At 42.5% G+C, this 71,833-nt stretch overlaps 5 protein-coding genes across 7 annotated transcripts; 3 read left to right on the top strand and 2 right to left on the bottom strand.

Moving 5' to 3' along the window:
* Positions 1 to 236: 236 nt before the first annotated feature.
* On the top strand, positions 237 to 29,341 carry LOC119654657 (zinc finger CCHC domain-containing protein 24-like). 3 transcript variants are annotated; one of them, XM_038060146.1, is made up of 4 exons: positions 237 to 574; positions 1,061 to 1,431; positions 20,806 to 21,090; positions 28,311 to 29,341. In XM_038060146.1, exons 2-4 carry the CDS (start codon positions 1,183 to 1,185, stop codon positions 28,587 to 28,589), a joined length of 813 nt encoding a protein of 270 aa, XP_037916074.1. In that variant the 5' UTR covers positions 237 to 574; positions 1,061 to 1,182; the 3' UTR covers positions 28,590 to 29,341. The 3 variants fall into 3 exon arrangements, with proteins under 3 accessions (XP_037916074.1, XP_037916075.1, XP_037916073.1); XM_038060147.1 differs by having other exon boundaries at positions 237 to 448; XM_038060145.1 differs by having other exon boundaries at positions 237 to 1,431.
* Positions 29,342 to 38,530: 9,189 nt separating this feature from the next.
* LOC119654939 (zinc finger protein 14-like) lies at positions 38,531 to 39,774 on the top strand. The gene is made up of 4 exons (XM_038060592.1): positions 38,531 to 38,753; positions 38,808 to 39,020; positions 39,076 to 39,347; positions 39,404 to 39,774. Exons 1-4 carry the CDS (start codon positions 38,562 to 38,564, stop codon positions 39,729 to 39,731), a joined length of 1,005 nt encoding a protein of 334 aa, XP_037916520.1. The 5' UTR covers positions 38,531 to 38,561; the 3' UTR covers positions 39,732 to 39,774.
* Positions 39,775 to 52,202: 12,428 nt separating this feature from the next.
* Positions 52,203 to 59,104, top strand: LOC119656174 (zinc finger protein 558-like). Its single transcript, XM_038062520.1, has 3 exons — positions 52,203 to 52,455; positions 57,571 to 58,110; positions 58,190 to 59,104. Exons 1-3 carry the CDS (start codon positions 52,336 to 52,338, stop codon positions 58,991 to 58,993), a joined length of 1,464 nt encoding a protein of 487 aa, XP_037918448.1. The 5' UTR covers positions 52,203 to 52,335; the 3' UTR covers positions 58,994 to 59,104.
* A 7,249-nt stretch (positions 59,105 to 66,353) lies between these two features.
* Positions 66,354 to 67,038, bottom strand: LOC119655851. Its single transcript, XM_038061969.1, has one exon. It carries the CDS (start codon positions 67,008 to 67,010, stop codon positions 66,423 to 66,425), a length of 588 nt encoding a protein of 195 aa, XP_037917897.1. The 5' UTR covers positions 67,011 to 67,038; the 3' UTR covers positions 66,354 to 66,422.
* Positions 67,000 to 67,441, bottom strand: LOC119655852 (EKC/KEOPS complex subunit LAGE3). Its single transcript, XM_038061970.1, has 2 exons — positions 67,347 to 67,441; positions 67,000 to 67,290 (listed from the first exon to the last, which is right to left on the bottom strand). Exons 1-2 carry the CDS (start codon positions 67,367 to 67,369, stop codon positions 67,035 to 67,037), a joined length of 279 nt encoding a protein of 92 aa, XP_037917898.1. The 5' UTR covers positions 67,370 to 67,441; the 3' UTR covers positions 67,000 to 67,034.
* Positions 67,442 to 71,833: the final 4,392 nt, after the last annotated feature.

Raw genomic sequence — 71,833 nt, forward strand, 5'->3', positions numbered from 1 at the left:
AGTTCATAAACACAGGCAGATAGTGAAATTCTTCTTAGAGCATGCTCGCACACAGTGTTCGGGGAGTACCCCATCCTCTGCATAGAATCATTTTAAGCGGGTTCTGACCCTTCTGAAATTATAGTCAATTTCCCACTAGCCTGAGTCAGCATCTCATTTTCCCACTCCTGTACCATAAGTATGAGTGGAAAGCGTGTGCGCTTGATCGAAATTAAACTGCGCCAACCAAGGCCTGCGGATAGGTCTCTACGGGAATGGGCCCCAAAGATAGAACGATCCATCTCTCCCTGTTGAAACTTTTCCTCAGTTCTTAGTTCGTAGTCGGCGGAGTGTTTTGAGTTGTTTTTCAATTTACATTTTCTTGCGAGTCCTCCTTTTCGATATTTTAATTAATACATTTTTTTTAACTTTGATTGGAAAGTTGTAAAATAATAAGAATGGAAGCGAAGTAATTATTCGAAAGGAATTTCCGTGAAATCGGCAAAGATTACGCAATGTGAACTGGTTCAGGGATAATTACTCAACAATTAATATTAACAAAATTCCTGGATGCTGGAAAAACGAAAATTTAGTTGTAAATATCTTTTATTCGACAACGAATGCGCCAATTAGATTGCAGTAATTATCGACTTTCTCTTCAAAAACATCCCGATTTGCACTTATAAATCAACAGATACCCACGCATCAAATTTGGTGGAAAAATAAAAATATTTTCTTAATTTCTTAATTTTGAACTTTCCAAAGAAGAAAATTCAAAAGTGAAATTCCCCGTTCGGTATTTACGCATCCTGGACCGACAGACTGATTTTCTCCTTGTAATTTTTCAACAAGAGGTGGAGATTTCTAAAACAAATCTTATCTAAAAATAACGTGAATTTATTTTGAGAAAATTTCTCGCACGGACGATACAACACAGATGCAATCTGTGCGTTCATCTGAATAACGTGCGCGCCGCGCTGTGAAAAGTGTTGGTGCAAATTGAATGACTTCGACCGGAATGACTTCGATTTTTTCTTTAATTCGACCTTTTCACTATTTTTTCATTTTATTTTAACAATAGAATCTCCGAAACAAAAGCGAGTGTAACCGGAATAGTTAAGTTTTAGCGGTTAGTGCGAAAAAAAATTAAGCAAGTATCATCGAAAACGGAAAAGATTTTCAAACCATCGAAATTGGAAATCTATGGCTCCCACTGTTGCTCCGAAATTGTCACCATCTGTACTGAACCCTATGCAAAGGTCATATTCAAAAATGGGTTTCGACGGATTGGATTATTTGAACTGCACGGAAGCTCTGACCACTCTACCTGCCAATGGATCATCGAATCTATTCGGTAGCAGCGGAGGAACTTCCAGTAACTCAAATAACTATTACGGGCAGAATTACCAATGGTATTATCTGCCGTATGACCAAACTCAGGATTCTTATGTGGTGAGTATCTCTTTGTAGCCACATCAGCAATACTACATATATGTTAATTGTATCCCGCTCGCCTCAACTAAGGCCATATGAATGACGAAGATTTTCATTATGTTTGTGGAGCTTCTGCTGTTTCGATTGGGGCCTGTTTTCCCTGTGATCAGGCATTCACTCCACATGGTCCGCCAAACTTGCGGAATTTGGATAAATGGTCGTGGGTTGTCAAATAACTATGCAATCCATTCTTTTATAGAGTTCGACATACTTCTACTTCGTTGACTACTCTGTACGCTTTTCTATCGGTAAACCTCTTTAAAATGCATAATAGGGAGGATAGTATAAAGCGCCCAATGAACGTTCGTGAATTTAATGAAATTCATTACTTTCCTTAAAGAAAGGACACCCTAACCAGATGAAATTATTTACCTGATAAAAAGGTCAACTGAGAGTTTTCGCCAGGGCAGAAGCAACTCATAAGACGCTGGCTCACCCCTGACCTGGGAGCAGCGTGATAGAGAATGGTTAGCAGGAGGTATATATACGTACATTCGAAACATATGAGCCTGAATTACTTCGAGGACTAAAAAACGCTTAGTTTGGGCCTGAATCTAGCTCAAGGATTGAATCTACCTGTCCAAAATTGTATACCTGTATAGAAATGCTCTTCCCTTTAGCGGTTGGTTTTGCCGTTTGGACTATGTTCTTAGATTTCCATTTGTAGACCTCCTACGTTCTAATTCACCTGGTGTAAGTAACGCACCTTTGATGTTCCCGAAGTTACCTTTTTGCCGGCATATTCGAACACCAATTTTGAGTCCATTGCAAAACTTCCCTTAGTTCGTTTTGAGTTCTACGTGAGTCTCATTGTTTTCCCCCACACGTGGAAATAAGTGGTCCACTGTCGATCATCCGATGATATCAACTAACTCCTTCAGCTGATGCTTAATTTTTTTTCATTACTATATGAGTATATAACATTGAGATGACTCTATAGTTTTTAGGAAGCCGACGATAAGTCTTTTGTTACGCTGTCCATATAGTTGTAACACCAAATGTCGCTTGTAGGCCGCTCTAGTTCTTGTTTTCTTCAACTAATACAAATTTTGTATTACTGAGCTTTCTTGTGGTTTTGGACGTTTTTTGCTAGAGTAAGGTCATGGCATCCTCCATACCAGGCAGGCAACCCGTTTTTATGTGAGCCATAGCGCGACAACCACACATATGCGTCATCGCTTTCGATTCCCAGCAATAGGCTTCAACTCCATCCACAACTTTCTGAGAAGCTTAGAATCCTCCTCCACTTTTCTAAGGCGACCATTGGCAGAGGCCGATTGGTCTCCTTTCCCAAATCTAGAGCCAAATGGTCCATACCTCGGTGAGAGAGCAATCAGACGGCAAGTATTTGAGGAATGATGGCATCAGCTGTTAAACCCCTACCCGCCGTGTAGCCATGAAGCACTTCTGCAACTCTTTTGCGACACTGTATTGTTGTATTCTGGCAAGTAAGCGCGAATTCGTTCCTAAAGTGTTATTCAAGTGTTAAGCGCATAAAATAGGCTATTATTTTAAAACTGATAGCGGAGTTTTAGGCACTGATAATTGATAAATAACTGAATAAAATCTCAAAGGTGGAGTTTTACGCACTGATCTGAATGCCACACCTTGCTCAGGCATGTGACAGGGAAGAAGAATGGTGAGGAGCTTGCGGTTTTCTGCGGCGTCCATTGTCTCGTCATTAGTGGTACATTTTTCTCTATCTTTTCGCAAGGGTTGACCACCCAAGCTCAACATGGTTCTCTTAAAGGACACGGCTTTCGTTCGGCAGTGGGAGAATTATCTTGCGGACTGAACGGCAAACATCTTGAATAGCAGTCCTGAGAATGTTGAAGTGCACTCAGTCGTGATCAAAAGCGTTTTTTTCTCCGATGCAAACTTGCAGGTGGTCGCAAGTCTCTTAATGGTCTTTTGAGGGACATTAATAACGACGAGCAGCTGAGTACATAACATTTCAAGGCGAACGTTTCCACACCGATCGTTTCGACGCCTCTCGTTTTGAGAGAATAGGTAAATATTTTTTGAGCTGGTTTTTAAGATTTTGTGTAAAACAAAATCTTATTAGAATCAATTCGATGCCTGTTTGTGAGTATATCTGTCTGTCACACCCGATTTACTCGGAAATGGTTAAACTAATTGTCACGAAATTCGGTGGGAACGCGTGGCCTGTCAATATATAACGGCTGGCGTCATTTTTCGCTGGGTTTCAGGGGAGGCTCCCATACATGTGAACGGGGTGTAATGTGTAATTTTTCTTCACAGAATATATCTAGGCTTGAAAATACATTTCATTCCGATATCTGCTTAAAAAAAGTTAATAATAATATATTATCATATTTTAGAAATTAACCCGAAAACCCCCATTAAATTAATGCATTATTTTGAAAAGTTTGACAAAAATCTAAATATTATTAACAAAGTTATAAAGGTCAAAATTGAGTATTTCACGTGAATTTACCATACTCTAAAACGTGTATGCTGTCATCATCATATAAAGGGAAATCATATGAACGGTAGAGTTGGAGTTTGGGATACATATGTATATCAAGGAATATTTTGAATTGGAGATATATGCGAATGAGAAAACGTGAATAGGGAGTTTCCCACATAAGATGAACACAAATCCTTTACACCCGAAACGCCCAGCTTCCGGTATTCTGACTTGTTTATATTTTGTAGCTAATGATGCTGGTGATTGCAATTTTAAAAAATTTTGAATTTATGGTAATCAAAAAATGACTGTTTTTTTCGTACAATTGGTCAAACATTTAGGGGGTCCAAAAATCGTAACATTTAGTAGTAGCATAGCCCAATGCCTTTGTCAGCGGCTCGCATTTGCGGGACACCAAGTTTACAAGATTAATCAGGATATCAATCAGAGTCATACGGGAACATATTTTGCCAAAAAATATGATAGTAAGTTTGGACTGCTATAATGCTCTTACCTTGCGTTAAAAAACAAACTACATCATGCGAAAAGCACCCAACAATGAATATTGAACAAATGAGAAAATGAGTGAAATATTTAAGTCATACTACAGATGATTACACTCCCTCTTTGGTAGTTTATTTATAGTACTTCACATTTCATTTGGGGTCGGTACCAGCATATTCCAATTTTGCATTAATTCTCAATGCCGCTGAAGAAGACACCCCAAAGCACTCTCCAACGTCCTTTAAACTTACTTCTCTTCCATTTTCTTCTGCAGTGAACATTTGTACATTACTTGACAACATTTGGTTATCAGACATTTAAAGAAACACAATAAAAACTAATTACAGAGATTGTTTTCATTTTCCTGATCCTCTAGATTTTTGATTAACTCCAGAAAAAGAGTTAAAATGTTTTCTTTTATGAAAGAAAATGAAATCTTCTTCCGATCTTCCATCAATCATCAGTAATAGAACGTAAAAATCCTAATAGAAAACGATTCACATAGTATTCTTTTATAAGTATTTGATTTCATATCAGTCGGCTGTTTCCATTTTGTTCACAAAGATTTTAGCTAAAATTATCCTGTAACGCATTAAGGAACATTAAGCTTGATTGGATTATCCTGCGCTGATCACATCAACACCCTTCTAATTATTTTGTCTGCGCAAAGTTTAGATCTCTTTTCATCGATTTCGACAAGGCTTTCGACAGCGTCAATAGGCAATGTATCTGGCATGCTCGATCCAGGAGGGGCATATGGGATTATAGCAGAAGGACAATGTCGACGAGGGTGCAGTGAATCCTTTAGGGTTTTACGTGGGTACCTATCATGGAGACTTAATCCTACGGTCTTCTTCAGACACGGATTGATTTTGTGACCACAATCAGTGCCACGCTGAGACAAGCAACAATGGTACCAGTCTATACCAAGTGCATGGCTTAGCATTCATACTGGTGGATGCAAGAATTACCTAAATCTCTACCGAACTATGGAGTACGGCACCCGTGTTGATACGCAACACCACGTCGAGGCTCGAAGGTCTCTTCTCGCTTGAGCATAACCACAACCCCCCTGAAGCTCCCACTAGGGGTCCAACCACAATCAACCGAGCTGCACTCACATACAACAGGATTTCTACCGAAGTATGTGAGTCCAGGGGCTATCCCGGTTCCCATAGTACCAATATATCCCTGGTAAGGTTTCGTGACCAATTGCCACTTCAGATGAGTGGCCGTGCAGACTCGGGTCTGATCGCCCTGAATAGGCCTTTGAAGCATTCGGCTACTGCATCACGGCCAGCAAGCCAAAGTGATACAGCGTCTCCCGGTGCCACCACTATGGAGGTTCTCTTCGACCACTTGGTTTTGGTTCAGCCGACAGGGTTGCCGACTTGTACGCAACTTCAACGTTAGTGGGACTCGTTCTGATGGCAAATTACGACATTCGCAATTTCGCCGCGCTTTTCATTTTCGGCAGTTACTTTTTGAATGGATGTATTTAATTTGTATAAATTCATTTTGAAGACTGAGGTAGGTACTATTTTCATGGCAAGTACTAATTATTGATGTCACTTGAATTAGTTTAGTCGATTCCATACATAAAAATTGCATTTAACCCTGAGGTAGGTTAATTTTTAGGTACATTCATTTTTATCATTTTCATAACATAAAATATGCCCGCAGCTCAGTTATGCGCGCACACCCAGAAGATTAAATGCGATGTCATCAGAGCATGCATAGAAAATCGACCTCCGAGCATATTTTATGTTATGAAAATGATAAAAATAAATGCTACTAAGAATGCACATCTCAGGCCTCAGGTTTGAATTCAATTATTCTGTATGAAATCGAACTAATGCAAGTGACATCAATAATTAGCGATTTTGACTAAAATAAATTAAATACATTAAGAAAAATTACTGCCGAAAATGGAAAGGGCGGCATCCATGGCGTATCGCAAATTTCGATTTTCCCAACTTTTCTGTGTGCGACATTGCGAGTCGGAATCATTGTACATTGTCCTATCCAATTCCGTGTAATGAACTTCATTTGACAGCTCTCTCACGTATTATTACCACCAGGGCTAACAATATTTCAATGTTACGACGTACTATAGTTTCAATTAGAGGTTTTTTTAAGGTTTTGTGTAAAATAAAACCGTATTAAAATCGGTTTATTGTCTGTCTGTCTGTCCGTCTGTCTATAGGTTTGTCTGTCACACCCAATTTTCTCAGAAACGGTTATACCGGTTGTTACCAAACACAGCACATCACACCGATTTACAGAGATGGAGCTGCCAAGCGGCTACCCGATACCCTGTCCCAATATAAGGCTGATGTAGCAGCGTTGCAGGAGATGCGTTGGACAGGGACCGGTTTCCTGGAGAAGAGTCGCTACACCATATATTATAGCGGCCATCCAGTAAACCATGTGCTCGGAGTAGGTCTCTTAGTTAGCAAAAAATGAAACCTGCTGTCATCGGTTTTGAAAACAAAAGCGAACGGCTATGCACTCTGGGCTTGCGAGAAGGACACCTTCTACGAGGCAGTAGAACGAACCCTCGAAGCCTGTCCCAAATATGATATCGAAATCATACTTGGGGATTTTAACAGCCACGTAAGGTCCAAACTCGTATTCAGGCCATACGTTGGCTCGCATAGCTTACATAGGGATACCAAGGATAACGGACTGCGGATTATTAAATTAGCAGTGTTACAGGAAATGGTTGTTGGAAATACCTGGTTTGTACGGAAAGCGGTCCACAAGCAAACGTGGGCCTTTCCAGACGGGACCACTTTCAACCAAATGGAGCACGTGTTGATCGAACGCCGGCACTTTTCAGCCGTGATGAATGTAAGAATATATAGGGGGTCAATATAGAGTTGGATCACTATCTCGTTGGCATGGTGCTCCGAGCTCCAATAACAATACCACCCAAAATCCTCTCTGACAATCAGGTGATAGTTAACAATGAAGCCATCCACAACACAGCCCTCCGCAACACCTATAACAGGGAAATGGATGCCGGAATAACCGCAGTCAACAGAGATCCTGGAGATGAAGCAACCAATCATCTTCACAATCACCTGAAGAACGTTATCATAAATACGGCCACAACTATACTTGGCCCCAACTGCAAAGAGAGTCGGAACGGCTGGTTTGACGATGAATGTAAACTAACAACGGAACCGAAGAATGCTGCATACCGAGTAATGTTGCATTCTCAAAGGGCGCGGGCACACGCGGAGACTTATCACGAACTCCGGCGAGCGGAGAAGCGACTTCACAGACGGAAAAAGGAAGCCTGGGGAACCAACAGGTCTGTGAACTCGAAAAATACAGGGAACAACTGCACCAGGTGCGGAAGTTTTACCAACAAGTGAGCAGGATGAAGCCTTACACACCTCGTTCTTCCTGCCGAGATAAAGATGGAAATCTGATTTCCCACAGAGTGGGTATATTGGAGCGATGGGTTGAGTACTTTGATGAACTACTTAACAACCAGAATATCGGCGAGTCGGAGGTCCAGCCAACTAAAGACGACGGACAAATACTGCCACCACCAAGTATAGGAGAAACAGTCCGTACAATTTATCGCCTTAAAAATCATACATAAGTCGCCAGGAGCCGATGAAAAACAGCCGAATTGGTTAAATATAGGGGCGACCAATCACAGCAAGTGGTTCATCAACTTGTGCTCAAGGTGTGGGGCAGCGAATCAATGCTTGACGACTGGCAAAGAGGCATTATCTGGCTCATACATAAAAAGGGAAATATCACACCGTGCAGCAATTATAGAGGTATCACGTTACTAAGTACCATCTAGAAGATATTCTCCGTTATCTTGCTAGGTCAGGTAGTTCCATACGCCTAGAACATCATTGGTCCATACCAAAGAGGCTCCACTCCAGGCAAATCAGCAACAGATCAGATTTTCTTTCTGCGGCAAGCGATGGAAAAACTGTTGGAATATGGACATCAGGCAGACCCTGCCTGAAATGGAGCGATGGCGTAGGTCAGGACGCCAATCAAATTGGTGAACCCCGGCGCAAGACCGGGATGTCTGGAGTTCCTTGTTAAGGCAGGCCTAGACCGGTTACCGGTTGTTGCGCCGCTGATGATGATGATGATGACTAACAAAGTTATAATAGGTCAAAGTTGCCGCTTTAGTGCAAATTCTAAGACTTTGAATGTCAGAGGCATGCGAAATTAAAAATTTCGACATAATATATCCAATACATTTCGTGCTAGGTGCTAATATTTATATAGGAAATACATAACACCTTTCATACTTGAAGTGTTCAGGTTCCAGTTTCCCGACTTGTTTTGTTATACTTTTAAGCGTAGTCTAAGTTTCTAATATCTTCTCCTTGTGGGGGCAATAATTAAATGCATTCCTCTATACAGGGTGAAATTTTTTGGTGGATAGTACACTTGTTTGAGGAAAATTCGTTCAGGGCATGAGTACTCTTTTACCGTTGCGGAGTTGTGGGCTCTTTTTAGTGTCAAAGAGCTTGGCTTTTCCAAAAAAATCACAATTTTCCACTCCGTCAATTATTTAATCCCAGATTTGATACGATTTTCGGAGACTACATAAATGTACATTTTTTGAATTGCAACGATAATCATAACTTGGAAGATATAACTGCTCAAAAAGAAGTTTCAAAATCGATTTATGATCTAAATTATAATATGCATTATTGTAACGGTACTTTAAATTTGCAAACTTGCAAAGTGGTAAAAATTATCTCATTATGTTATCTTTCAAATGGCATGTAAAAATGATGAGCTTAATTAGTTTCGAGTTTTTTGGGGCATTAATTTTCCATTGTTCGCAATTTAAACTACCATATCGAAGTCGAAGTACTCCATGTCAAGACCACCCTTTCTCCTATTTAATGAGTAATATTCGTAAATTTCCCATCATTTTTACACGTCAATATGTAATGCAGCAACTTTGCAGGTTTGCAACTCTAAAGTAATACCCTACCGCGTTGTGAAATTTAGAGTAAAACATCAAGTTTGAAATTTATTTAAATTTTGAACAGTTCTTTCAAGTTATACCTTTGCAATTGAAAAAATATGAATTTATAAGAAATTTGATGTAGTTTCCGAAAATGGTATCAAATCTGGGATTAAATGATTAAGAGAAGGGAAGATTGAGTTTTTGTTGGGAAGGTTACGCTTTTTGACACTATTCACAAAAAAACGCTATAACTCTGTAATGGTAAAAGATAGAGTGCCTATTCCAAGGGCCGATTTTCCTCAAACCAGTGGTACTATCCAGCATTAAAATTTCTACCATCATAAACGGGACACCCTGTATATTGTCGTCTTTAAGGTAAAGGTAGTCTATGTACATTAGATCGCCAAAAAGTCAGCTTTTATGATTTTTCTTCTCAACTCCTTTATTATATATTTTATATTTATATTATATAAACATGCAACTTTTTCTTACCAATTAATCTACCCTTTGGAAGTATGTCCGGACAGCTGGCGGTTAGAACACAAGGTTGTCGTACGGAAGGCCGGTGCTCGAATCTCACTGGTGGCAGTGGGATTTGTATCGTGATTTGACGTCGGATACTAGTCGACTCAGCTGTGAAATGAGTACCTGAGCCAAATCAGGGTAATAATCTCGGGCGAGTGCAATGCTGGCTACATTGCAAGTGCTCTAACACACTTCAAGGCCCAGATCCAATATGGATTGTTGCGCCAACGATTATTGTTATTATTATTTGGGAGTATAAACAAGGGATTTTTTTAAATTCTCATTATTTAGCTACTTTGTAGAAGACGTCGAAGTTGGCACATCGAAAAGTACCTGTAGGTTGAGTAGATTTTGAGATTCACTAGCTTCACTAGCGACCATTTGAAAATACGTCATATCGAGAAAAACGTATTTTTAGAAAGAGCCATTTTTGAAGGTGTAAGCAGTTGAAAAATGCAAAAAATCGATTTTTTGGAATCTGTAATGTAGACTAGTATCTAAAATAAATAAATTGCTTTCGTTGTAGAGTTGAACTCTTTATCCAAAATCACGCAGAAATAAGACCCCACGTTCGACTTGAACAACCATCCAGCTATCCTAATTCTCCTCCTAATTTCAGTTGTTCGTCTGTGCGTTATGGAAAATTGATAGAAATATATAAACTGACTTGCTCACATCAGCGGGGTTCCACACCCCAATACGATTCAATCGATCATATAGATAACAATTTAAACAGAAATAGCAAAGCTGTGAAAAAAGGAAAATAACAAATACGAGTATGTTAAGTAGATCCGCTGTAGATAATCAGTTGGAGATTTTGAAAGGAGGTCAAGATAGGCCGATAGATTGGGAATCGCCAGCGCGAATTAAAGAAGAAAGTAAGTCGTTTAATTTACAGGTTCATTTCAATGATATTGCTTATAGGAAAAGTGAAATACGGAAGAGAAATTTTCGATGATGAATATTTGGGACGGAATAACAAGTTGCCCACAGTTGTTTTTTGACTCGATTGAATAGAAAGAAATCACAGGGAGCCAAGTCAGGTGAATTCGTCCGATTTCCCAGAGATGTTTGATGCGATTGAAGTTAGGAAGGTACAGAAGGGATTGAAGTTAGGAAGGTACAGAAGGAAGTTAGGGGTTTGGAGGACGTTTACATGGTTGTCGCCTAGCTAATTCTTCCTCATTCGAGCCGAAGGATTCAGATTATTGTGGTGAACAAAAATCCAGTCGTTGCCCAATTTCTCACGAGAATGAGGTAGCATAAATTCCGATAATAAATTACAGTATTTGGTTATAGTTATTACGCGCACGACTTTAATTGGGCCAATTGAATTAGGATAAAAACTAACTAGACTGTACCATCATAGATCCGCCTCCATGTTTGACCGTCGGCACATTTGATCTGACGTTGTAAAGTTTCTTAAAAGGTAGTCGAACATGACGAATCCTTTCTGAGCATAAAGTTTGATTAGTTGATAAGATACGGCGGACCTGCCTTTGACATTCCATTTCACGTACTGTTTCAAGAATTATACTCTTGCGTAACAGTTTTTTTCCGATGTTAATGGCGATGTATATCTAATAGGCAGTACCCACACTAAAATGCCCCGACTTGTCAAAAGTAGTTTCACATATTCAATTATACATAGACAAAAACGTGCCAAACTCACCAATATTGGCAAGTCCGGGCGACATGTCAAATACAGCTGATCCGGTTTTCGTTATATCTCGCTCATGCTCAAGGGCAGAGCAATTTGAAATCGTGCGTACTCGCATTGATTTCCCTTCTTGAGGGGCAATGGGGAGTGTGGTAGCTGTCTAGTATCTACCTGTGGTTAATGGCTTAAAATCAACGTAGAAAGTTGTAACTCACTACATGCATGGGTGTTCACAGTCCCCAACTTGTCGCCAAATTTCGTGTCGCTCGGTATAGTCATTTCTGAGAAAAGTGCGAATGACAGACATACAGAGAAACAAACCTTAAAAAATAAATTTCATTGTCGACCGCAAAATATTTCTAGCCGTGCCTGTTGCGATTCCCATGAATTTTCACAAAACAGACAAGTAAACGGTCTTGAGCTTCGGTAGATTTCCTTGGACGTTCACTATCCACCTTCTTGCAACGAGGTTTGTGTTACGGAATCCGAGGGTGAAATGCTGATTGCTGGTGCCTTTTTGTACCACTTTAACGATAAAGAGCTTGAGCTTCTCGGGCAACCGTTCAATCAACAATAAACTAAGAAAATTCATTTGAGTACGTTTTTTGCCCATAAAGAGTTTTGGAAAAATTAATTTGAGTATGTCTTTTTTCCGCCCAAAAAAATTTACGAAAACGGCAAATATGAAAATGTAACAAAACCATATATCAATATATAATATAAAGATTTACATTCGTTCTAAAGGGGGGTCATTCCGTGTGTCGGATCTGCGGAATCGAATTTTTTTTGCATCAATTGTATCTAGATATAGTTTAGAATATATGGGCAAAGTGATTTTTTGATATCCGGAGTCGTTCGGAAATTATAGCGTTAAACACGTAATAAGTCACACGCCAGATTTATGTCGATCGCCGTAATAAAGCGCGTGTTTGTCGGTCCAAATGACGTTCGAATGACTTCATTAAAAGGACAAGAATTGAAGCCAAGGCTGTACATGTGTTTCTTGAAGAAACCTGAGGTTTATGGACTAAGTATAGCGATTAATGATCAGTTAAGGTTTTATGGCAAAAAATCACATTTTACTTTACGAAACTGCGTATTGAAAATCTGCTGTCACCATAGCCCAAAATCTATCCAACGAAATTCTTTGAAATTTTCACGACCTATTCAGAACATATTTCGACGGTCTGCAAACTAAGATAATTGCGATTCATTCGGTAGTTTCTTTTTTAATTCATTAAAGAAGCCTTAAAAAACACCAAAATTCACAAAAAAAAGTTTAACACGGTACCAAAAATTTAGCTTTTAATATTTTTTAATAATCCTAGTTTTTGGACTGTAGTTCAGTCTGCATGTTAAAATGGGGTTTACTTTTTTTCTTTAAGATGATCGCAGTGCCTTCTAACGAGGCAGTACAAATACAACTTTTTTGGAGATGGTTGTATAAATTGCTCTACATTTCGATAATAAATCACGCAATTGGGACGGAAAATTTATTACGCATGCTCGAGATATTAATAAATCTATGGTGCAAAATTCGTATTTGTATCTTTATCCAGTTCTTCATAAAAAAATTCTAAAAAAAGCGAAAAAAACGGCCCTCACACGGGATGACCCCCCTTAAAAAAAACATCTCTAAAAACTTTGATCACGTTTTTTTCGCCACTTCAAGTCCAGATACCAGATATCATATCTTCTAAGTAAGCGATAAATTTCCAGTTTGTGCTTCTGTCATGGAATCAATCTCTTTTTTCAAATTTTCAACTCTCTTGCTGTGTCGGAACACGCAGGACAGTGAAGCCGTTTCACGAACACTCCTACTATCCACTCCAAGTTTCTGATTATGAAGAGTAATAAATGAGGCTTTGAACTTTTGGCGCAGTAATCTCGCTAGCCATACGGTTACCTAAAATTGTATCAACGTCAGCCTCGATGATGATCGTTACTAAAGTAAACTTTAGTTTTGGGATCTTTGGAATCCCAACATATTCTGTAAATGCTACTTGGAATGTGGTCAAGACTTCATTAAACAGCGTGTCCCGTTTATGATGGTACAAATTTTAATGGTGGATAGTACCATTTGTTTGGGGAAAATTGGTCCATGGAAGGTATTCTATCTTTTACCGTTATAGAGTTATAGCTTTTTCCGTGAATAGTGCCAAAAAGGTTGACCTTCCCAAAAAATTACAACTTCCCACTTCCTCATTCATTTAATCCCAGATTTTATACTATTTTCGAAAACTACATAAAATTTCTTATAAATGTATATTTTGTCAATTGCAAAGGGCATTATCACTTGGAAGATATAACTGTTCAAACTTTGAGGAAAATTCAAAATCGATTTTTCATTTAAATTTCAATATGCATTATTATGACAGTACTTTAAATTTACAAACCTGCAAAGCTGACAAAAGTTGTCTCATTATGTTAGCTTTCAAATGACATGTAAAAATGATGAGCTTATTAATGGGAAATTTACGAATATTACATATTAAATGGTAGCAAACGTGGTCTTGATATGAAGATATATATGTGTTGTTCTAGTTGATGAGGGTGGTAGTTTCGCAGCTGACACCGTCGTAAATTCAGTGATGAATCTGATAACGACGGCGTGTGAGGCTTCCATGCACCGGAGAGGCCCCAGGGGCGACAAGTCTTCTATGTACTGGTGGACGGCAGAAATTGCTGACCTGCGGAAGGAGTGTCATAAGCTCCGCCGTTTGGCACAACGTTTGCACGCCAACGAGGAGGCATGTGCCATAAAGGCACAATATAGATCAGCAAAAAGTAGACTCCGCAGCGCTATAAATAAAAGCAAAGCTCGCGGCTGGCAGAATCTTGTTAATGAGGTGAATGAGGACCCGTGGGGACTTGGCTATAAGCTTATCACTCGGAAAATCGGGGCTCTGCGGAAGCCCTGCATACTGAACACCGACCAGATGGACCGCATTGTGCAGGCATTGTTTCCCAGACACCCTGTACGGGTTGATGTAAATAGCGCGGAAAGCGTTGTGGATTGCCCCCTTTTCACAATGAGAGAGCTCGAAGAAGCGGTTCTCACTATGAAAAACAGGAAGGCGCCAGGTCCTGATGGCATCCCGGCGGAAGTTTACAAACTAGTGTTCCGCCAACGGCCAGAATTACTGCTTGAAGTGTTCAACGTGTGCTTGAAGGAGAGCATTTTTCCTTGTCGCTGGAAAATGGCCAGACTCGCGTTGATCAGTAAGGGTGAAGGAGACCCGGAGCTCCCTTCTGCATACCGACCGCTGTGTATGCTTGACACGGCCGGAAAAGTGCTCGAGAAGCTCATCAGGGGTAGACTCACTGAAGCGATCCGTGCTGCCGGGGACTTATCCGCAAGGCAGTTCGGGTTTAGAACAGGGAAATCTACAGTGGATGCTGTTATGGGGGTCGTAGATGCGTTTAATCGAGCCGGGGCACACAGCCGCCGATCTCGACGGATAGTGCTCCTTATAACGCTTGGTGTCAGAAATGCCTTCCGATACGCTAGGCACACTAGAGAACTCGTTTCATGTGCCAAGCTATCTCTTGTGGATATTGAGGGATTATCTGAAAGACCGCTCCCTGCTCTATGAGACGGTAGAGGACCAGAGGGGGATGCAAATCACGTCGGGAGTAGCACAGGGATCCATCCTAGGGCCGGACCTCTGGAACGCTTCCTATGATAGTCTGCTGAAACTTGATATGCCTGAAGAGTCTCGCCTGGTCGGTTATGCACGGCACTTGTTGCCGGACGCACTGTTGAACAGGCGCAAAGCAGACTTGGCATATTGATGCGACGGGTAAGTGGATGGATGACTGCTCACGGTTTCAACCTTGCGCTGAAAAAAAACCAAAATAGTCATCCTGACCAGAAGTAGAATCCCGTCCCTGCGTCCCATATCGATCGGCGAGTTGACTATAGAGTCAAAACCAGCGATTAAATACCTTGGCTTAATGCTTGACTCGAGCAGCTTGTTCGAGCAAATCAAAGCTGCAGCGGACGGGGCTGCAGCTGGAGTCGTGGCCTTGAGTCGGCTAATGGCGAATGTCGGGGACCCTATATAAACTAGGAGACGTCTCCTCATAGGAGCAACGCAGTCCGTTCTTCACTATGGTGCGGAAGTATGGGCTGATGCCTTTGACAAGGAGGTGCATCGTAAACGCCTCGCTCAAGTGCAGAGGCGGGGAGCTTTCCGAGTGGCGTCTGCTTATCGCACCGTCTCCGAACCGACTGTGATGGTGATTGCGGGAGTGATCCCCGTTGCCCTCCTTGACAAGGAGCGCAAAACTATCTATCGCCGTAAGGGCGAAAACTTAAGAGAAGTGGTTGCCCGTGACGAACGTCAACGCACCCTTAGCGAGTGGCAGCTTTCTTGGCAAAATGAGCCAAGGGGCAAGTGGACTGCGCGGCTCATCGACAAATTAGACCCATGAGGGAGGGCTAGCCCGAAGTAATGTGTCAAACGGTTCCAGGCTAGTTCTCTGATGACAGGGAGGTGTCTAGTTGGTAGTCCGCCAGCGTACTGTTACGGGAGTCCAACACTCTGTGCGTAAACGCATTCGCCTACCCTACTCCCAAAAAAAAAAATTATAGGAAATTTAGGAATATTACGCATTAAATGGAAGAAAACGAGGTCTTGATATGAAGCAAATTCACTTAAATACGGTGGCTCTTGGCGCATTAATTTTCGCATTATGCAACATATGAGGGTTTACATTTTCCGAAAAAGATTGAAGGGCAATCATATCAGGACACTATAGAGCATCATTTTTATTTGGAAAGTGAGAAACAATGGTGGTCTCCAGCTGATACAAAATCGATCAACTTGCAGGAACTTCAGTGAGTTTCTCCACAATTGATGTATATATAGTGGCGGGGCGGCAAATCCCATCTGTTACCTGAGTCAAATCAAGGTAATAATCTCGGGCAAGCGCAATGCTGACCACATTGCCTCCTATAGGGTACTGTAATCTTATAGTGTACTCTTACGCTCTTGAATGAACTGTCTTAACATACTTCAATGCCCTGATCCAATTGGATTATTGCGCCAACGGTTATTATTATTTATATTACATATATTTCTTTCGTGAAACATAAACGCTGACACATTTGCAGAATTGCCGCTATATACTATATTTCTAGTGCAAGAGCCGCGGGTTCGATTTAGCAAACACTTTTGTATTCGATCAGTTAAGAGGGACTAGGATCTTTTACAATGAAAGTATGTTAAAATTGTGAGAGGTAATCATGCTCAAATAATTCTGCTCCCAGGACCTAGTTGCGGTCATCTTACAAAACCAGATTAATAAGAGGAGGAAATGTATTATATTTGCTTCTGCTTACTTAACCTATGATTTTCTTGTCCTTCGCCGACGTAAGAACTACGAGATTTAATAGCAGAATTAAGTGATTTTAAACTCGTAACTGGGTGTGATGCGAAGGCCCAACATATTTGCTAGGGGAGTAGCAAATGCAATTCTAGAGGACAGAAGTTATCTGAATTTTATAACTTTAGCCAGTCTCATGACTGCCAACATACAGTACGAAAAAAATGAAGTGATTGCTTTAACAACCTAGGCTTCAAAGATGCTGCAATTTTACGGTCAGATTACCGATACTTAAAATTCAGTTGTTGAATGCGGAGAGACTGTAATGCAAAGATGGAACGAATCGGAATGAAATGCAGCTCCCTAAACGACTAAGTACTTCTTTGGTGATAGAAGAGAGAATATGGAAATCTAAATCGAGTGCTTTGAAGTGTTGAAAGAGAAATTGGAACACCGCGGGAGCAGTTTTTACCAAAGAAGCAACTGGCATGGTTCGCAAAGAACTTTACCTAGATCAACTTTACTTTGCTGAGATGCGATATACAACCCTTCAGCTCCCCGATGAACTGAAATATTTGAGAGTTATTCTAGATAGGAAGCTTCTTTGAAATAAGCATGTAGAGGTAAAGATGAAGTAAACTTTCACAGCCTATGAGCTATGCAAGCGGACTTGAGGGACTTAAACCTCATGTAGTAATATAGATATACATATTTTACTATTATGAGGCAAAATAGGTTTCACTGTAAAGCCTCAACTAACTCAAACTCAAATAACTGCATATCTGGGTTTTACCGGTGTCATAAGCAGAATATCCGGGGCAGCTCTAACTGTATTACTCAATTGGCAGCCCTTGGATATATAGTATATTAAAACCACTGCGATCTATTAGGGAACGCGGCCAAGAGCCCAAGTTTCCGAGCAATACATGAGGACTGGCAAGATCATTGTCTTGTACAGTAAGAGCTTTGACCCTATGGTGAGACGTTTCGAGCGGAACAGTTTTTGTAAGCTGAAATAGGCTCTGTTGGCTGCCAACAACCGTGCGCGGATTTCATCGTCGTAGCTGTTATCGGTTGTGATTTTCGACTTTAAATAGGAGAAATTGTCAACGGTCTCAAGGTTGTAGTCTCCTATCTTTACTCTTCCCGTTTAACCAGCGCGGTTTGATGTTGTTGGTTAGTCGGTTTTTGGTGCTGACGTTGCCACCAAAGTCTTCCCTTTATTGATGTGCAGCCCAAAATGTCGCACCACCTGCTCGATCTGGATGAAGGCAGTTTGTACGTCTCGGGTTGTTCTTCCCATGATGTCGATATCGTCAGCACATGCCAGTAGTTGGGTGGATTTAAAGAGGATCGTACCTCTAGCATTTACCTCAGCATCATGGATCACTTCCTTGAGGGCCAGGTTAAAGAGGGCGCATGATAGGGCGTCCCCTTGTCGTAGACCGTTGTTGCTGTCGACTGGTCTTGAGAGTTATCCTGCTGCTTTTATCTGGCCTGACACATTGGTCAGGGTCAGCGTAATCAGTCTTATCAATTTCGTCGGGATTACGAATTCTCTCATGGCCATGTACAGTATGACTATGCTATCCTAGGTGGCTTTAAAGTCGGTGAAAAGATGGTGCCTGCCTGATCTGATCTGTTACTGATTTGCCTGGAGTGAAGCCTCTTTGGTGTGGGCCAATGATGTTCTGGTCGTATGGGGCTATCTGGCCGAGCAAGATAGCGGAGAATATCTTATAGATGGTACTCAGCAACGTGATACCTCTATAATTGCGGCACTGTGTGTTATCTCCCTTTTTATGTATGAGACGGATAATGCCTCTTTGCTAGTCGTCAGGCATTGATTCGCTGTCCCACACCTTGAGCACAAGTTGATGAACCACTTGATGTAATTGGTCGCCTCTATATTTAACCAATTCGACTGTAATTCCATCGATTCCTGGCGACTTATGATTTTTAAACCGATGAATAGCACGGACTGTTTCTTTTATACTTGGTGGTGGCAGTATTTGTCCGTCGTCTTCAGTTGGCGCGACCTCCAACTCGCCGATGTTCTGGTTGTTCAGTAGTTCATCAGAGTACTCAACCCATCTCTCTTTGTCTCGGCAGGATGAACGTCGGGGTATGTAAGGCTTCATCCTGCTGACTTGTTGGTAAAACTTGCGCGCCTGGTGCGGTTGCTCCCTGTACTTTTCGAGTTCACAGACCTTTTGGTTCTCCCAGGCTTTCTTTTTCCTTCTCCGCTCGCCGGAGTTCGTGATAAGTCTCAGCGCATACCCGCGTTCTTTGAGAATGCAGTGTTACTCAGTATGCAGCATTCTTCCGTTCCATTGCTAGCTTACATTCATCGTCAAACCAGCCGTTCCGACTCTTTTTGCGGCTGGGGCCAATTCTTAAATCCTCTTACAGCTGTTTGATGGAATATATGAAGTTGCCCTCAAATGTAAAGAAAACCGCTCCTCACACACACGCCTTACAGGTAGGGTATTCAAGTTATTCCTTTAATTAATCGGTTAATTGATGAATCCACATTGTGGTCAAGTAATATTTTAAAAATGTGTTCACTAGCTAGAAGGACAATCCATTTTTTTCACTCGGTATTGATCCCGAACGTTCTATCAACCTGTCGTACAGCCGATATTTACACCCTGGGGGATTCCGTTTTAAAATTAATTAATTTAGTTGGTTCGGCAAAACCATACAACGCGTAGATCTTCCGTTCGCCGCCAAAACGCTCAACCACTATGATATGGTCGAGCGGTTTTCAATGTAGTTGGCTACCGTCCTTGTATCTCTGGGGCCTTATTAAATAAGTATCACCTATTTTCTCTCACTAGTGGTGAGGAAATATTCGGCCCTGCAACAGAAGCCCAATGTTGCAACAAAGATAGGGAAAGAGTGGACCCGTTGAAATACAATGTAACGGTCCTGCAATTCATTCAACACGCACATTAATTTCTTCTCCCCGGATTACAGATTTTTCGAGGGTTTGCTGCGCCAAAAAGGAAGATGGGTTAGAAAAAAATAATCACAAAGGAAGCATTCTGCTCGCCCTGGTCTCTTTAATTGTACTATTACCTTGCGACCCGATGGGTCATAGCCACAACATATAACACGCTCATAGTCCCCTGGTCGCATATAGCACTGCATTTCATCTCAGATCCGGATTAAACTTAGTACACTGTTGGTCCCTCCTTCAATGCGAGTTCTTGGCAATAGGGAAGTCTATTCTTCGGGTTTCTATGCAAAGCACAATCAGCCTGCTCTCGGTTTATGATTTCTTATAAGATAGCTATAGATAGCTAGGAGCTAGCACTATCTCTGAATTGGAGACAATATCTGTAACTTCTAAGCTGGACTACAAATAGTTTTAGGTAAATTACTGCGACTTGTGAAAACCATGTATGGATTGTGGACCATGCTCGGAATAATAATTCAAACAATAACAATTAAAAGTCGCCTGACTAAGCTATTGAAACTGAAATCACTCATTCTGACCCTAACGAAATATTAAATTTCACCACACAGACAACGAGGATGATTCGAGCATCAAACTATTCTTGATCGTTTCGTAAGTGGAATGCATCACGAGGCAAAGTAAACATTCATTTAAAGTAAATTAAATTGCCCGCATGCGCAATTTCATTAACCATGGGCAGTGCTTAGAGCCTCCTCCGCATCACCAACACAAGCAACCAAATGGACTGGATATGAAAACATAAATAAAATTCAAATTGATTGTAATCAGAACTGTATCTCGGGCGTATGTATAAACAGTTTGAATTCTTAATTTGGTTCGTTAGTCTCCGAGATACATACTTAGATTTAGATTGATATGGAGTAAGATGCCATCCGTTTATTATGAATTTATGTCTGAGTGTCTTTTTGACTTTCTTTTTTTGTTACTTTCAGTCCGCATCGAAACTGCTAACACCGACAATATGGAGTCCATTCTCGACGGCTCAAAATTATTCGATAAACTCACCGAGTCCAGTAACAGATGTTGGAGGAAACACAACTCTTCTGGGACCGACAACGAACGATATCATATCCGATCTTTGTGAGCGATTTAACGATTTCAGTTTTTTAAATGTTGCTACCGCCACACGACCTCAAAAGCCACATAAACAACCGCCGCCCAACTATTTATGCCATTTGTGTTTTAAGAAAGGACATTATATACGTGATTGTCCACAGGTAAGTCAATTTTTGTTTTATAATTTAGCTATTTTACTTATAGGGCAATTTTTCCTTTCTATAAAACATAATTATCAATTCCTGAATATCCAAATCCAAGTCAAATTAATGCCTTTCAGGACTAGATTTAACTGGAACTGTTCGAAGTTAGGGAATCTGTTACTTTCCAAACTCTTCCTCCTTTTCTTCAGCCTTTGTCCCGTTCACAAGCGGGGTCGACTGGTCGTGATCGGTTTCGCCATTTGCCACTATCGAATGCCTGATCTGGGTGCAATCTCGAGGCTTTCAAATCCCCATCCAGGGTATCAAGCCACCGTTGTTTAGGCCTGGCTTTTGGCCGTTTACCATCAACTTCGATGTTCAGACCAATCTTGGCAAGTGAATTCTCGTTAGCACGAATTGCGTGACCATACCATCGAAGACGCCTCTCTCTCAACTTTTCCACGATCGGTGCAACCCCATAACGATCGCGGATATCCTCACTTCGGATGTGATCTAAACGTGTCACGCCACTAGTCCAACGTAACATCTTCGTCTCCATTACCGCAAGACGCCGTTCATTGTCTTTTATAGTCGGCTAACACTCAGAACCATAGAGAGCGACAGGACGGGCGACATTGCGGTAAATTTTCGATTTGAGACGTTCGTTGATACGTCGATCACAAAGAACACCAGTTCATCCAGGTTGCGTTAATATATGAAGCAATTTCATAACGGAGTTCTCCATTGGCTGATAGCGTTGACCGGAGGTATTTAAATCGCTCAGTTCTGGGCAGATCATTGCCGCTGAAAGTGATTGTGCCTGTTTCATGGGGATCGGTCGTCAAAAATTCAGTTTTGTTTAAATTCAATCTGAAACCGTGTTGCATGAGACGATCATTGCTCGAGATCATTTTTGCTATCAGATGCTAGGAAAACATCTGCATAAAGCAGTGACGCTGGACGTTGGATATCCCGTATGACAGTGTGCATAACAAGAACAAAGAGGAGTGGTGAGAGGGCACTTCCTTGATGAACACCAACAGAGACACGAAGCGGTTTTGATACACCCGCCATACTTCGAACTTTACTTTTCGGATCGTGGGAGAGCAACTGAATCCAGCGCACGAGTTCTTCTGGCATGAAGTGTTGTCGTAAAGCATACCAGATGAGTTCGTGTGGTACACGGTCAAACGCTTTCTCTAGATCCAGAAAGGCAATGTAAAGAGGGCGATGCTTCTCACGGTGTTTCTCCATGAGTAACCGCGCAGCGTGTATTGCGTCAGTAGTTCCGCAGTTCTTGACAAATCCGGCTTGATTCACGGTTATTTCCAGGATTTCGCGAAAACGGTTGTCAAGAATGCGTTCAAAAATCTTCATGATATGGGAAAGTAACCGGATCGGACAATAATTTGAACATTTTGCTGGACTATATTTCTTTTTCCATATTGGGACAGTGCTACTTTCTTGCCAGTCAGATGGTGTTCTTCCTTCCTGAATAATCCGGTTAAAGAATTCACTGAGCCACAGTGTTGGGTCCCAGCTCTTTGCTTTCCAGAGCTCAGATGCGATGTCGTCAGGTCCTGTGGCTTTCCCCGATTTCCTTCGTTTTATTGCCTCCTCGACTTCAGTTGCGCTGACAGGTGAAACTGCTCCAGATATCGGCAATGATTGTGGAAGTGGAGGATGAGCAAATTCTTCAGCTGAAATCTGCTGTATTCTCGCCATCTATCCGTTGCGACTCGACGGTTGGTAAGCAAAGTACCGTTCTTGTCATTAACGCAACAGAAGTGTTCATTACGGCTTTTAGCAAGTCGATACAGATCTCTCTCGTCATCCCGAGTGTCCAGTTTATCGTAAAGATTTTTGTAATGGTTCGATTTTTGTAATGGTCGTGATAGCGACCATTTTCTTTGCTTCATGGCTGGCATTCTTATAAATTTACCAATTAGCAGGCGTTTTATCGTCGAGAAATTTGTGGTAGATTCCTTTCTTTTCACGGACCTTCATTTCAACATCATCATTCCAAAGCCAAGTATCTCGGTTGATGTACCGCTTACTCGACTTGGTGATCCCGAGGGTTGCAGAGGCCGCTTTGTGAATCGTGTCTTTCATTTGGTTCCATGATTCTTTCACATTCGTAATAATCGGCAATCGTATGAGTGAGATCGTTTCTTCTTTCTTCTCACCAAATTGCCATCATTTAATGCCAGCCAGTGCGTTCCTCACGCTGTTTTATCGGTGGCTTAATTCGCAGGACGGCAATCAACGGCGATGTTGAGGTGCGATGGTCTCATAGGGAACGACTTTGCAATCAGTGACAGTGGTAAAATGTTGGCGTCTTATGAGAATATAGTCGATTTGCGTTTTACTGTTCCCACTATAAAATGTAGGAAGATGAGGCAATCGTCTGATGAACCATGTATTCATAAGTACAAGGCCATGGGTGTCCGTAAAATCGATTATACGCTCGCCACCCTCATTGCGCACTCCGAACCCCTTTCCTCATGGCACCTGTTACCGTCTGGCTTTTCACTCACATGACCATTAAGTTCGTCGGAAATGATTATATAGTCGTCAGCAGGCACGTGACAAGTCTTTTCATCGAGAAGTTGCCAGAAGGCATCTTTCTCGGCATCAGGTCGACCTGTCTGTGGTGCGTGCGCGGTGAAGAAGTGAATAGTGCGAACCGCTGATATAATGGTTAGCTTCATCAGCCGATCATCAAATCGTTCGACTTCTTTAATGGCATCACGGAAACCCTCCGAGATGGCAATGCCAACACCATATTGAGTGTGTGGGTTACCAAAATAGAGAAGTTTATAGCCATTTTTACCGCGTTCGCGTTTAATGTCGCAGCTTTTGGCACCAGATCATCGGGTTTCTTGCAGAGCACAGATATCAATGCGCCTTTTCCGAACTCTTGCGAGTTCCTCGGTCTTTCCAGTTAGGATATCAACATTTAGCGTGCAGACTCGTATTTGTTTTGTTCGTTGTGTTCGGACTAACTTGCTTGCGTCCTGACGCCGTCCATGCGTCAAGAACCCTTGCCCATTTCACGACACGACCGGGGCCCGTCCTGCCACGTCGACTGAGGTAGATGCCCTAGTATTTCTCCGAGGCTTGTGACTTAATCCGATCATCATGTTTCTAACGACATTGTATGCATTTTCTTGGTCGACCTATCGCGGGGTTTGTCACCAAGAGAGATCAGGTAGTATTTAGCATAGTAGAATAACTCCAACTAACAAATATCGTAACCAAAGAGTAAAAATATAATTTATGGATGCAAATGCGTTAATTAACTTCCAGATACAATGCAATAAGCGCAATAACTATGGGACACATCAGTGACTTATCTTCAAATGGCATGCTCCTGAAAAGCTTTGTATTCACCATCGAAGAAAATTATGTACAATTCCTTCATAGGTGCTCAATCACCATAATACAGTCAAAACCGGATATAGCGACGCTGAAGGAACTGAGAAATCGTTATCAGGGTTGGGCATATTCGTGCTCGTATTTACGTTGGTACAATGATTTCCTATGAATACGAATACGAATATATTGGTATTCGAAGAAGTGAATATTTTCGTATTTAGACAAGTGAATACGAATTTAGCTGTATTCTCACGTCCAAAAGCGAATACAAACGTATTCGTATTTATGGGTACGAATACAAATTCTGTTGGATTAATATTTCCATATTTAGAAGCAGGCTTTGCCTGAGACATTTATCTGAAACAAATATTTGTCTGACACAGACTTTTATCTTTTTGGTGTCTGATACAGGCACAGAAATTTACCTGGCACAAGCACAAAAGAAGGAAAATATGTTTTTGCTGTGCAATTCTTCAGGCTTGAAAATATCTCTCAAATTACTATGTACAGACTTTTTTGCCTACACCTGCAAGGCCTTTTAATTTGCTCATTGGATATTAAATCGGACTCCACCATAAATACGTACATGTTCAGTAAAGTGCATCGACAAATATGTTACCATCGCCAATCTCAATTTTTTTCATTTTTAATGACCTCAATTTCAGAGTCAACGTGAGCAACATTATCGTACGAGTCCGGATCGAAGATATTATCATTGATGTTAATAATAATTATCGTTGGCGCAACAATCCATATTGGATCAGGACCTTCAAGTGTGTTAGAGCACTTCATTCAAGACCGAAACGGTACACTACAATATACTGTAGGAGGCAATGTGGTCAGCATTGCGCTCGCCCGAGATTATTACCCTGATTTGACTCAGATACTCATTCACAGCTGAGTCGACTGGTATCCCACGTCAAATCACGATACAAATCCCACTGTCACCAGTGAGATTTGAACCACGACCTTCCGTACGATACCCTTGTACTCTAACCACTTAGCGATGTTAACCATTAATGGCAAATCATCATCGTCGTGAGAAGAATGTTGCGAAGATCTCTTAAAGTTACATTCAGGACTTAGATGTTCTGCATGCTGATACCCTTTTCTAGCACACTTGTACGAACTCTCCTGAAACTTAACTTGTAAAGATCTTATAAACCCCAGATCAATTGGCTGTAACAGAGATCTAGTATTCAGTGGCGAAAATTCCAGTTGAATGCTTTCACACTGCTTATAGCAATGCATCGGACAATTATTGACTATGGTATCAGTAAGATTCCTTCTCTATATTTTCTACATTTTCGTAGTGTTCAACCCCAGTTTCGTATATATTTTTCAAAAATAGTAGAGGTTATTCAAGTGCTTGGATTACGCTCATAATGTATTTTATATTTTTCAAAAACTAGCAGATTTTTTTTGCTCCCGTCATACTTGCTCTGACCAAAACTTTTATTCTCTTCTTGCTCCTTTGATTTTAAGAGTTTTGTCAGGTGTCGCCTTGAAAAATAGCCCTATCCCGTCCAGGTTATAAATTTGGTTATCTGAATAATTTTCTCGGATTTTTGGCCTAACAACTCACAGTCCACTGCGATTGATGAAACCTAGTAGGTTCCCCAACAAATTTTCTGAAAAACGTTGAATCCATCCTTGCATGCACACGAAATCTATTTTACCCATTATTTGTTTCACTTCCCCTGTAATGGCGGATGTTTAGGTTTGGCAACTAAACATAGCAGCGCAAGGCTATCGTACGGAGGGTCGCGGTTCAAATCTCACTGGTGACAGTGGGATTTGCATTGTGATTTGCCGTCGGATACTAGTTGACTCAGCTGTGATTGTTCCAAACTTACGGCGACTGTAGGTACTTTGCGTTCGGGAAGTAGATCTCGATCGCAGTCACGGTCGAGGTCTGCTTCCCGAAAGGGCGTTCGGGTAGTTGCGTATTGGGACTCTCATCGGCCCCGACAACTTGCTGGTACCTCAGTAAATTCACAGCCCACGCGACTAAATGTCTCGCCGGGTGCAATTTCAATACAACAAAAAACTACGCTCGCTGGGTGCCTCGGCGGTGGCTACCCAAAGCGCAATACCACGTCGCATTACAATTTTCGACCCTCTGAGCTGACGTTGCTTTCTAGTCGACATGGGCGCGTAGGTATTGATTCTTCTCGCACCCCGTTCAAACACGTTAATACGGCGAAACTTGCGTTGGCTGTCCCGACCTCCTCTCTCATCCGCATTTACGGTGACAGGTAGGTGGACGTGAGTCTCGGTCAAGCACGATGTGCACATCAACACTACTAAAGGTGTGTTCGCTATCACGCCAGAAGTTATTTGTTGCAAAGAAAGGGTTCGATAATCTCATAAAACAGGGTATTTATAGACCTTCCAACACCTGTTGGTCATCTCCACTCCACATGGTCCCTAAGCGAAACGATGAATGGAAGAAATTACAGGCGTCTGAATGTTCAGACGAAAACCCTTGGCGGAATTTAACCAGACCCAGACAAAGTTGAAGCGATCAAAAACTATACCCCGGCCAACTACAGTGAAAGATCTGCGTTTCCTGCCCAAAGCTGCTCATCACCAAGCGATCCTCAACCCTTACTTGTCCACGAGGTTGTGTCCGGCCAACCGGGACGTTCAAAACTCTCAAACAGAAGTTTCTGGATGCTACTCTACGGGCATTTCCTCGTCGATGCCTCACACACAACGGTAGGCGCCGTTCTTCACCAACAGGTGAATCAAATCTGGCAACCGTTGAGCTTCTTTTCGAAAGAACTCAAAGCAGCTCAACGTAATTACAGCGCCTACGATCTCCATTAAATACTTCCGCTTCTCCCTTGAGGGCAGGCGTTCACAGTGTTTACGGACAAATCCCTTATATTCACGTTTAAACAAAAGTCCAACAGAGCGTCTCCTCGCCAACTTTGGCAACTGAACTTCACCAGCAAGTTTACGTCCGACATCTAACACGTGCATTTCTCATGTGACTTTACCACATGACACTTGGGCGTTTTTCTTCTCTACTGCCCTAATATAGGACAACTTAATACTCCATAACAGAGCCCTGATATTGTAATGGATATTCCACCTCTCCTTAATGAACTCACAGAGTTTATTTATGCATTACCCGAGTGCTAAAACCGCTGCTCCAGTTCGTTGCCTTATACACTCATCTTCTACAGCAGCAAAATTCATACCGATCCAAGGATTATCCGTATTTCTTTTCGAGTTCCACGACAAATTTCGAATGCCGAAGGATAACATTGCCCTCGTTGGTTATCTTCCAAGTTTCGAGCTCTTACGAAGAGGATCCGGTGTGGACCTCATTTACAATCCAATATTATCTCTTGTAGTATTAGATTCCAAAGTAGCCCAGTTTCCTTCTCTGTGCAATTGCTGGATATCAGCGGCCGAAAACCCGCTTGCCACCACCCAAAAACCGGCGGTACTGGGTTTCCAAAGCACTGCACCGTAAAAACTTCCCTCCTCGCCCTGCATATTTGGTTTGGTTTCTGGGTATCCTTACCGCAGTCAATTTTCATCCACGGGCGAGGATTTGTTCCCACATACCCAGCCTGCGCATAAGCATATCCACGCGCGCACATCGCTTAATACGTGTATGTGCATGCCCATATCGCATCCGCCCGGACTTCCCTTGTCGATACGAAGGAACGCGCTCGTTGGGAAATTTGGTAACTCAACCCAGGTATGTATATGTATTAACGGAAAAAAGGATCATTCTGACTTGGAATTGATATATTATATTTAGATGATTTCCTGAACGTACTGCTAACATTGAATTAGAATCCAACTGCTTGAATTCAATTAATTACTTCAAACTTTTCCAGGCAAGACCAAAAGGCGAAGGTAAAACACCTTATCAGGGTAAAAAACGTTGTTTCGGCGAATACAAGTGTCCAAAATGCAAACGAAAGTGGATGTCGGGAAACTCATGGGCGAATATGGGTCAAAAATGCATAAAATGCAACGTCAATGTATATCCGCACAAGCAACGCCCTCTCGACAAACCAGACGGTTTGGATGTCTCCGATCAATCGAAAGTTCATCCCCAGTTACTCTGCGAGAAATGTAAGAGTTTAGGCTACTATTGTCGTAGAGTTCAATAAATAAATGTTTGAAAATGAAATAACGAAAAAAACCATTTAAATATCAATCCAACTCAAATCAAAGTATAATAATTTCATTGAATGGAAGAAATTAATATCGAACGAACTGGACTTAATTGATATTGAACACTGTTCCACTACTTTGACTACGCAATGTGATCCACCAACAGTTGATAAATGTGTACAGAAAAAGGGATCTTTCTGAAACCTGCATTGTATTGTGTGTTTGTATATGTATATTTTTGGTTTTTAAATTGAAGAAGTTTTCTTATTCTACATTTATTTTGAAGACATTTTATAAGTTTTCTATTTATTTCTATTTTCAATTTGAATTTTCCTTTTAAGTAAATGAATCCTGCGAATGTACTCATTATTTTAAATTTATAATCAAATCAGCCAAAAGAATTGTTGGTTTGAACAACGAAATTTTATGGAGTTGCATTAAGATTTTATATAAATGCTTTTGGCGAATAATACGTTATATTCTTTAATTTGTAAAAGTTTAAAATAATTTTAATATTTTGAGGAGAAGTCCTTATACGCAGCGACAAATTTTGAATATGTTAAAGAAATGATTAAGCATTATTTAATCGACTATATATAAATGAAGTTGAATCGCATTGGTGCCTCTATGAAAATACTGAAACGATGATTACTTTTTGTACATTTATTCTATGGAATTTAGACGTATATTTGTTCAAGACAGAATAATTTATATTGTATGAAAATAAATGTTTAAATTTTATACCAAATTTGGGAATTTTTGTTCAGGACATAGTTTAGCCAAGGCAAAGTAAATTCCCAGAAATTAAAGAGCTGAATAAAATCCTGGTGTTGTGATACTCTCCCCAATACAATAAGAAGTTGGGAAACCGGAAGCTGGACGTCTATAATACGCCTATTGTGTTTTCTTATGTGTTGACTTTTCAGTATCAATTTACCATGGCATGGCATATCTCCTCAAAAAATTATTTCCGGAAGGCATTGTAAAGAGGGTGGTCAAAGGGTAGTATAGGTCCCAGGGCGAAACGTGGATTGGTACCCACGATGGAGCATAAAACCTGGGAAATGCCTGCTGAGCCAACACCAACAGCTCTACTAACAAACCCTCCACGTGGTGACCGCTGGGAGCTCTTTCATAACGAAAAGCTGCAGACGGAGAAGGATGAAGGCGAGTCTCCCGCGCCTAAAAACGGAACAAACTGTACCAGCTGGTCCTCCAGGTTGGGGGTTAGGTAGGGCTGACAACCCTACACGGAAAACTGATGTTACGAAGCCACGAAAGGAGCCTCGGACAAGATGGACTTTATAAAGACGAACCCGGCAACGACAACGGATTAACGATTTGCGCATTTTCTCATGGAATGTGCGCTCCCTGTACAGAGATGAAGCTGCTGAGCAGCTAGCCAATACCCTGTACCAATATAGGGCTGATGTAACAGCGTTACAGGAGATACGTTGGACAGGGACCGGTTTCCTGGAGAAGAGCCGCTACACCATATATTAAAGTGGGCATCCAATAAACCATGTGCTCGGAGTAGAATTCTTAGTCAGCCAAAAAATGAAACCTGCTGTTATCGGCTTTGAAAACATAAGCGAACGGCTATGCACTCTGCACTTCCGAGGCAAGTTTAGAAATATACGCCTCATTAACGTTCACGTCCCTACAGAGGAGACTGCAGAGTCGGAGAAGGATATCTTCTACGAGGCAGTAGAACGAACCCTTGAAGCCTGTCCCAGATATGATATTAAAATCATACTTGGGGATTTTAACAGCCAAGTAGGGAAGGAGCCCGTATTCAGGCGATACGTTGGCTCCCATAGCTTACACGAAAAAAACAAATGATAACGGACTGCGGATTATTCAATTAGCAGGGTCACACGAAATGGTTGTTAGAAGTACCTGGTTTTGCGCGGAAAGCGGTCCACAAACATACATGGACCTCTCCAGACGGGACCACTTTCAACCAAATTAACCACGTGTTGATCGAACGCCGCCACCTCTCAGCCTTGATGAATATCAGAACATATAGGGGGGCCAATATAGACTCGAATCACTATCTCGTTGGCATGGTGCTCCGAGCTCGAATAACAATACCACCTAGAATCCCCTCTGACAATCAGGTGAGAGTGAACACTGAAGTCATCCATAACACAGTCCTCCGCGACACCTATAAGAGAGAAATGGATGCCGCAATAACCGCAGTCAACAGAGGACCTGGAGATGAAGCATCAACAAATGATCTTCACAATCACCTGAAGAACGTTATCATGGATACGGCCACAAACATACTTGGTCCCGGCCGCAAAAGGAGTCGGAACGGCTGGTTTGACGATGAATGTAAGCTAGCAACGGAACGGAAGAATGCCGCATACCGAGTAATATTGCATTCTCAAAGAACGCGGGCACGCACAGAGACTTATCACAAACTCCGTCGAGCGGAGAAGCGATTTCACAGACGGAAAAAGGAAGCCTGGGAGAACCAACAAGTCTGTGAACTAGAAAAGTACAGTCAGCAACCGCACCAGGCGCGGAAGTTTTACCAACAAGTCAGCAGGACGAAGCCTTATACACCTCGATGCTCATCCTGCCGAGACAAAGAGGGAAATCTGATTTCCGACAGAATGGGCATATTGGAGCGATGGGTTGAGTACTTTGATGAGCTACTGAACAACCAGAACATCGGCCAGTTGCAGGTCCCGTAAACTGAAGACGACGGACAAATACTGCCACCACCAAGTTTAGGAGAAGCAGCCCAGGCAATTCATCGGCTAAAAAATCATAAGTCGCCAGGAGCCGATGGAATTACAGCCGAATTGGTTAAATATGGAGGCGAGCAGTTACACCAGGTGGTTCATCAACTTGTGCTCAAGGTATGGGACAGCGAATCAATGCCTGACGATTGGCAACGAGGCTTTATCTGTCTCATACATAAAAAGGGAGATATCACACAGTGCAGCAATTATAGAGGTATCACGTTGCTGAGTACCATCTATAAGATATTCTCCGTTATCTTGCTAGGTCGGATAGCCCCATACGGCCAAAATTTCATTGGCCCATACCAAAGAGGCTTCACTCCAGGCAAATCAGCGACAGTTCAGATTTTCTCTCTGCGGCAAGCGATGGCAAAACTGTTGGAATATGGGCAACAGTTGCACCATCTGTTCATCGACTTTAAAGCCGCCTATGATAGCATAGCCAGGGTAAAACTGTACACGGCCATGAGAGAATTCGGTATCCCGACGAAATTAATAAGACTCACTAGGCTGACCCTGACCAATGTCCGAGGCCAGATAAAAGCAGCAGGATCACTCTCAAGACCATTCGATATTAACAACGGTCTACAACAAGGGGATGCCCTATCATGCGTCCTTTTTAACCTGGCCCTCGAGAAAGTGATCCGTGATGCTGAGGTAAATGCAAGAGGTACGATCCTCTTCAAGTCCACCCAACTACTGGTCTATGCTGACGATATCGACATCATGGGAAGAACCACCCGAGACGTACAAACTGCTTTCATCCAGATCGAGCAGGCGACGTGAGATCTTGGGCTGCATATTAATGAAGGCAAGACAAAATATATGGTGGCAACGTCAGCACCGAAGACGAATCAACCAACAACATCAAACCGCACTGGTCAAACAGGAAGAATAAGGATAGGAGAATACAACTTTGAGACCGTTGACAATTTCTCCTATCTAGGGTCGAAAATCACAACCGATAACAGCTACGATGATGAAATCCGCGCACGGTTGTTATCAGCCAACAGAGCCTATTTCAGCTTACAAAGACTGTTCCGCTCGAAACGTCTCACAATAGGGTCAAAGCTCTTACTGTACAAGACAATGATCTTGCCAGTCCTCATGTATTCCTCGGAAACTTGGGTTCTTAGCAAGAAAAATTGCGAACTCTTGGCCGCGTTCGAGAGAAGAATCCTCCGAAGAATTTTTGGCCCCCCTACATGAGGATGGACGATTCCGTAGCCTACACAATGACGAAATCTATAAGCGATACCATGACCGTCCGGTTGTGGATAAAATCCGATTCAGGTTACGGTGGGTGGGTCACTTAATCCGTATTGATGAGGATGATCCCACCCGGAAAGTCTATAAGGGCAATATCTATGGTAGAAAAAGAAGACGAGGCAGACCCTGCCTAAGATGGAGCAATTGCGTAGGTCAGGAGAGCCAGACAGCTTTTAGGGATATCGAATTGGTGGACCTCGGCGCAAAACCGGGATGTCTGGAGTTCCTTATTAAGGCAGGCCTAGACCGGATACCGGTTGTTGCGCCGTTGATGATGATGATGATGATTGTAGAGAGGTAGGAACTAAATTTCCCCCTATGCGATTAAATACCCTTCCAATGCATTGTTTTTGTACATTGAAGCTCAATTTGTTTGGCTTTTAATTAAAGTCGGTTAATATTTCTTTCTGCTCCAATACTTATGTTGTGCTCGATTAAGTTCATGGTCTTTTAATTGTATCATCAGCTCTTCAACTTCTTCTCTTCTAAAACAATTTTTCACAGTGTACCAACAATGCTGGTAGTCACATTACGCGACATCCATGGGCAAGACACAAAATACAAATACAGTATAGGTGAAAATCTTTTCTTTTTACTTCAACCTAAGTACTCTCATATAAGAGTATTATTCAGTACCTTTTTGTCACATTTTTTAATACCCTACTTTTTCGACGACTCTGTTCAAGAGCCATTTAAGAAGCAATTCGCCCTAGAAAAGACTGTATCGATAAAAGGCACCATGGATACTGAACAAATGAGAGAAATACCATTCCTGGACATCTAAATCATTAGAAACGAGGACAACATCGAGTTCGATATATTCAGGATAAAAATTAACGTCGTTTCTAGGCAACAGGCAAGGCAAGACAACAGTGAGATACAGCATTACGTATACCCCTTGGTGGCCCAGGATCTGGAACGTACTTAAAGAATTTAAAATAGAAGCAGTGCCAACCGGCAGACATGCGGAACTTAAAACTCGGCTTAGAAGCCAAAAGGACCTAACCTAAGGAGGAGGAGAGCATGATCTACTTGATCACATGCCTGAAATGTAGCAGCATATAGACATATAAGTCAGACAGGCTGGTAAAAATATGATTCGAAGAAGAAATCAAAGAAGCGGAGCTAGCGGCAAAAACCCATTGCGGCACGTCAAATCTGCAGTCGCGAAACACATAGTAGAAAGCGGCCATAACATTTCTTGAGACAACGTGGACACAAATACGCATAAAGCCTATAAATATTTAAACAGGCTAATGCCAGGCTGTTGAAACCGACATGGGCAACTGTGCTTCTACTCGTAGCTTGTTCGGGGTAATGAAGGTAAGTAATAAAGAAGACATTATAATTCAGATAATTAAATATTAGTTATTAGGTTAATTAGTCAATTAATTAAATAGTAATGTAACGAAAACGCCACAGGAAAGGGAAAATGAGCAACTTCGAGAAAGCTCACTCGTTTACGCCAGACAATCGTAAACTTCCAACTTACAACCAATGCTTAATATGAAAATTAAAATAAAAGCGTTGAGAGAAGCTAAAAACTAATATCTCAATTAAAGAGATGTCAAGAGGTCAACCTCTTCCAAAGGTGCCGTAATGGAAATCCGACCTAGCCGTGTAGTGCCGCGTCTGAAGTAGTAAGGCACGACAAAATTAGCGTCCATATGCGGAGCACTCATATAAGAAACGTTCCGTGTGTTCCGTATCCTTGTTACAGGGCAGGCACCTACCATCTGTGTGAACTATGGCTAGTCAGAATGCTAACAATACTTCTGCAAATTTTCCTGCTTTACAGCAGCTTAAACTTTCCAGTATATTTGCTTGGTTCTGAGAGGAAAAGTTTAGAATGTCTAGTGATATTTAGACTCTGCCCCCTGTCGTTCCTAGTTCCAGTTTCTATTAGCAGCATTGGCCATTGATATTGGTACTGCAATTACCGGTTCCGGTCCCAGCAAGGGGGGCACTGAGAGAGCTCTTCTATGCCAGAATGACCAACCACCGCATTGAATCTGGATAAGCATTTTAAATGAGTTCTTTATTCTTAAACGATTTTTCATGTGATCAAAGGACTTCTGAATGTCTCAGTGCAATTTGACTATCGCTGCAGATTGCGATGCGCCTGCCCTTTAACCACTTGTCAATCATAGTATGTTACTCCAAAGAAAAAACCCACTTCCCGCTTTTATTCGAAAGGTAGATTTCTCTCCACCACCCGGTTCAGTTTCTGAGCCATCGGTGTAGCAAACCTCAGTTATTCTCACCACATATTCTTCTGGTCTGTCCCGCTTTTCTCTACGTTTGAGGAAAACTTTACAGCTTTACATCTTCTGAATCTGAAAACTTGTTGTTTCTTTTTCGTTGGTGTGAATATTTATTCTTGCAAATACCGATATTTCGGGAACCACTTGTTCCCTTCATCAGTGCTAACAACTTGTTAGCAGGCAAGAATAAATATTCACATCAACGAAAAAGAAACAACAAGTTTTTATTATTTCAGATAATTAATCGTTGGAAACACCGCATAATTTCACTCAGATTTACATCTTCAGATATTTACGGATTTAAGAATTAGAAGGCAGTTAAAAAATTGGATTTACTTCTTCTAATGCTCTTTGCTCCTCGCGTCCGCTGCTTCCCTAGAAGTTTAAATCTAATGTCCGGTACAGATAATCGGTGGGTGTCTTCTGACTTGGTGGGATCATTTCAACAGGTTCGGATGAAGTGGACTGAGGAAATGAATCTCTTTGCCACCCGCTCCTATAGCGAAATAACGGTGGAGGCAGGTACAAAATCTTACTGCCTTTTGTTGCATCAGAGATTCGTTTTCCGCGACACGCGCACGTGGCTGTGCAGCGGGTTGCAGACCATCACGGAAACTGGTGATTACAAGTTGATGGGGGCGAAGACGGTGGCATCAATAACACCACGCCGCACTGCAGACAACAGTTTCATACAACAGAGCGTCCAGACAATGCAGTTTCCGGTAACAGAAACAAAAGGATATTGGGGTGGACTTTGGGGTTACCAGCATGATGAGTGGATTACCACTTTGCCGTACCGGGAAACAAAAGGATGTTGGGGTGGACTTTAGGGTTACCAACATGCTAATGGTTTGCCATTTTACCGGGAATAAGTTTTGCGGATGTTACCGAAGGGGAAGTTCGACGACCCATAAACAGCTCGAAGAACTGGTAGGTCCCAGGTCTAGATCCGGTGCAGAACTTTTGGTACAAAAGTTCACCAGTATACATGGTCGGTTGGCACACAGCATAAGTCAATTCATGAGTCTTCACTGCGGAGATTATCTGCCTTGTTCTTAAAAAGGCCAGGGTGCAGAACCCCGTAGACATAAGACCGATTACTTGCTTATCCAGTGTCAATGCACACCTTGAGATCACATTCTGTCCGAAGAGCAGAAGGACTGCCGAGTCGAGTCAAGGGGTTGCAAAGAGCAACTCATTATCGATTCGGTAGTTGTATGACAAGCAACTAAAGGTCAAAGAAATCAATTTAGTTGCTATATCGATTACCTGGCTAATCGATATCCTATATTTGTACCGTATTGATCCCAAACTAGTAAAATTTTAGGCGAGAGTCATGGAAGGGTGGCTTACCTTCTTGTCAGTGCATTCATTTGAGTTTACCAATACTTCAGAGCCCATCCGTATACGAAGAGGCATCTCCCAAGGGGATTCATTGAGTCTTTAGTTTTGTATGTAACCCCATTCATGACTACTGAATAATGCTAGAGGACATGGTTTTGCCATAAAATATGACCTACATGCTAAATGCGAGTTGAGACGTTTGATATACTTACATGATATCAAGTTGTATGTTGATGCTGATGACTATCTTAGAAGTCTATTGCGAATGGTGGACATGTTTCGCCGTGATAATCGGAAGGAATTTGATTTAAACAAATGTCGAATTGAAGCCATCCAAAAAGGTTATCACGAGCCGCATGGTGGAAACAGCATCGATGACTTCCACATCCAAGCTACGACGGAGACAGGCTTCTACAAATATTTAGGAAATCTGCAAGAAACCCATGCCTGAGCTGGTGATCTGAAGGATACCCTATTGTCCGGATTTCTGCGGCGTATGAAGCTCGTATTGAAATCGCATCTGTCGGGGAAGAATAAAATAAGCGCTCTGAATGTATTTGCTATCCCTTCCCCGGCTTATGCATTTGGAATATAGCCGTGGGCGAAGACCGACCTGAGAAATGCCCAGCAGTGGATACGGACTACTATGTGCAAATTCCGAATGCATCACCCAAATGGAGCAGACGAACCTGCCTCGTAACATCGGAGGCAGGGGCGCGGTTGATATTGAGGGACAACATCACCGCCAAGTCGATTCGCTACGCGCTCATTTTTACAGCAAAGAGCAGGCGAGTCCCGTGCAAGCGGTTGTTTGTACAGCAGACGACTCTGAGCTGACTCCACTTAACTTGAAGGATCGATCCTTCAATCCTCGAAGTGGGTCGAAGTCAGATCAAGAGCGGATCGATAAATGGAAGTCGAAGGCAATGCACGGTAAACACGTGAATTGTCTCTGGCAGCTATTTGTCGAACAGATATTTATGTGCTGGGGAACTCTTTGCTGAGACAGAGTAATTTATGTGTGCCATTCAGAATGGTGTTGTCGTGACCCGAGTTCATAATGAAAGAGCAGGTGAATAACGAACAGTGCAGGATATTTGGTTTGGTTATAGAGACGTTGGAACATCTCGCTGCATTGCTATTGGGCTTGTGTAATACACGATCAGGCATAATGCTGTATGTAAGGTTATTCGTCAAAACTTTGCACACAAGCATGTGTTTATCAAAGGAACATTTCCGGATTATCGGTATGAACCGCAAACAGTACTCGGTAATTCTGCTTACATCATGCATTGGGGTCGGCAAGTTTTAGCTGACGCTCACATTTGACACAATTAGCCGGATATTCATTTAGCCCGTTCCTCGTATATTGTTGATATTCTTATCCCCCATTATGGCAAGAGTGAACGGAAATAAGTGGAGAAGGTAAACTATGAGCCACAGGCTCCGGAAATCAAAGAAATTCGGCGTCTCGAGAGGGTAATTGTAATTCCCATAATATTGTCAGCTAAAGCTTTTGTACCTAAATCTCTCGCGGGTTCTCTTGATACCCTGACACTTCAAGGGAGTCTGAATAAACCATACCGGAATACACCATTCTGCAAACGTGCTCAATATTGCAGGAATTTTTCGACGGATTCTCCCACCAAGCTATCACCGACCACCAGCACCAGAGCCCCTTTTTTCAAGTAGTTAGGATTGTCCTACACTAAATGTTTGGCAGTCCCAGTATTAAGAAAAATTCGGCTTTTGCCGAGTTTGTGAAAACGCGGAAAAATAATAATTGTTGGAGCAACAATCAAATTGGAACTGGGCCTTAAAGTGTGTTAGAGCCCTTCATTCAAATCAGTAACGGTGCACTGTAGGAAACAATGTGGTCCGCATTTCCCTCACCCGTGGTTACTACCGGGATTTGACACAGTTGAGTCGACAGGACATTCAGTTACGATACAAATGTTTCTACTACCAGTAAAATTTGAAAAGGAACCTTCGCCATCGATAGCCTTGCGCCTTAATCATTGAGACATTTGAGCACAACAGTTGATTAGTAACATCTAATATCCGTTCTAACCCATTGAAGTCGGAGAAGCATTTCTGAATGTCCCAGAAACGTTGCGTGCATTTCTCATCTCAACAAGCACACAGTTTTCCCCGAACCGTTTACCCGGGGATTTCCCCAATACAAAATTGCAGAGAGAAATTTATATTTCCCAATTACTGGCAGATATGAACACATATGGCAATGATGCTCGTTGACTTGGGAATTCTAACTCTTCTTACAATGCAAACACAGATCTTAAACGTCAAACACAGCTGTGTTTTGGACAAAGTTGTAAAGATGGAATATTTTGAAAGAAGGCAACTTAAATTATCCGATTTTGACATAATTTGCCGCTTTTGTATGCAAGTCGATTTGTTCCTAAAGCCCCTGTTTTCCGAAGACGATGATGGTGAATCAGATGATTTTGCTTCAGAGGATGGTTCGAGTGAAACCGTAACTGAAATGGTGGCTCGTTGCACTCAACTTGAGGTAGACGTTAGAATGCTTCTATTCTCATCATATAGCGTAACGATGTACTTACAGATTAGGCCGGACGATAATCTACCAAAGTTCATGTGCAATTTTTGCCTGGAAGAACTCTTGCGATGTAATAAGTTTCGACGAAAGTGCCTTTTATCTGATGAAACTTTAAAATACATTCTGGAGACGCAAAATCCTGAAGATGAGTCTGCGGAAACAAACTCTGGTGGTGAAGATAGGATTTCATCCCTAGATAATATATATGATGTGGACAAGGTAGGGTGTCTTCTTTTCAAACTTGGTTTCAAATTTAGAGTGTGTCGGTTTGCAGATTTATAACTTGAAAGACGATGAACTGACACAAATAAACCAGCGTTCGGAGGAATTATTCAACTGGAGTTCCAGGTTGTCTAGCCAGCCGGATGAGAAAAGTGACTCCCCAAATCTTAATGGCAATTTTAGCTCTGATGGGCTGCGTACTTCGGCAGCGATTAATTGCCAAAGCCAGACAGCGAGAAGAAAGTCTGAATGCGTTTTCTGCAAGAAAACGTTCACTGGACCAAATAGCTTACGGCGGCATATTGCAAGACATAAAGGGAGAAGGTATTTGGATGTTTTATTACCTTTATACCAGATATCCAGTTTGAATCTATTTTCAGAAAATCGCGAAAGAGGAATACGACGAGAATCATAAATACTCCGACTAAAAGTGTTAATCAAGAGCAAGGACCTTCGAGTAGTGACAAGGCAGTTCAGCGATTATACAATCCGATTAAACAGTATCGGTGCAGCCAATGTAGTAAGCGATTCAGAACATTCAAATGTCTAGCGAACCACGAAAGAGTTCATGTTAGAGAAAATCAACCGCTAAAATGTTGGTTATGTGATAGCATATTTTTACTGCCGGCGGTGTATAGAAGCCATATGAAATCCCATAAACTCAGTGGGATGAAATTTCGTTTGAAAAATTCACTGAAAATAAGTTAGCATTAAGTATTAACTAGGAAAGTAATAAAAATATTTATTTTCATCTTTTGTGTGTTTTCTCTGTCCAATATTTGGAGATTTAGTGCACCTGGGGAGAGAAGGCGTATCAATTGGTGGAGGTGTACCTTTTGAGCAGGAGATCTTAACTTAAACATGTAATGAGAAAATGTAATATAACGATGAGAAATTTATTAGATCTTTAGGTCTTAACACGTTTTACCACTTCATTACTAACATCAGTGTAGAGCTGGGTAAAAGTTAGTTTGCAACCAACTAATATTTTCAAATTACTCCCAGTTAATTAATTAAACTCGTGGACCAACGAAACGACAACAAAGCCTAGAGTTGGAACTGATCTCACGGCCACGACCTTTGGTTATCGAAAATGGACTATGATTGGTTTCTGGAATGTGTGCATATTTTTCGACAACGCTGTCTTCCGACAATATAAGCTGAACATCCTGGGCCTAAGCAAAGTAAAAGAGTGGGACTTTGGAGAGTATTCCTCGGCAATGTGCTAATGCATTCTGGAAAGCCAAGTGCTAGCAGATGCGATCCAACTTCTGACGGCTACCGCAAGGCGACCCGAATACAAAATTTCGGTTCAGGTTAAGGAGATTTTCCATTTATTAGAGAAGGATGCTTTCTACCAACAATTATACGCAGTTCAGGAGAGGCTTCCTAAAGGTAACATGGTGATCGTGATGCGTGATCTGAGTGCGAAGGTGGACTCTGACAATACCTTACTCGGAAAGTGATGGGGAAGCACGGTTTTGGCGATCATGATGGTGGGAGATTTGCGGATTTCTGCAGCTTCCACCCCACCGTCTTTGATGACACATTGTCGAGTACAGAGCTTGCCATAAAATTTCAACTGACCGATACTGGACGAACAATCATATTCACCAGTTTGCGATTGTGTGTATGTGTGTGTTTGAGGTGAGCAAACTCAGCACTCAGACCTTAGTGATCCATGTACTCGATTCTTCCGTCTAACAGAATATCCCGGATTCGTTTATGTATCACAGGATTTCTGTTATTGGATGTGATGCTACCCGCTGCAGTTGGAGCACTTCAGTATCAAAAATCTGATGTGTGATGCGTCCGTAGGCGGGGCACTCACATAGAAAATATTGAGTGGATTCCGCTTCCTCATTACAGGATGGACACGTATCATCTTGGATAATTCCTTTTCTGAACATATGCCCAGCTAGTGAATTATGGTCTGTCAGAATGCCCACAATACATCTGCAAATTTTCCTGCTTTTCGACAGGGTAAACTTTGCTGTATGTTTGTTTGGTTCTGACAAGAAGATTTTGGTCTGTCTAGCAGCATTAAGGCTTCACCTGTCAATATGAGAAGCTTGTTCCCAGTTTTTGATAGCAGCATCAGCCAATGCTACCGACACCCCAATTGCTGGTTCCGGTCCGGGCATGAGGAAAGTTGAAGCCTCTTTTGCTAATGCATCCGAGATTTCATTTCCCTCTACACCACAATGACCAGGTACCCAGAGTAAATCCACCGTATTGAATCTAGAAACACAATTCAATCGGTTTCTACATTCCTGAACGATTTTTGAAGTGATCAAAATACTACTCAACGTTCTCAATGCAGCTTGACTATTGCTGCAGATTGCGATACGTCTGCCCTTCAACCGCTCGTCAATCATCCAGGTTGCCGCCCTTATGATCGCATACACTTCAGCCTGAAAGACCGTTGTGTATTGTCCCAAAGGAAAAGCCCATTTCTTGTTTTTATTCGAGAGGTAGATTCCTGCTCCAGAACTATTTTCTGTCTTTGAGTCAAACAAATGTATGGGGATCTGAGAATCGGAAGGCATTGCGAAAACTAGATTCAGTTCTCCCAATCACCCTTCCAATGATCTGTTCTCCCCACGTCCAATGTTTTCACATAGATCTAGTCGAATTATTCTATAAGCTGCTCTCATTGCCGTGCCCTGAATAAATAAATCCAAGGGCTGCAAATTGAGTAATGCATTCAGTTCTTTGCAGTGTGGCAAGTTTACTGCGAAAACTCTTCTCTTTCACCTTAACACACCACACTACGGATGCATAAGCGAACATCGGCCTAATGATAGCAACATATATCCACATTACTACCTGAGGCCAAAGTCCCCATGTTGAGGCAAAGGTCCGTCTACACAGCTCATATGCTGTGAGGGCTCGTTTCATCTTTACCTCTACAAGTGTGTTCCAAAGAAGCTTCTTGTCTAGAATAACTCTCAGATATTTTACTTCTTCGGAGAGTTGAAGGGTTGTACCCCTCATCTCTGGAAGGCAAAGACCATTCAGTTTCTTCCTTTTTGTAAATAATACCATTGTGGTTTTATTTGGATTTACTGAAAGTCCATGCCTGAGACACCAACTGTCAATCAAATCAACGGTGTCTTGTGTATTTCTACACACCATTCCCATTCCCATGTGTTGATCAGCATACTCCACAGAAGTGGCGATAGCACACCTCCTTGAGGGCAGCCTTCCGTTGTTAAGTAGCGATCGACACTCAGTTTAGCACACAACAACCTCTGCGTTAGCGCAGCGTAGATCCACTTTATTAGAGTTTCGTTAACACCATGCCCTCTGGCGGCATCATAGAGTTTTTGGAAGGACGCACAGTCTTCAATGTCCACGAACAACCCCATTGCGTACTCACCTTTTAGAGTTGCATCCTCTGTCTTTCAAACTAAAGAATGAAGAACAGACTCACAGGACTTTCCACGTTAGTAAGCATGTTGGTTTTCATTTAGGGGTGCGACTTCAGCGCCTTCTCGCCAATGTGACGCTCAACCAGCCAGCGAAAATGATGTTAGGCGGACTTGTCTGAAGCTCTTTGGATCAGAATAGTCATCTTTCCCAGGTTTTAGTATGAAGGCTACCTTCACCTTCTGCCAAGAGGAAGGCACGTAGCCCAGAGCAAGACATCCTCAAAAAATATTTCTTAGAAGTTGCTCTAAGTGCTCTATACCCTTCTTTAGCATCGCTGGGTATATACCATCCATGTCACGTGCTTTGAAGTGTTCAAATGATAGTATAGCAGCTCTCGCTTTTTCCCAATTCCCCTTGCAACACCTTTGTATTGAAGGGTTTGCGATTAGTAGCAGATTTAGGAGTTTCTTCTGGATGTGCGCAATAAGAGGGGCGTTAACATTGGCCTCTAAAGGGATCATCATCTGAAGGTCGCGTACTTTCGGTTGTTTGTTGCGTCCCCCATTTCTAGCAGGGTTGAAGAATTACCACTCGTCCAAGTTTAACATCGACCACTTGTATGATCCAGCTGTCGCTCGACCGTGACATGATCTTACGGCAGATATACTGAGTAAATCGCCTGAGAATATCGATGAGCATCGGACTGCCATGAAAAATTCTCTTTTCTCGGGTGCTGCGCAGGTGGTCGCTTTCCCAAACAGAAGGTAAATCATTTCGGCCACCAATTCCCTCAAACGCAGTAAAGCCGCCGACCTTAAAATTCTCCCCGTGGAGGTATTTATCGCTGCGCCTGCAGATCTCATACTTCCTAGGAATTCGAAACTTTTCCTAAAAAGTGGAAAAAGGAGATTATCGTTAAAATTCCAAAGGACGGTACCCGATTTGAATGTGACAATTGGAAGGGTATCTGCATGCTCCATGCAAATATATAATAACTAAAATAATAATAGAATGCATTAAAGAACATCTCGAAAGCTTGGTCGACAGAACAGTAGTAGTTTCTAGTTCCCGGACTCCTCTTTTTTGAGTTAAACCCAAGTTTACAAAAAAAGGCAAAAAGTTGACTGACGGTTTCGGCCAGGGCAGAGGCAATTCATCAGACGCTGCCTCACCTGCTTGTAAACTTGGGTTTAACTAAAAAAAGAGGAGTTCGGGAACTACAAAAGAGGGAGTAAGTTGCTCCCCAAGTGGTTCGGTCCGTCACTAAGTGGGTGCGGACTTAGGACTCCTAGCATCCCCAACAAAAAATATTATTTATTTACATCGGCCTGGTTTAGGTCTAGACTGATGACGGATTACCCATTACGTGTTTGCGATTATATTTAAGTGGAGCGTAAACCGCTTAATGATCGTAAGGCAATACTTGTAGCCGTGCGAGTCTCGCAGGGGGAATACAATGTCGAGGCGAATGGTGTGAAAGCGCTTTGTTGACTTAGAGAATAAAACTGCTTTTTCCTAGCATTCCAAGTTACCTTACACTTTTCGCATGCAATGCACTCTTTGCCCAAAGAATTCACGAACTTAGTCATGGACGGCCAAAAATATTTGTTAGAAAGTAACCAATCCGTTGTCCGAATGTCAGGGTTTGCAAGATCGTGCGCCAAGCGAAACACTTCCTTACGGAATTGCTTGGTTGGGTCAAGTTCTACACCGTCAGCGTTAAGAATTAGGTCATTGTCAAGAGGCATTCAAAAAATGCACTCGAGTTGTGGTAAATACTCGCACTCGGTGGAAAATGCGACCAGAATGTCATCCAAGTAGTTGAAATAGAACTACAAGTTTCGTAGTACAGAGTCAATGAATCTCTGGAAAGTTTGCACTGCATTGCACAGGCAAAAAGTCATTCGTGTGAACTCGGAGAGTGTTTGGAATACCTTCGGGAGCTACAAGGATTTGGTGGTAACCTGGACAAGATTCAAGGCCAAGAAAATACGACAGTTTGCTGGAATGGAGGTATGAAATGAGGTAGCGGTCCGGAATCGTCTAAACATTTAGGCGTCTATAATCTCCACAAAGTCGCCATTCGCCATTGGGCTTGGGGACCGGATGGAGTGAATATGTCCAACTGTTGTTGGAAGGTCTGCATATAGTAGTTGTTCAAACTCCTTCCGCGCAACCGGTTCTGAGGTTATCATCCCACTTTCGAGAATATCGGGGAGCCAGTAGAGTTGATGTGGTGCTGAATATCATGCTTAACTGGCTGAGATATACTATTGAAAAATTGTTGTTTGCACAGGTTGAAATTTTTCCTGATGACCTAAGAGAGATTGTGGGTTCTATCAGGGACATATGCTGCATGTCCACCAACAGCCAATAGTGACACAGGAAGTCGTGCCTAATATGGGGACACTGGTATTAACTAAAATGAAGCGCCACGAAAACGTCCTACGTAAGCCGAGACTCCATCTACTGAGGGTGAAGCTTGTGAGGTCGCCGTCCATCAGATAATTGTGTCTACTAAGGCGGTCGTATACTGTAACACGTTCCCAGCGAATTCAGTTTTTTTGGGTTCGCGAAATTAGTGCATGCGCTGGTACATTTAGTGGCTTGATCTGCAAACATACAATGGTACCAGCACACATCTGAGTTCCATCGGATCGCGGCTACCCGAACGCCTATTTATAGAAGTGAACCGCGAAAAAAGCTTTCATCGCCGCCGTCAGTGTGCTACATTAGCGGTAATCGCGGCCATTGCCGTTTTATTCCGCACCTTTGACGCGACATCTATGCGTGAATTTTGTCGGCGATCGTCAACACCTTTAAGGGACCGCCCTCGATACGATTATTATATTTTTTATATACTTACTGCGAACCCCCTTAAGTTCATCCTAGGTTGGTAATTCGTTCGAAATTCGTAATTGCAATAATATAGATTTTAATTCTCCCTCAACGATTACCTACCTTGTCGTGGTGAAGGAGCTTAGTAAGAAAGATCCTCTAGGAAACAAAGGCGACACCTGAAGCTAAGCAGAAATCAAAACCATAAACCAAGGTGTGACTACCGTGCCGAGCGCTGAATGGTCACAGGAGCTAAAATGTGGTCTTGAACGATGAGTCGGTAGGCGTATACCGTAAAGTGTTACGGCTAAATTTAGGCAGTACTGCTCCTCCCTCAACGATGTGTGGGAGGGTATCCGACTAACCCTGAGAAAAGTCTGTGAGCTGCGATCGTTCAAAAAGTGTTTCCTCTTACTTCCAGAAGAAGAGCGTAATGGTGTTGCGGTTTTGGAACAACTTGCTACAATAACCTCAACCCCTCCACCTGGATGTTTCTAGAGAGCAAAACAGGAGAGAGAGAGCCGGCAGACCGGGAACTTTCTTTACAATCGGCGTTCCCGAACCCAACGTTAAGAAGGCGGCCAATCATTCGGTCATGCTTCCATCTGTCACGGTAATCCGATCATGAAACTGGCCTGACCCCTCAGAAAAATGACGACCATAATCCAAACGGAGATATATGCCATTTCATTGGCAGTAGGAGAGTGTCTGCGACAAAAAGGAAGGATTGTGCCATTCGAATCTGTTCTGACAGTAGGACAGCATATCAGCCCTAAAAACAATGACATATCAAGCCAGTAGGTGTGGAGTTGTCATCAGATTCTGCTGAAACTTGGCCAACTGAACGACACATTCCTGATGTGTATGTTAGAGCACTTAAAGATCGCTGGTAATGATACAGATGCAGGTAAGGAGGGCAATATTCCGGATGGCCGGGAGTATCAGCGGGGCGGGGAGCTGCTTAAACCGAAGGAAGATTGATATTCTTTCTAGACGGTATCCCGAAATACTGATACCAAGGCATAACATGACAACGAGGTTTCACTTTGATAAGTTTGAAACACGTTGGAGTAACAAGGCAAACTGGGAGAGGCTTACTGGCTTCTCAGGGGTCCCAACGTTCCCCAGCCATCCATTATCAAGTCTACTCTGAAGTTATTTATTTAATGAAGACAATATACAGAAAAAAAAATTCCTTATTACATATAGTCCTCACAGGGAGGAGCAAGTAAATGGCTTACCTTACGTTTAAAATTAGAGAAGGAGACAGAGTCAAAGGACCCAAGACAGAGTTAAAGAACCCAAAAGGGTGAAATTGCAAGAAATCATGTAGCCGAGTGGACAAATTTGTGAAGGATCCTGGGCCACTGGAACGGCATTTTTGTTCTCAATGCTCCTTAAATTACCATACAGAAAAGATCGTGGTGGTGGTTTCGGCAATATGCAACTAATGTAAGGAACGGCGGCCCGGCCTCCGCAGATCTCAGACGAAGGTACGGTTTCCTTTAATGAAGAATCTGCCTACTCTCTGTTTCTGGAAAATGTTCAGTTAGATGTTCAATATGATTCGCTAAAGCCTGAGAACGCAGTAGGCGGGAAGCCATTAAATGGACGATTTATGGGGATAGTACAATGAGTCTAACAAAGGTCTCTGTTAAGTGGTGAAATCGAAATGTGTAAAAAGCTAAAACTGAGACAGAATATGAACTATATATCTCTCATTTATTTCGTATTCGGAATGTGCAATGAGAGCTAAATTGTTTCCGACTCATTGATTATCAATGCGCAATCGATTAAAACTATGTAATTACATAAAAGTCGTGGAAGAGGTTTGGTTAAACGTGTAGGACGAGCATCGTAACACGCAATTAGCAGACGTACTAACTTATTACCATAGCTTGCAATCCTACACAAATGAGAAAATTGGGAATGGATCTTGACGGAGATCTTCCAATAATACATGTGCATGGTGAATATGTGAGTGTGAAAAGAAGAAAGGATCAGAGATACGTGGGGAAGTGGTTAAAATAGAAGATTATAGAAGAATAAAGATCTCGGTCGAATATCGAGCACGAACATTTAAATTAAAGAATAACTGACTGACTTCTTTTGTGTTTTGATATTAGTGTATTTAAGTACATTAAAGTCTGAGTGCTCGGAGCTGCGGCTAAAGTTGTCTGCTCCACTCAAATTACTACCCTCTGTCAGTACTATATAACATATAAACATAACGAGTGATGTTCCGCCCAGAATGAAAGTCTCCATATCCGACTATGGAGAGTCTTCAGAAGCAAGGTGGAGGGCAAGGGTAAACTCCTCACGACCCGGGTAGATGACCGATCCTTGGAGGCAATTAAACGTCGGAGTTGTCATATCAACTACCGATTTGGCAACATACCCGTGCATGTGCACAGGGAAAAGCCGAGGAAAGATACCTCGGAGGAGGCACCGGGTGGAAAACATACCGAGGTCCCTGAAGAAGTCTCGAAAGCCATAGAGGCTGAAAGGACTGGATCAACCAAGGAAATAAACCTGCTGCCCAGTAACGAGCAGAAGCTGGACGACCTAGACCTAGGACTCCTAGGGCTCAGGGTGGACAGCGATGCGCAGGAAAGCGCCATGTCGGAGGAGGAGGGTGACACTCCGACAGTGGAGAAGAGCTCCAAACAATAACGGAGTCAATGGCCAGCACTAAGATAGCCCATATAAACCTCCACCATGCGAGAGCTGCATCTGCAGTGATTGCAAGGGCAAGTTCCAAGAAGAAAATTGGAATAGTGCTGGCTCAGGAGCCCTGGGTGTACCGGGGGCAGATTCACGATCTGCAAGGAGGAAGCATGCAGGTAATTTGGGGCTCCTCTTGTGAAAAACCAAGAGCTTGCATAATTCTTAAACGTAATTTAATATGCATATGTCTTTCAGAGTTCTTAACCGGTGACCTTGTGGCTATCCAAGTCTCATTGAAAGCCGAGAGGAGCACTCGAGAGGCAGTTGTGGCATCGGGATACTTCCCAGGAGACGAAATCCGGGCTCCACCGGAACAAGTCGCAAAACTGACGAAGTATTGCGAGAAGATGGCGTTACCACTTCTTCTCGGGTGCAATGCCAATGCCCACCACGAAATCTGGGGAAGCAGCGACACCAATCGCAGAGGTGAGTACCTTCTTGAATTTATTCTTAGCAATAAGTTAGAAATATACAACCTAGGGAACACTCCAACATTTGTGATTACACCAGATAGGAGGTACTAGATATAACTCTATGAAATACCCAAATGAACGGAATGGTCAGGAATTGGAGGGTGTCGGATGAACCCTCTACGTCTGACCACAGTATAATCAGAGTCGATATTGAGAGTAACTCCGAAATAGAAAGAATAATAAGGAATCCCAGGAGAACGGATTGGGAATCCTACGCAACGCACTTGAGCAACAACATTGCCCACCTTCAAGGGGGCGGTGACATCAGGAGCGAACTGGAATTAGAAACGGTGGTGGAAAACCTCAACACAATCGTCATTGACGCAAATCAGGCCAGCTGTCCGGCTAAGACAGTCAAGTCATCAAGGGATGTACCATGGTGGAACAAGAACCTAGCCAGAATGAGAATAAAGGGACGAAAACTTTTTAACCGCGCAAAACAAACCGGGGACTGGCAGAGGTATAAAAATGCACTGACTGCGTATAGCAATGCGATCAGGGAAGCAAAATGGAACAGCTTCAGGGAATTCTGTGAAGGGATCGAACAGATCACAGAAGCAACCAGGCTGTACAAGGCTGTAGCCAAAGACGGGGGAATATCCTCTGTCTGCTTGATAAAGGAAGATGGGACATTTACCGAGAATGAGGAGGACAGGGTACACCTGCTTCTTAGAACTCATTTCCCGGGGTAATAACCCCACGGTGGCAGGCGCCAACATTCTGCCTGACACACCAACAACGAATAGAAGGGGAAGGAAGAAAGGAGAGCTGGAAACTAGCAAAAGAGGTATGCTCAGAAGCTAGGCTAAGATGATCCCGGAGTAGACGACATTTTCCCAGCACTTATCCAGAGAGGCCTAGGAATTCCCTTAGAGTCTTTTATAAGGGTGGTAAGGGGGAGCATAGCACTGGGATACATACCAAGGGCATGGAGACGGGCAAAAGTGGTCTTTATTCCGAAAGCGAGTAAAAAGGATCCTTTTCACCCTAAATCTTTCAGACCAATTTGCCTAACATCGTTCGTACTCAAAATGGTGGAGAAGGTCATAGACAACTATATTAGAACTAACGTTCTAAAGCGTAATCCCCTAAATCACTGTCAGCACGCTTACCGGGCAGGACGGTCAACTGAAACTGCTCTGTATCAGCTGACAGAGGTACCACGGGATGCCATAGAAACAAAAGAAATTGCACTGTGCGCGTTTTTGGATATCGAAGGAGCATTCGACAACACATCGCATGCAGAGATACAAGATGCCCTGAGCCGCAAAGGAGTGGGAAACACCCTGGCATTCTGGATGGGCAAAATGCTAGAAAGCAGGCAAATAAAGGTACCGACAGGTTCAAATTCTATTATCATGAACACCACTTAAGGCTGTCAACAGGGTGGGGTAGTATCGCCGCTGATGTGGAGTATGGTAGTGGATGAACTCCTGAATGTGTTAACAAATACTGGAATACAAGTCGAGGGTTACGCGGACGGCATTGTTTTAATCTGTAGGGGCAACTATTAGATACCCTATGTGATAGAATCCAAACTGGACTAAGGGTTACTAGCGCCTGGTATAGGAAGGTGGGACTGCGGATCAACCCAGCCAAAACCACCATAGTACTATTCACTAGGAGGCGTAAGTTTGATCACCTGAGAGCCATAACATTACATGGTATGGAGATGAAACGAGAAACGGAGGTCATATATTTGGAAATTACGCTAGACCAAAAATTATTCTGGAAGACACATGTCGGAAAGCCACGAGAGCTCTGATGACTTGCAGATCCATAGCAGGAAAAAAATGAGATTGCAGCCCGAAGATACTATTTTGGATATATACTTCAATAGTAAGGCCAATGATTGCCTATGGAGCGGTAATCTGGGCAGAAAGAACCGAACTCAGTCACAAGCCAGGGAATTACTTAAGCTCCAAAGGCTGGCTTGCGTGCATATCAGTGGGGCAATGAGGACATGCCCAACGGCATCCCTGGAGGTCATTCATTAACCCCTCTCCATCTGCACATACAGATGCAGGCAAGGAGGGCAATATTCAGGATGGCCGGTAGTATGAGTGAGGCGGGGAGCTGCCTAAATCGAAGGAAGATCGATATTCTTTCTAGGCGGTATCCCGAATTACTGATATAAAGGGATAACATGACAACAAGGTTTCACTTCGATAAGAAGTTTGAAATACGTTTGAGTAACAAGGCAATCTGGAAGAGCGTGCTGCGGCATACGGCTTAAACCAGCAACTGATGACTTGGTGCACTGACGGATCCCTCACAGCAGAGGGAGCGGGTGCCGGTGTCATTGGTCCAAGGAAAATATACTTTGAGCCAATGGGCAGGTACACTAGCATATTCCAGGCGGAAATATACGCCGTACACAAATGTGCCTCCTTTAATCTGCAAAGGAACTATAGGGGGCAGAACACAGCTATTCTCACCGATAGCCAAGCAGCGATTAAGACACTTAGGTCCTAAACTGGTATGGGAATGCCTTGAGAGACTGAATACACTCGGCTCGTCCAACAAGGTCTGGATACTTTGGGTTCCAGGCTATGCTGGGTTGGAAGGCAACAAGGCAGCGGACGAACTAGCTCAGATGGGAGCAGGACGCCTTTACACGTGCCAGAACCCTTCTGTTGTATCGTAAACGGTTTCATGGCTATGAATCTAAGAAATGAAGAGCAACGGTTGAGGGAATTATATTGGGCCTAACCCAAGCGCACAAAGGATTGCATAAACCTCACCAAAAATAACCTCCGAATCATAGTGGGAATTCTCACTGGTCATTGTCGGCTGAACTATCACCTAGGGAAGTTAGGGATATCTACGGACACTGCCTGCAGGTTTTGTGAGGAGGAGGACGAAACCTCTATACACGTCCTGGGACAGTGTCCGGCACTTATGCAAAGTAGGTCGAGGCACCTGGGAGAACATTTACTACCAGAGGCAAGGCTGAAAGATCTGGAAGTAGGGAGCATACTAAAGTTCCTAACGGTTATAGGCCTGCTTGAGACACTAAGATCAATAGGTACCCTATAACCAGTAAAAGGGGCACAATACTCGTAGTTCTTCGAGGACGCAGTGCGACTTTCCCTTAACAGGATCATAATATGTATAAATGGAACCATCGTGTACCCAAATATTCTTATATAAAAGATGATCAAAATTTTTCATGCCCTTAAGCGCTGAGCTTCCGGTTTCCGAATTGTTTTTCTTTGTAGAAGCTTAAATTCTATAAAGAAATGGTGGAAAATAATTATATCTGTTTTCAATGGCCAGTCAAACATTTTCTTTTTTAAATGGAAAAACGTCCGTCTTGTTGACTGATTTTTTAAATGAGTCAACTCAACTCAACTCAATTACATATGCTAATATACGCTTTTTAAGTTACATTTGCCTGTAATTCACTGAATATATACGATGTTTTTTAATTCATTGTTTAATAGTTTTTAATTCATTGAAGTTTATACATTTCTTTTCGATTTTTGTATATTCCGGTCAAACTCCGCACATACAAATGTGTCTATTTTATTCGAATACATGCATATTCCTAGAAAATCAACTTACGAACATAAACACTTTCATTTGGTTGGTGATTTCCAAAATATTTTGAACAGTGAAGGATTAACAACCGCCCATCTAGGCACCGTAGCGTCTTTCATATATTCTATTTGTACAAAGGTAGCACTGCCAACATATCAAAGATATCCAGATGGCGGAAGATACCACGGAACGGTATTTAGTTGGCAACACTGCGAACTGAAATGTCAAGCTTGCGTGGGAACGTCAGAAATTGTTAAGACTCGCGTCGGATATTAAGTTCCCCAAAAAGGCTGTTTACCAATTAATATTAAGTGAATTGTTAAAGTTAGCGAACAAATTTGGAAAAATTGTTAAGTATGTCGACCGTTGAAGAGGTTTGTCGGTTATGCTTGGCGAGCGAAAGCTGCATGGAGCCAATTTTCAACTCATCAGATCCTGACATGCCGCAGAAGATCTGGGAATGTACTTCGGTAGAGGTTTGTTAAGTTTGTTTATGGTTTTAATTCTATAGGTAAATACTTACTGAATATGGCCTGAGATAATGTAAAGTGAATGGTTGTCCGCTTATTTCTATAGATCCGAAAATTGCGGGTAACTCGAGAGTTAGGCGTTTTTCTCGGACTCTGCAAAGAATGACCTGGTAGGATCGAGATGGATTTTGAATTCTATTCATTAATTTGACTCTGGATCAATTATCGCTACTGTGCAGAAAGTCAATGTTAAAACGAATTCCTCGAATCATGAGGCAGTGATAGTTGGTGTAAGTAGACCCATTCCGGGCCACATTATGCAAGCAAACTATGTAGCTTAGAACATATAGTCCTGTGAAAGCATTCTGTTTGTTGTAAAAGGCGACTAAGAGGGATATAAGTTTGTAGTGTAACAACCTGCAAATTTGGAAATATTACTGCTACTGAAATACTAACAATGCCCCGGCTACGACCTTTGGCTATCGAAAATAAGGGTTGGTTTCTGAAGTGAGCGCACGCCCCTCGACAATGGTATTGAGGCTCCCTAGAGTGGTTTATTTTCCCGACTCGAGAGAGAATTTCAGAGATTTTGCTGGTTCTTTCGTTTTTGCCACTGATGTTGCCACGATGTACTTCGTCTTGTCTTCATTAATGTGTAGTCCACCTGCTCGATCTGGACGAAGGTAGACTGTACATCTCGGGTTCTTCCCATAATTTCAATGTTGTCAATATGCTGCTTTTATCTGGCTTCGCAAAATCGTCAGCGTAAGCCTAGTCAGTTTTATCAATTTCCGATACAGAGTTCTCTCGTGCCTATTCCGTCTATTTGTCAGAGAGGATTCTAGGGCAACGCGATCCTTTTCTATACAGGGAGCAAGAAAATGCAGAAATCGTTAGTTCCTTTTCGTTGCCAGGTCCGTCGTTATAAAATTAGTACAATCCTAGACTCCTTTCGTAGTTTCGTAACTTCAGGCTGCCAGCCCTACTCAACCCCCAACCTGGAGGACAATTTATTCCCCTTTTAGGCGCGGGAGGCTCGCCTTCATCTTTCTCTATCTGCAGTTTTTCATTAAGAAATCTCCCCGACATGTGGAGGTGGAGAGAGGGTTGGTAGTAGAATAGTGTCGGTTCAGTAAGCGTTTCCCATATTTTATGCTCCATCGTCGGTAACAATCCAAAATCTCTGCTGTTGTTGTAAATATCGTATAGTGTGGCTCGAATATTTTTGGTTCTTTTATGTCTTAGGTGACGTTTTGTAACAAATTAAGGCACAGTAAACTAAAGTATACCTTATTTTCATGATGTACCACTCTTACTACACCCAATACAGTATATTCACCTCGTGGCATCTTTCTCCAAGTCATGGCGCTTTGAACGGACTTTTCTGTTCCACAGTGGGTCCTTTTATGATGTGGTGGACTGCATTCACCGAAGCCACTGCTTTATTTTTACAATTTGGGCCGCACATTAAAGAAGGCAAGACGATGTATTATATCATATATGGTGACAACATCAGCACCAAAGACCAAACAAACAACAGCATTAAATGACACTGATCAAATAAGAACAATAAAGATAGGAGACTGCAACTTTGGGACAGTTTATAATTTCTCCTATAAAGGGGCAAAAGTCATAGCCGATAACACCTACGACGATGAAATTGCGCGGTGGTTGACAGCCGTGTTTCGCTCGAAACTTTTCACCATTACGTTAAAGCTCTTACTGTACAAGCCAATTGTCTTGCCAGTCTTCTTGTATACTTGTATATACGTGCTTATATAATGATGAAATCTATTAACGAAATCACGACCGTCTGGTTGTGGTTAAAATCCGGCTCAAGATTCTGCTTGACACCCCGACAACGAATAGAAGCGGAAAAAGAAGATAACTAGCAAAAGAGGTATGCTCGGAAAGATGGGCAGTGCGAACCGTTAAATCACCCAAAGTAGGTAGGATCTTTCCAGCACTACTCCAGAGAGGCCTAGAAATCATTTTAGGGTCTCTTCTAAGAGTGGTAAGGGGTAGCATAGGCTTGGAATGTGTATCAAAGGCATAGAGGCTTGCAAAGAATGTCTTCATTTTGAAAGCGGGTAAAAAGCATTCTTTTCGCCCTAAATCTTTCAAACCGACTTTCCTAGCAGCACTCACACCGAAAACGGTTAGAACTAACGTTCTAATGCGCAATCCGCCACATCAGTGTCAGTCTTGTATCTGCTGTATGTATTACGGGATGCCATAGAAACAAAAGAAAGAGCACTGTGTGCGTTTTCGGACATTGAAGGAGCTTTCGGTAACACATTGCACACAGAGATACAAGATGCCCTGATCCCCAATGAGTGGGAAAAAACTTGGCCTTCTGCATGGGCAGTATTTCAGAGGGTAGTTAAATAGGAAGTCCTCACAGGTACAAATTCTACTGTCGTGAACACTGCTTAAGGCTGTCCACAGGAAGACAGCCATGCGCATCAATTCAGCCAAAGCCAAATGCAGATGCAGGAGAGGTATCTTCAGAATGACCGGGAGCGTTAGTGAGCCGGGGAGCTGCCTAAACCGAAAGAAAATTGATATTCTTTCTAGGCGATACCCCAAATTATTGATACCCGGGTGATAACACGACATTTCATTTCGATAAGAAATTTGGATAGCAGGGGAGAGCGTAGCAGTGACCTAGAGCTTAAATCAGCAACTGAATATTCGAGGCACTAATAGATCTCTCAAAGCAAAGCGAGCGGGCGCCGGGATCATGGATCTAACGAAAATGTACTTTGAACCAATGGGTAAGCATACTAATATATTCCAGGAGGAAATATAGGCCATAGACAGATGTGCTTCCTTTAACTTCAAAAACAACTATAGGGGGCAAAAGATTGCCATTCTGACCGGCAACTAAGGAGTGATAAAGGTACTACACTGGTATGGGAATCCCTTGAGAGACTGAATACGCTCTGTTCGCACAATAAAGTCTGGATACTCTGGGTTCCAGGGCATGTTGGGTTAGGAAAGCGATGAGGCGACGAACGAACTGGCCAGGAAGGGAGTAGAGACGCATCTACACGGACAAGAACTCTTCTGTGGAATCAGGAACGGGTTCATGGTTACCTCATTGAAATATGAACAGGAACGACTGAGGGAACTGTACTGCGCGAACTTACCAGCAACGGAGCAGTTCAGGTTGTTCATGAGGGGATACAAATCCAAGCGCTCAAAGGACTGTCTAAACCTCACCAAACTAGGTTCTGTTCACAGCGTGACGAAACGTGCAAACATGTTTTTGGACAGTGTCCGGCAAAGCGGTGGAAAGTAGATTGAAGCACCTGGAAGAATGCTTAATATGAGGATGATCCAGCTTGGAAAGTCTATAAGGGCAATGTCGGTGGTAGAAAAAGAAAACGTAGCAGACTCTCAGATGGAGCGATGGAGTAGGACAGGACGTCGGACAGAACTTTTATGTGGTCGCGAATCTTTCGATGGTCCTGTGACTAATGCTGACAGTCGACTCTTCATCCACGATGACGAGCAGCTGAAGAGGTCGAAGGTTTTTAATCGTATGATATCCGCTGAAGTTCCGCCTCTTGCGGATGAAATGGATAATAATAATAATAATCGTTGGCACAACAATCCATGTTGGATCAGGGCCTTGAAGTGTGTTAGAGCACTTCATTCAAGACCGTAACGGTACACTAGGAGGCAATGTGGTCAGCATTGCGCTCGCCCGAGATTATTACCCTGATTTGACTCAGGTACTCATTCACAGCTGAGTCGACTGGTATCCGACGTCAAATCACGATACAAATTCCACTGCCACCAGTGAGATTTGAACCGCGACCTTCCGTATGACAGCCTTGCGCTCTAACCACTCAGCTATCCGGATGAAATGGATAGTCTTTGTAATATGCGCTGTTCATGTAATCTTGCCCGGAAGACGTGGAGGACTTTGACCGTGTCATCTTTCCTTAAACACCTCGACTAAGATGATGATTACTGTTTGCTATCTTATCGACTTACGGGTCTTGGCCAAATAGCGCTGCATTTGGAGAGAGGCAAGTAAAGTCGGACTGAAGATAAATGCCAATGAAATAAAGATTCTCACCCTGGTGAGTAATCGCGCGTCTCCTGTCTGCATTAATGGGTAAAGTATCGAAGGCATTGATCAGTTTGTATATCGTTTCTGTCGACGGTGGTACCCAACTTGATGTCACTCGACCTATTAACATCGCTAGATTCACCTTCGTAGCCTTTTAGAAAAATTCGAAATGCAGTTATCTTAACACCAAGATCAAGTTGCCAATGCTGTTTTCGTGTATCGTATCTAGTTTGATACTATTTGGAACAAAGAAATTCGTCGGCGCACAGGGCGGTTACCGGTGGGCGATGTGACTAGAAGGCGGTGGTGGCAATTGATAGGTCCCATATTAAGCAGGAGCGATAATTCCATTGCTGGCGCTCAGTGGCACCCACTCGTCCAAGAAGGCCGACGAGTTGATTGCCCCAAGAGCACTTGGCGCAGAATAGTAGAGGAGGAGTGCGGGCGTCTCGGGGAGTCCTGGAGCGAGTTTCAGCGAATCCTGAACGGTGACGCGTAGGAGTGGTTGATGCACTATACCTACCAAGGGGTGAATGATGGTTGCCATTTATTAACTGAAACCGGAATTTTGAAATCAAAATCCTCTCAGAAACCGACACCCACCTCAAGAGGAAGTACCTTCCAGAAGCTTTATCATAGATCCGATGATTCACCACTGGCAGTGCTGTGAAATATACCAGTCGTTATTCTATAAATTTCTTTCTCTTTTAGTCGGTTCTAACGGCAAGCAAGGAATATTTTGAGTAAATACCAATCACCAACCCAAAGTTGGGGCCACTATCTGGGTGGAATATAAACTGCACTTAATTAATAGTGAATGCTATTATCATAAATGAAATTTACCTCGTCTTCCTGAGACATCTTGATATCTTTCTCAAACGGAGGTGAACAAGTTTTGGCTCCCATATAAGGAAACGCATAATTACAAGAAAATTCAAGTTGAAACTAAGCCTCTCTCATAGTGCATGAAGTCCCAGATCGCTTAATACCTTGTATAATTAAATAAAATTTAAAATATTTTCCATTTTCTCTAACAGGTCAGAAACTTAGCTGGCTTGCCTAGCTTTATATGCGAAATCTGCAAATCAGAGCTGATAATTTGGCTGAAATTTCGAAGACAGTGCTTGCGGACGAATGAAATGCTTAAGTATAAATTCCCACAGTTGTTTTCAGACGTTGGAAGCGAGAATCATGCTAATAACGACGAAAACAAATCAAACTCTGACGACGGAGATAACGAATCATACATTGAAATTTTGGAAGCGCCGAATAAATTCGATTCCAAAGAATATGTAGAAGGGGAAATACAAACAATAGTTTCAAATAACCTCGGTAGTAATGATGAAAAGGAGGATATGGAGTTTTCAGTCGAGGCAGCAGAGGAAGAGCAGTTCGATCAAAATGACCAGATTGAAGTTGAAGAGAATGAGGACGACGGTGGCGGAAGGACAATTGAAATACAAATTGAAAGAAATTTATTACCTGAGGAGGAGGGAATGAGCAGCGAAATGCCTGATTCTAAGCCAGAGAGTTCAGGTACAAGAACGCGATTGAAACGGACACGGAACAAAGAAGAGGTAAATTTTCTGGTTGTGATTTTTTCAATGTTAACTTAATATCATATTTTCATTTTTTTTTTATGTTTGCTCTCCTTAGAATAAACATGAAAAACATAAAGTCGTTCTGCCCAACAATCAGGTACGATACGTAACCAAATGCAGTGTATGCGGTAAAGATCAACTCAACATCAAGCAACACATGCGCATTCATCTCGACGAAAAACCATACAAATGTTCGTACTGTGGCCGGGCGTTTCGGCAGCGAGGCAACTATACGCGCCATGTTAACATTCACACAGGCGCGAAACCATACAAATGTACTCAATGTGAAGCGGCGTTCGCTGACCCGGCCTCTTTACGTGCACATTGGGTTCGCCACACAGGCTCACGTGAATATCATTGCGACGTATGCGGCAAATGGTTTAGTCATTCACATGTCCTGGCTGGTCATAAGCGAATCCATACACAGGATCGTCGTCATCCGTGCAGCTATTGTGATAAACGTTTCCTTTCCGGCCACGCACTCAAGAAACACATTAGAACGCATACCGGTGAACGCCCATTCAAATGTAAGCTCTGCCCGAAAGCTTTTTCAACTTCTGGGAATCTGAGAACTCACCAGAAAGTCCATACGAAGGATAAACCCTTCAAGTGTAAAATATGTAAAAAATCTTTTGCGTACCGTTGCGTCCTAAAAACCCACATGAAAACTCATGGAAATTCGAAGGACGGCATGAGCGAGGAAGGTGATGAGGACCATGGCGAAGATGAGGTGATTCAAACCGAGAAAAGGGGAAGTGAAAAGCATACGATCATACTGAAAGGTGGGAATCACAGCGAAGATGATCAAGCTTACGGAGAGGTTTATGAAGTGTATATGGATGACGAAGATGATGTGTAAACTACAAATGAATTCCTCTTAGTGTTCCTTTAAGATATATAAGTTTGTTAATGAAATGCAAATTTAAAAAAATAATTTTTAAATACATTTTACTATGAAAAGTGGGAGTAAATGGAGATTTTGTATACATCGAACTTTTGTATTGCTTCACGGGACTACTATCGGTATGCTAATTACACAACTAGTGTTTGATTGTTATTGCTGGCAGTTGTGTACCGTCTTTTTACTGTACGAAACAGGTAAGCAAATGACAGTTATGGGGGCGTAGTTTGTAATACTCAGAGTAGTAGGAGTCTGTCTGTCTAGATCTACTTTGCCACTTTTCTAGATAACAGGCTTGGTCCGGGTGGAGTTGAGAGGTTCTTACGTTCCTATCAAGCCATTGTTGTTCGGGTCGCTTCCCATAGACTTCAATTTTCACATCCATCTCAGCCAGTGAGTCCTCATCAGCAAAAATTAAATGAATATATTGAAAACAACATCGTATTTGCGAAGTTTAGATACTGTTGACACTTCAACTTCAATTTCTTCGATTTGAACTGATCACTTGCATGAAGTTGATATCTTGAAACATATCTGGGTCCAAAGGACAAATGCCAGACATACGCAGTTTCAAAAATCAATTGACCATAGCTGGAAGGTCTAACATTTGAAAAACATGGATGACGCTCAACAGAGTAACGTGCGGCTGATCGCACACGATCAGTATTTCATCAATTTGAATGAGAAAATTATGGCAAACTGATTGTCTAGGGTATTTCTATCGCAATGACTGATGGACAATGATTTTTTGACTGGACTGATGCAGTTGTCTTGCAAACATCTCTATCTCTAAATCTCTACCGAACTAAAGAGCACGGCACCCGTGTTGAAACGCAACACCACGCTGAGGCCCGAAGGTCTCTTCTCGCTTGAGCATAACCACAACCCCCATGAAACTCCCACTAGGGGGCCTACCGCAAATAACCGAGCTCACATACAACGGCAGTTCACCCGAAGTATGAGAGTCCAGGAGCTATCCCGGTTTCGTGGCCAATTACCACTTCAGATGAGTCCCCGTGCAGACTCGGATCTGATCGTCCTAATTAGGCCTTTGGAGTATTCGCCTACTGCATCACGGCCGGCAAACAAAGTGCCACCACTATGGAGGTTCTCCTCGGCCACTTGGTTTTGGTTTGGCCGACAGGGTTGCCCCGTCTTCCTCACCGCCACCTCTAAATGAATACAAAAAAAATTGTTTTTTTTTGGAGTTTTGTTTATACTTTGGGAATTACCAGGTGGTATTAATGGTTCACAGCAGAAGTTCAATGGAAGCCACGTTTATATATTTGATTTATTTATTTAAATCCAATATCGATCCTGCTTCTCATCGTGGCGTCCACAAAGTGAAAGGACTCTCTCTTCTATTGCGTCACTGCTCTACTTAACCCTTTAGCATTTATTTAACTTTTAGGGAGAAGATCGCTTTGGTAGAAAAGAAAGGTAATTAGAAGTTCTAATTCCAGGCGAGTGTCTGGAAGTAATTTGCATCGCCATAGCACTCCCCTGCCAGTGATTGAGGGCAAGGAAATTACGGTAATTCAGCTCGCCGTGCCGTGACGCCAGTTGAGGATTTGTGTTATTGTTGAACTGTTGGGTTTGCCACTGCAGGTTGTTGAACCGGAGTTAGATCGGTTTGTGCAATATCATTCCTGAGAGCATGTATTGATGCGATAGTTTCCCGGGTTTGCTTCGAGATCGGGTTTCCATTCATGTCGTTGGCCATCGCGCAAGAATGTTTGCAGATTGATTTGGCGACATGCTGCATTGAATCGGTTGCTGATATATTGATGCCAATGATGGCACCTCTTGGTCACGTGATCTTTGCGCCTGGCTGCCTTGGAACGTCTCTTCATAATGATTGCGATATAATGCTTATATTGGCGCATGTGCCTGTAGGCAGCTGAGTTTTAATATAGCGGTTGGATAGTCAGGCATCGTGAAGTGCAGGAAAGGGGACTTTCGCATTTGATCATCACCATATAGCCTCGACGAGTACCTACCTTGTTGTGGTGAGGGAGCTCAGTAAGGAAGATCCGCCAGGAAACGGCAGGTGACACCTGAAGCCAAGCGGTAATCAAAAGCCCAAGCCAAGCCGTGGCGAGGGCTGAATGGTCACAGGGGTTAAGATGTGGCCGTAAACGGTGAACTCTGGGTTTCAACTAGCGTTGTTTCGGCAAAAAGGAGGTCTGCCGTGACCGACCTGCTTTCCCCCATGGCAGCCAATTACAAAAAATCAAAACGCAAACCTGTTAAACAAACACAATTAAACCTCGTGACGATCCAACCCTGAGTGAAGGGGCAACCCTAAGCTCAACGATGGAGACTCAGATTCTCCACTTACTCAGGTGGGAACCAATCTAATTGGTAGCCAGTCCTTAACGGACGAGCTGAAGCAAGGTAGTCAGGGGCCTAAACTTCCAACATGCTGACCTGTTGTATGCCAATGAAAGCGATCGATCCCGCTCCTGCATAGTAGTCTCATAAGACTTCCAGGCTAATTTAGTTAACGACCTATGTGATGGCGACACCACATCGGCTAAGCTAACCATAAAAAGTGAACAGGGAGATAAAGTGACACTATGGTGCTCTGCATATTTCTCTTATGACGCAGAAGACGTTCCCAGTGGAACATTCATCAGAGCTATCCAATATGCCAGAAGTAGAGACATGGGGTAATAGCAGGAGGTGATGTCAACGCTCACCGCATCTGCTAGGGAAGTTCTAACATCAATGCAAGAGGATCGAGACTACTGGAGTACATATCTAGTAGAAACCGATTTGCAGACCCTTAATTTGGGTAATGAACCCACTTTCTTCAACGTGTTCAGGCGAGAGGTCATGGACATCACGGTGGTATCTCCTGACATCGCGGCTCTGATCGAAGAGTGGAGAGTATCGAACGATATTATACTCTCGGATCACAGACGCATTGATTTCGTAATAGGCATGGATCCACCTCCACCCACTCCATTTCGGAATCCACGGAAGACAGATTGGGTGATGTATAAAATAGAATTGAACGCCCTAGTCACGATCCCTGGGAAGCGCATCAAATTCATTGTTGGAATTGAGAAGACAACCCAGAGGATCACAACTAGCATGAGAGAAGCTTCCGAAGAAAGCTGTCCATTCAAGATGCCAAAGAAAGGTAAAGCACCATGGTGGAAATCAGATTTGGCAAAACAGAGGAGAACGATAAGGATGCTCCTCAATCGTGCTCTGAAGTGTGATTCAGGCGCTAGCTGGAATCGCTATAAAGAGGCACAGAAGGCTCTAAAGAAGAGCATAAGATCGGCTAAACGATCATCATGGAGACGCTTTTGCGAAGAGACTAACTCTCTTAAGGCAACCTCAAAGCTGAAGCGGATTCTGGTTAAAAAATGTAGTCAGAAACTGGGTTATTTACGTTTACAGAACGGGAGGTACACATAAAGCGATGAAGAAACGGCAAACCATTTGCTTGAAGTGAACTTCCTGGCAGCATCCAAAACCTCACCTCGGGACCAACAGGTGTCTACAGCCCTCAACCGAGAGACTGGAATCTGGCATGCAAAGTAGTACCACTGGAGCAAGTAAAGTGGGCATTTAACTCGTTCCATAGACACAAGTCTGCAGGTCCGGATGGCATCATTCCTGCGCTAGTTATAGAGGGAATGGACACTCTAGGTCTACATATTAGAATATATATCGCGCATGCCTAGCACACGCTAACATTCCAATTAAATGGCGGGGGATGTAAAGGTGTTATTCATTCCCAAATCAGGGAAATCTACCTACACAGACGCAAAAAGCTTCCGACCGATCAGTCTACAGTGCTTCCTACTGAAAGGACTAGTAGATCGGTTCGTAAGGGATACATACATTCCTAAGTGGCCACTCCACCATAGGCAACACGCCTACCAGAAAGGCAAATCCATGGAGACAGCACTCCATGAACTTAAGGCAAAAATTGAAAAGGCGATGTTCGAAAAAGAATACGCCTTAGGCGCATTCATGGACATCGAAGGTGCCTTCAATTATGTCTCATTCGCGGCAAGACAGCTTGGAATCGAACCGCTGCTAATCAGTTGGATCATTCACATGCTAGAGTGGGGAAAAATCCACATATCGGTCGGCCAGAAGTCAATTGAAGCAGAATGTCTTAGGGCTGCCTACAGGGAGGGATTCTCTCTCCACTGTTATGGCTCCTGGTAATGGATACCTTGCTGTGGCTCCTGGAGGACAAAAAAGTCTTTGCGCAAGTATTTGCGGACGACCTAGCTGTAATAATTACCGGCAAGTTTGCAGACACAGTATGTGGCCGCAACTGCATGAAATCCACAGTTGGTGCCTCCGCTAGGAAGACTGGACTAGTTATGTTCACTAGGAGCGCCAGGTGGGGGCAGCTATACGTTACCCACCTTAGCAGGGGCGGAAATCCAGCTGGCACAAACAGTCAAGTATTTAGAGACTCCAAGTGAACAACAGTGAACAAGTGGAAGCACCGGAACAAAGTCAGAAATCTGGCAGATTGCTCTGGTGCTGTAGGAATGCATAGGTAAGACCTGGGGACTTTCACCAAAACGGATATACTGGATGTATGCATCCATAATAAAACCCACTTTGATGTATCCATGCATCGTCTGGTGGCCAAGACTGAATTTTGTTAACAGCAGAAAGCTGCTAACGCAGATTCAGAGACTTGGTTGCCTTAGTATTACTGGAACAATGAGTACTACGCCGACTGCGTCTTTGAAGACATACACTGTCGTAGTCACCGAAAGAGAAGAATGATCGACAAATGGCCATGAGTCTTTTCAGATTACAGACTTAATAATCTTCACAGACGGGTCAGTCATGGAGGGCAAATCGGGCGCAGTGGTGTTCTCAGGGAATCCGATTATAGAACTGCCCCGACCCCTCGGAAAAATAACGATCATATTCCAGGCGGAGATATATGCCATTTCATTGGCAGCAAAAGAATGTCTGCGACAAAACTGAAATGGTCGCATCATTTGAATCTGTTCCGACAGTAGGGCGACATTATCAGCACTAATAGCAACTACATATCAAGCCAGTTGGTGTGGAGTTGTCATCAGGTGCTGCTGAATGAAACATTCCTGACGTGGGTGCCGGAACACTTTAACATCCCGGGTAATGAGAAGGCTGATAGACTGGCTCGCCGAGGGTCTGGATCCACAATGGTAGGGCCAGAACCAGCTCTGGGATTCCGACCATCTACTGTTAAGTTTACTCTGAAGGGTGAATTGCAAGGATCCACGCAGCCGAGTGGAGAAATTTGGACTCTTGCCGGCAGGCGAAAATCCTTGTGAAAGAGCCTAGGGCCACTAGAGCGGTATTTTTGTTGTCCGTTAAGAACTGGGACATGAAAATCCTAGTAGGGCTTTTAACGGGACACTGCTCCTTAAACTACCATATGGAAAAGATTGGGGTAGTGGTTTCGGCTATGTGCAGCCAATGTGAGGAGGAGGAGGAGGAGACGGCCCTGTTAATTTTATGCAACTGCCCGGCCTCCTCAGATCTCAAATGAAAACGCCTTGGCATGGTTTTTTTTCAATGAAGAATCTGCACACTCTCTCCCTCTGAAGATTGTGCTCAGATTCGCTCAAGTCTGCGAACACCGTAGGTGGGAAGCCATTGAATAGGCGATTTACGGGGATAGTACAATGGCCTGAGTGTGGCTCCACCCAGTAAACTAAACTAAACTAGCCTCGAGGCGAGAATTTTTGCAGTTGCACTGTGTACGCGATTTGAACTGAGAACGTTAAGATTTCCGTCTAGATCGATTCACGGAGTGAATCTGCTCTTTAACTGCCCGTACCTCCGCGAGCTAGTTTAAATATTGCTTAACTAGCTACTTTAAGCATGTTTTTGCTGCTGAAGGCGTTGGTGCTTGTAAATGACGTTGCTTCCGCGAGGCCTAGTGTCGAAACGAGTGTGGCGTAGATCTTGTCAGCTACTTCGCCACGGTAGCAAAGACTGGTCATCAACTGTCGCCATAATCGATTAAAGGGTAGGTCGTAGGCGTCTTGCCAATAGACAACACATTAACAGCTCAGGTACCGCCGAGACAAAGTTTACCTCCACTATTTCGAACCAAATTCCGGGCTCCTGAGGATTGAAGTCCGGAAATCTTCGAACGCCTCTTCCATTTTGTGACCTTGATGTGCGACCGCAGTATTGATGTGGGTTTTGTTAATTCAGCTTCTTTTAAATGCTTCTTGATCCGAGCGCTGACTGAGCGTTTGGTTTGCCCTGTATATACCGCTTTTTCCTCCTGCTTCTTAAGGTCTTCCTCGGTGCCTAATAATCCTTCTGCGTGTCATTACTGATTGATGCCACCAAACCAATACTTTCCTTGACCATAATGCGTCGTAAGGAGGGAACATTACCACAGAGTATGTTATATTGGATCGTGTTGTTATTGTCCTTTTCTCTTGTCTAACAAAGTTGTCAAGCGATTCCGTTCCATGGTTCTTTCTTATTCAATTATGGATTTCATTGTTAACGGTTGTATCCACAATGCATACATTTTTATCGAACCTTTCTTCCGTGAAAGGTACTGATAACAGTCTATGGGCCATGGAACGTAAGCTGGTCCTTGGCTTCCTCTATATGTCGAGTTTTATGTTGTATCTTAACGTTGAGTGAACTTTACATTGGTGTACCACATATTGATTTCTTCCAGTATGTCCTTTTTATCCTCTCTTTCGCAATTTTCAGGACGTCATTCATATTTGCATTGCTTTTGCGGCTCGGCAAAGATTTTGTTCGTCCCGTAGTTGATGTTTTCCTTTATAATTTTGCACAATTTGTATAAAAAAATAAGAAAAAAAGTGAAAGAGGCTGTTGGACTTAGCCTACATTACTGCGGTCGGGTTGCTCTACCATCACTTGTGAACAAAACCTACTATTTAGAAATTAATGAACTAATTTTTAAAAAAGGGTATATTGTTGCAAATAGTGACCAAGCAAATAGAACGTTCGTAGATTATAGAAAACAAACCAAGCAAAATATAACTTGAAAAAATTAAATTTGATATTGACAAAAAATGAGGCTTCATAGTAAACTTACAGAGTAGCTGAACACCCGGTGGGAGTTGCCTTCCTTGACTCTAATAACTACAGAGACTTGACCAGGTGCACCTAATCCAATATTTCCTCAGCCTTTCGGATAAGTCGCGAATGTACACTTAAGCGAAATTTGGGAGGCGAACAAAACCCGGCCTCACACAAGGGCCTGTGGCAACTCTATACACTTCATAGGTTGAAATACTTGAAATAAAATAAAATTGATGCTTGGACTAAGCATCTGAACTGCCGTTTGAAAACCAACAAATTGTATTGTACAAAATACTCCGCTAAGTAACAATAAATCTTAAAATGTTTATTTACCAAATACTTCCTTGCACACATCAGCCAAGTCCATGTCAGAGATCGCTGGAATCTTGATCCTGGCCCTGAGTTGCTGCACGTGACTTGAATTTTCTCGAAGTAAGCAGTTATGCGCAGAGGGGCAATCGCACCAGTTCGTTATTTCTTCCTCTACTTCCACCTCTCCCTCTCCAGACTGCTCCTTGCCGTGTATATCGCAGAATTTTCTCACGCGCCAACTGTCCATATCTTGCCTCACTTGATTATCACACTTTCGTCCTCCTTCGTCGCGGTGCTGACACCTCATAATTGAATTTGAGTCGCGGATACTCATCTGATCGTCGATATTTGGCGTCAAGGACATATTCAACCCGGGATAGATGAAAAACGCGAAAAATGTTGTAGCGCAGAGGATCAGGATGGGCACGTAAAGGGCGAAATACTTGTCAGGAAGATATGTCAGTCCCAACATATCTTCAAGAATAAACTGGGGCACAAACGCCCAAATCACGTAGACGACGAACAGGGTACCGAACAGTAGATACAGGGCGAATCCATAGACAGCCCGGTCAGGTGTGGGGGCGGGCGTGTGCTCGGGCATGGTGGCTAAGGCCGGCGGGAAAACCTAGTAATGATCGTACTTTTCTGACGGCGGACCGAACTCTTTAATGGTTTCACAGCATAGCATCAACGACTGGAAAAAGGATGTGAGTCCCACACGGACGTTCTTAGCGAGTTCGCCCGTGAAATCCGCTTGCAGAATGTTTCCTTCCCGACTCAGCTGTTTGGTGATGAAACTTCGCTTCGGCTCCGCGTCGACTCTGAGCACGTCGTACGCTATTTCTGCTTCTCGCTCGGTGGGAAACGGAATGCGGATTGACCTGTAATTAGAAGAAACCATTAAATCGGTTGCATCACTACGAAATCCCAGACCTACACTTGGTAAGGACCCCCTGTCATAGTTCCAAGTTAAGTGCAATTGTTAACTTGTGCAAACGTAAACATAACCTCTTGCTGTGTTTGATATTCACTGACAGTTTGCACACGCGACATCTCACGGACAATAGATGGGAATTCACGTCTTAACCCTAGAATGGGCAATTGTAGCGGAGGAGGATGGTTCCTAGGAGAAAAGCGTGCAGTAAATTACGAAGCCAATTAAGAGAAGAGTAAAATGAGTGAGTGAGTCACATTTTTCGTGGGAATGATGGAATACAGCCAGGACTTTCCAATTGTATAGTTCATTGCTTTGCCAGTTTTCTTTTTTGTTGCGAAGCACATTGGATTTTGGAGTGTATCTAATTTCTTTGTTTGTTTTAGGAATTTGGCACCAACATTGTCACCAAGGCTGTTATCCAGACAACTCAACTCCGCTATCAAGTTTGCCAGCCGTGAACACCGACCGTGCGAGATAATATCAAAAACCCGACGGCACGTGCTGGAGCTAACCCGAATGCCAGCAGTTCGGCGAGATGAGGGCCGAAATTCTTGGTTCTCAAATATTGCCTATCTGTCAGGACACAAAGATTTTATCATGTGCCTTGACTTAATAGTCAGAAAAACCAAACCCACCCTCCCATAATACAGACGTGAAGTCTCGAGTTGGATTGATACATAATTAAAGAAGGACATGACCCGTATGAAAGCTTCTTCATAGAAAGAGAAACGCAGCAAACCGGCGTAAACACAGATAAACATAGGATAGTATTATTACGCAACTTTTAAGATTAACCATTAGGATTAGCTTTAAATACAAAAACGTGTTGGCTGTTATCTGAGTGTGATTTGGCGGTATTTCCAAGGATTAATTATTTGAAATAATAAAAACTTGTTTTTTTCCTATTCGCTAGTGTCTGTTAGCCTTGTTAGACTTGTTAGCACTGATGAAGGGAACAAGTGGTTCCCGAAAATATCGGTATTTGCAAAATATAAATCAACACTAGCGAATAGGAAAAACAAGTTTTTATTATTTCAAAAAACGTATTGGCTTTTCCTCTCATAACCCACTGATGCGGGTAGCAAATTGCTACCGAAATGTTCATTTGGAACAATAAATCGTTCACAGACTTAAAAGGCATAATTTTGGTTTTTCTAAAAACAGTCAATCCAAATATATAAGCCAGGTATTACGATTATTTTTCATCCACCTAGCACTACTTCCGTCTGCCAGCACCTTGATCAAGGCATAATAAAAAAATGTTAAAATGAACTACCGAAAATGCATATTATAGCACCTTCTAGCTAACATTGAAAATGCGATGTCGGTCAATGACCTTATGAAGAAAATCACAGTTGTTGCTATTCAGTAGACCAATGCTTCTATAAAAAATACGATTAAGAATTGTTTCAAAAAGTCTGGGTTTTTTGAAACGATTAATGATCTTAAAAAAAACGATGGATGTCGGATACCAGTCGATTCAGCTGTGAATGAGTACCTGAGGCAAATCTCGAGCGAGCGCAATGCTGACCACATTGCCTCGTACAGTGTACTGTAGTGTACCGTTACAGTTTTGAAGGAAGGGCTCTACCACACTTCAAGGCCCTGATCAAATTGGATTGTTGTGCCAACTATTATTATTATACACACTCGTATATATGTGTACACACATACTGCATATCTTACTTTTGTTAATTTTTCTTTCTTATTTCTTTTGTTTTCATGATCATATACATTTTATATTTATATAAAAAATTATATTTCTTTTTATTTTGTCAACTGGTTCGATCGCTCGATCCCCGTGATATTCTGCTTATTAAGGGCTTAATTACACTTGTAACTTTGAACAAATCGTTATTTTTATTTTGCGTTTTTTAAGTACAATTATTGGAGAATACGTCCTTAAAATTTCAAGTCGGTCCGAATAAGATTGATTTAGATATTATGATTGGAAGAGAAGAATTTCCATTCCTTAATCGACTCAAAGTTGAAACTTTAAAACTGTTTTTCTACAAATAACATGTTTGAAACCGGTCACCAGAATTACTGGAAAACTACTAAAAAACAATCGTTTTGAAACTTGGCAGACATATGTAATACATAAAAATCGTTCGTTTTTATCGATAAAAATTGCCATTTTAAAACCCAAAATGACTATTAACTAAACTAAACTAAACTATTAACCATATTAGCCATTTTGTGAAAAATGCATATCTTTTAAATTTTTCGATCCAGTTTTTCAAAAAAAAAGAATCGTCAAATAATTAATTTTTTGCATGATCTGCAACGGAGGGGCTTTATTCATCATCATCAACGGCGCAACAACCGGTATCCGGTCTAGGCCTGCCTTAATAAGGAACTCCAGACATCCCGGTTTTGCGCCGAGGTCCACCAATTCGATATCCCTAAAAGCTGTCTGGCGCCCTGACCTACGCCATCGCTCCATCTTAGGCAGAGTCTGCCTCGTCTTCTTTTTCTACCATAGATATTGCTCTTATAGACTTTCCGGGCTGGATCATCCTCATCCATACGGATTAAGTGACCCGCCCACCGTAACCTATTGAGCCGGATTTTATCCACAACCGGACGGTCATTGTATCGCTCATAGACTTCTTCGTTATGTAGGCTACGGAATCCTCCATCCTCATGTAGGGGGCCAAAAATTCTTCGGAGGATTCTTCTCTCGAACGCGGTCAAAAGTTCGCAATTTTTCTTGCTAAGAACACAAGTCTCCGAGGAATACATGAGGACTGGCAAGATCATAGTCTCATCCAGTAAGAGCTTTGACCCTATGGTAAGACGTTTCGAGCGGAACAGTTTTTGTAAACTGAAATAGGCTCTGTTGGCTGATAACAACCGTGTGCGGATTTCATCATCGTAGCTGTTATCGGTTGTGATTTTCGACCCTAGATAGGAGAAATTATTAACGGTCTCAAAGTTGTATTCTCCTATCTTTATTCCTCCCGTTTGACCAGTGCGGTTTGATGTTGTTGGTTGGTTGGTTTTCGGCTTTATTGATATTTCTTTTTAGTCCGGCTCTGCATGGCTCCTTATTCAAATCTAGAGTATTCAACTAAGGTTCATGACTTTGCAAGAGAATAAGCAGATGTGATCAGCGAAGTGTTTGAGGAAAGATGTTATAGTCCATCGACGATCTCCAGGTCCTTCGGCTAAGGAAGCATATAGAACGTCACCGATAGCAAAAATAAATAATGTCGCTGAGAGGATCCAGCCTTGGCAGACTCCGCTTTGGGCTCCCTTTGCCACCAGTGAGATTTGAACAGCGACCTTCCGCTACAACAGATCAGCGCTCTAACCACTTGAGCCACCCGGACAACGATGATATACTGACCGGAAATTTATTCCATTTGGCAACAATACGAAAGCGCCATCTAATTAAGAAATAGCGTAAGAAGTTCTGATTTTTTATTTCCATTACATAAGTCTACGGAATCGTGTAAATAGATCGATGAAAAGAAGGCTATAAAAGCTTGCATGTGGCCGCAAATCTTTAACGGTTAAATTTTCATTTACGATGACGAACAATTGAAAAGGTAGAAAGAATATTTCCCCACGGAACTTAACCGTATTGCATCCGGTGAGGTTCTCATCTTGTGGATGAAATGGTTAGTTCCTTTAACATGCGGATACGGACTGTTCTTCTAACCAGAGGAGAAATCATTTCGGCTATCAAAGCCGCTGGGCTTGACCGTTTGCCCCAGAGTTCCTGGTAATCCGAGACCTTTCCCATAGAGCGGTAGAAGCAGATGATCGTTAAGATTTGAAAATTGAGTTTAGATGACTTGCTTGAAAACATTTATTCTCACTGTCCATTCTTCTTTCTTGAGAGCAGTACGTATTGACGAGGTTTTTAAGTTGGAGATACGAGTTATAAAACGGATGCATTGTTTTTATACCACTTATCGAGATTTTCTCTGGGGACCGGCAAATTTGTGCAAATTAACCGGAAAAACAAACAATCGGGATACAAATATCGGGGTTCTACTAAAATTGATTATTACTTTCAGTTGCTTTATTATAATAGGCTCTTATCCTAATATTCCCGTTCCTCCAACGGTATTTGCACCTCAATCTAGCCTCTAATGGTTCACATAAGGTTAAAGAACCTACATCATAGCCTGAAATTATAAAATACACATATAAATTGGAAATTGGTTCATCTAATTAGTACTTCGACTAGAACTACGCGTCATTTTATTCATAATTACCTTCGATTTTATTCAATTACACTCGAAATTCTTATCCAACCCTATCGATTTTTTTCAACTTCCTTCTTGATATTTTCTAAAGATAATCTTTTCCAAATTTTCGTCTTCTCTTTCTAGCGTCTATTTATTCAGGAAAGTGGCATACGCGTATCAGCGTCGTGATAAAGAACACACCCACACATTATGGCGCATGTGCTCGTCTATCTTCGGAATCTCGTAAAATTCTGTCTCTTTCCAGCTGCATCCGAATGCTTCCAG

Source organism: Hermetia illucens, chromosome 4, assembly GCF_905115235.1.
Source record: "Hermetia illucens chromosome 4, iHerIll2.2.curated.20191125, whole genome shotgun sequence".
Lineage (NCBI taxonomy): Eukaryota > Metazoa > Arthropoda > Insecta > Diptera > Stratiomyidae > Hermetia > Hermetia illucens.

Coding starts and splice junctions, on each gene's coding strand:
- LOC119656174 (XM_038062520.1), top strand. CDS start 52,336: ATGTCGACCGTTGAAGAGGTTTGTCGGTTATGCTTGGCGAGCGAAAGC. Junction 52,456..57,570: donor GGGAATGTACTTCGGTAGAG/GTTTGTTAAGTT, acceptor TTTCTCTAACAG/GTCAGAAACTTAGCTGGCTT. Junction 58,111..58,189: donor GGACACGGAACAAAGAAGAG/GTAAATTTTCTG, acceptor TGCTCTCCTTAG/AATAAACATGAAAAACATAA.
- LOC119654657 (XM_038060145.1), top strand. CDS start 1,183: ATGGCTCCCACTGTTGCTCCGAAATTGTCACCATCTGTACTGAACCCT. Junction 1,432..20,805: donor AAACTCAGGATTCTTATGTG/GTGAGTATCTCT, acceptor TGTTACTTTCAG/TCCGCATCGAAACTGCTAAC. Junction 21,091..28,310: donor ATATACGTGATTGTCCACAG/GTAAGTCAATTT, acceptor AAACTTTTCCAG/GCAAGACCAAAAGGCGAAGG.
- LOC119655852 (XM_038061970.1), bottom strand. CDS start 67,369: ATGACAGGGGGTCCTTACCAAGT. Junction 67,291..67,346: donor ACAGGGGGTCCTTACCAAGT/GTAGGTCTGGGA, acceptor TTCTAATTACAG/GTCAATCCGCATTCCGTTTC.
- LOC119655851 (XM_038061969.1), bottom strand. CDS start 67,010: ATGCCCGAGCACACGCCCGCCCCCACACCTGACCGGGCTGTCTATGGA.
- LOC119654939 (XM_038060592.1), top strand. CDS start 38,562: ATGGAATATTTTGAAAGAAGGCAACTTAAATTATCCGATTTTGACATA. Junction 39,021..39,075: donor ATATATATGATGTGGACAAG/GTAGGGTGTCTT, acceptor GTCGGTTTGCAG/ATTTATAACTTGAAAGACGA. Junction 39,348..39,403: donor GCAAGACATAAAGGGAGAAG/GTATTTGGATGT, acceptor ATCTATTTTCAG/AAAATCGCGAAAGAGGAATA.